General features: G+C 46.7%; 1 long non-coding RNA gene and 1 pseudogene across 11 annotated transcripts in view; both read left to right on the top strand.

Annotated features, from left to right (window-relative positions):
- Positions 1-10,855: 10,855 nt before the first annotated feature.
- LOC119378551 (acetyl-CoA acetyltransferase A, mitochondrial-like) lies at positions 10,856-57,183 on the top strand (annotated as a pseudogene).
- A 10,646-nt stretch (positions 57,184-67,829) lies between these two features.
- LOC119378547 (uncharacterized) overlaps positions 67,830-72,089 on the top strand; it is a 6,980-nt gene continuing 2,720 nt past the window's right edge. For 4 of the 11 annotated variants that reach the window (XR_007414763.1, XR_007414768.1, XR_007414762.1 and 1 more), the window contains exon 1: positions 70,554-70,685. This is a non-coding gene — a long non-coding RNA (uncharacterized LOC119378547). Of the gene's footprint in view, positions 69,216-69,288; positions 69,489-69,565; positions 69,766-70,553; positions 70,686-70,762; positions 70,850-71,039; positions 71,127-71,870; positions 71,958-72,089 lie in introns of those variants that run through there. The other 7 variants (XR_007414766.1, XR_007414771.1, XR_007414765.1 and 4 more) reach the window with 4 other exon arrangements.

The following is a 72,089-nucleotide window of genomic DNA, read 5'->3' on the forward strand; positions in this document are numbered from 1 at the left end:
CCAAGCCTGTATCACTTCACAAGTAAACTTTCGTGGCATCATTGAGCGAATGGTAAGGCCTCTGTAAATCTTGAATTTTTTTAGATTTTCTTGAAGTATACCGTTGCATATCAATGAAACAAATTTTGGAAGCATTTCTCACCGAAAAGGTAAGCATATGGCAAAAGCTATTTCGTCAAAAATGCACCCAGAACTAATTTTATCAAAATGCGACGAAACATTGAAAAACCAAAAAAATCCAAGAATAGCAAAGGTCCTTGGCTTACCTCTTTGGTCGAAAAAGTACCCAGAAAGAATTTTATCCAAATGCGACGAAACATTGGAAAATCGAAAAATCCAAAAATCGCAAAGGCTATAGGCTTACCTTTTGGGTCGAAAACTTACCCAGAAAGAATTTTATCCAAATGCGACGAAACATTGAAAAATCGAAAAATCCAAGAATCGCGAAGGCTTCGTAACCACTCGGCTATCCAGGTACGCCCGCAGAACAAGCATGCAAGAAAACGAGAAAAAGAGAAAGAAAGAGAAACACAGAAAGAAACAGATAGAAAGAGACAGAAAGAGAAAGAAATAGACAGAGGGAGAGAAATAAAGAAATGTATAGAAAGAAAAACAAATAGAAAGAAAGCATAGCATAGCTATTATAGTATAGTATAGCAAGGGGGTGAAAATGTGAGGGTGAGGAGAAGGGTAAAGCATAGCAGAGTCACGTAAAAGGTAAGTGAGGATGAGTGATGCGAGGAGGAGCACCACTAGTGCGTAGCTTCCACAATTTCTTTTTTTATAGTAAAGCTGTCTATGCGGACCCTGTGGCGTTCGCTAAAACAGGTTGCGTGACAAGGGGGAAAGGAGGAGTCTTGTGTGAGGGGAAAGGGAAGGAGGTCACGTGATCGGGAGAGGAGGTGTAACTGAAGGGCGCAGTGAATGAAGAAATAAGACCAAAACAAATGTCCTCGGCGAAGCGAGGTTTGAACTCGAGCCCTCACGGTCCGCAGACAAGTGTCATTATAGCCACTGGGCTATATATCCACACTTGCACAGCAGGAATTTATGCGAAGCGCATGTGTGCAAGAGGGCAGTGACCACGTGGGCAACTCGCCCCTCCACTCTTGAAGCGAATCACGCGCGCTTCTGCGTGGGTCATTCTGGCTCCGACGTTGTCACGTTCTTTGGGCGGCCGTGGTGCGCCCGAGACGCCGAGCCTAGTCGGTGAGACACTCGCGTTCTGAGCATGGAGCCCTAGGTCCGGAACTTTGTTCGAAACCTATCACCGTCAAGAAATTTTATTTTTATAGCGGATAAAGTCGAGCTTGGTCCGTGCGCAGCGATGTTCAGCATAGCCAAGTTGGGAGAGGGGGCAAGCGCATAGCCGAGGTTGAGGGAAAGGGTAAAGCATAGTAATTTAGTGTCGAGGCAAGGAATGAGTGAGGCGAGGGAGAGGAGGGACCTTGTTTTGATCCTGCTTTGCTAAACCACGCTTTTCTTCGCCTAGCTTTGCACACATTTGCTGAGGCTTCCCCTCAGCTCCGTTGGTTTGGTGTTTTGCCATAGCAAAGCACACCTATTTTTTTTCTACATTCATGTCTTCATACCGATTCGTCTTATGTGAGAGAGATGGGAAGGGAAAGAGGGAAAGTGGGAGGGACGAACGGGCACAGGTTTCATGTTGAACCGGCACTCTCTTTTATCTATATTTCTCTTTCTTACCTTTCGTTCTCTCTTTGTTTCTGTTTATTTCTTGCTCTCTGTTTTTTCCTCTCTCTTTTTCGTGTCTGTTTCTTTCTATATCTTTCTATTTCTTTCTTTGTTTCTCTTTCGGTCTTGCTCAGCTTTTTTAAATATCTTTTTGTTTGTTTCCTCCTTTCTCTCTCTTTCTACGTCTCTCTATCTTTTTATGTCTTATTCCCTTTATTTCTCTCAATTTTTCTCTTTATTTCTACTGCATTCTCTCCTCTCTCTCACTTTTTTCTCTCTTTCTTTCTCGATCTCCATTTTCTTTTATTTCTATCTCTTTCTTCTCCATCTCTCTTGTTCACGTGTTTCACGGCTCGACTTCGCCGAGCAGAGTTTTCGTTTTAAACGCTCGCACCTGCTGTACTCGGTAGTGGGGCTTTTCCGTTTCCTGTACCGCATACCCACCTGTGGTTTTCTGCGGACACCAAAGTTTTTACGGCCGGCTTCAACAGTTCCGCTGTTAGGAGGCAGCTCTATATGCCATTGTTCTTTGCGTCACGCCACCTTGGCAGGATATGGCTGTTTAACCGGCGGCTCCAATGAATCGCGCTGTCCTGTCCTGCTGATAGCTCGACTGGGCTTCTTCTCCTCCTTCGCCGTAATCCGTACGGTGATAGCTCACAACGCGCCTTGACAACTCGGCAGCACACGTTGTGTGCACGACAGGAACAAAACAAGTCAGCGAAAAAGAAATATAGCCCGGACCTGACAGCCTCGACCCAACCGTTGCTAGTTGAGTAAACGATTGTCTCGACGTACTGCGTGACAAGCATCTAAAAGAGCGAATCTTGCGTGTTTTGAGCCACGCGCATCTGTTATTTTTGTCGAGCCGCAAACGTCAATATAATAAATAGAATGAATGTATGGAATAAACGTTTATTTCGATACAGTGTTCTCAGCGTGGCAGCAAGGGTGTTGTGATCGCCTCCCTGACGGCGCCGCTTAGACGTGAGACGGTTGCTGGACAGCGCTCCCAGAGTGAAACAAAAGCGACAACAAGCAAGCCGTACTGGAATTTTGCGGCGCAGCCGCCTCTCCTCGTAGAACCCTTGGAACTTGCCCGACGACTGCGCCTATGAAAGGCTGTTTACAGTCAAACGGCTTAAAAAGGGTGGTTATCTCGGTACGTCTCTGTTCGTCGGAGTGCCGCGGATAATGAGCCAAGCGACTGAGAACAGTCTGGGGATGCATTTCCACGTTCTCCGTGGTGCCTAATACCGCTGTTTACAAGTCGTGGTCTGCGTGGCGCCGTTGACTCCTCATTCAACGGATTACGGAATGATTTCTACGTAGAACCCAACATTCGCGCTGCGCTGTGTCACGCGCCTGGTGCAGTGTTTGTGCAGTGTTTTCTCCCTCGCCATGGCAACGAACTGGGCGTGCCTCTCCGCTTCCCTGGGTTGGGAAGAGGCGGTGTTTCACCCTCCCATAATCGAGGGCGGAGGTGAAGAGCACATTTTGATTGGACAATCCTGGGTTCCATTGTTTCCCCAGCAAGGATCCTGGGAAGACGTGGACTTTAAAACACGAGCGTAGAGACGCTCGAGCATGCTACAGAACTTGAAGTAGCACGCTACCTTGAACCTGTAAATATGTAAATAACACTCCTGTCAACCGCACCGGCTCCTCTCCTCGACATCTCCCCGGGACTTTGGCTGCTCCGGTCCTCTGGCAGACCCCCGACACATCAACTGGATGGCAGCGGTGGGATGCTGCTGACAACCGGAACACATCAACTGGTTAGCAGCAACGGGATGACCCATGCTTGACTCGGGCCTCAACGATAGTGAGTGCTTGACTTTCTTTGAGTTTTGCCAGGTTTTAGCTTTTGAAGTTTTCTAAATCTGTGTGTAATCTTCTGTGCGTATAGGCTTCGTTGTACCGCTACCATACGTCACAGCTATTCACCCATTTTAGCTTTCATGTTCTAAACTGCAGTGTTTTACCGTGCGTCTAGGCTTCGCTGTTTCGCTACTTAACGTCCGGCGGGTAGAAATCCTCACTCGTGAAGACCATGGAGTTGGTAAAGAAGCTAGAGAGACCAGACCTCTTACTAATGTGTGAAGAGCTGGGAATTAAGGTTGGGAGAGAAGAGAGAGAGCCACAGCTGATTAGGGCTCTCTCGCGACATCTCCCTGGGACCTGGCTGGCTCCGGTCCTCTGGCAACCCTGATTTACATCACTGGTGGCGCTAAAGAAAGAGGATGCCGGTGACTACGATAAAGTAAAACCGCCTTGTGAGAAATACCGTCTTTCCGCCGACGCCTTCCGCCGCCCGTTTTCGGGAGGCAGCTAAGAGATCGAATGATCGTTTTCAGGAATTCAGCTACAAACTCAATGCTGACTTAGTTCAGGGCTGAAGGGGGAGAACGCTTTTGGAAAACCACGACAGGGTAGTTGAGGTTATATGCCGGAACAGTTCTACAGTTCACTGGGCCCCGAAGTGCGCCTGTGGGTACAGGACCCGAATAGGCGATGGGGACATGGAACGGGCTGCAGAGTTAGCGGAGTTCACTGCACGTCGGAGTCCGAAAGAGCGCGCAGTAAGCCTTTGTCACAATTTCGCAGAGACGACAGGAAGCAACCCTTCAAAATAGGGGCACCGAAACCGTGAAGGGAGAGCCACAGAAGGGGCACTGCCGAGACTGAAACCGCCGCAGTGGCTTGAAAAACGACAAAAAGAAGGAGAGGGCGTTTGAAGCTAAAGGCCAATCATTTGTTACAGTGCAATGAGCCTGGTCCACGTCTCAAACAGGCTGCCGAAGCCAAGCTGTTTTCTCTTTCTCGGCAGCAGCGATGATTATTAAGCCCTACCTTTACGAGCTAACAGTCAACGGAAAGCCGTGTCGGTACTGCGCGACTCTGCCGCAACTATGGACATTGTACATCCTCCTATGTAAAACCTGAACATTTCACTGGCGGATGCGCGTGGATCCGGCAAGTAGTCGAGGAAAACATGTATGCCTGCCGATAGCACGCGTCGATGTTGAGGGACCCTTCGGACTGCTCGTGACGGAGGCCGCCGTGTCCACAGAACCTACCGAAGCATTATCCTACCATTTTTCAAATCGGTCTGATATGCTTTTGAGAAACAGGGCCTCTGTTTCAGACCATACAGTACAGCTCTGACGCGTTCGAAAGCTCGGGAGATCGCAGCTGAGATGAAGCGCAACGAGATCAGGGAGAAGAAAGCTCAAGTGATGCGCAAGTAGATTGTCGCGATCAGTGTGAGGGTACGAAAGTCTTAGAGTCTCGGAACAATGATTGCAGAGCAACAAGAAAGTGCCTTGGTATTGCCGATTCGGAAGGTTTTTTAGATCTTTTAAAAGTGGATAGAGACCAAATAGTTGCGGAACAGGAAAGTGACTCCTCGCTCGGAGCTTAAGTGAACTACTCGAGAAGGGGGTGGCGAAGAAAACGTTAGCTTCCAACGACGTAGAGGGTGTTGTACCGTCAGTACAAAGATAAGAAAGGGTTCAGTATGACCAGCTGGTTCTTCCCTCGAAGTATAGAGACCAAATTCTCAACTTGTCCCACGGCAAAGGCTGGGCCTGCCATTTGGGGAGAAAGAAGACTACAAGCGGCACTAAGGGAATTTACTGGCCCGGGTGCTTCCGGTACGTTAAGAATCATGTTGAAACATGTGAGGCGTGTCAGAGGATGGGAAGCCGCACGAAACTCGAAAAGCCCCTATGAAAACTGGTGCCTGTAATAACCGAACCATTCAGGCGCTTGGTGGTGTATGTAGTAGGACCCCTTCCCCAAACTAGTTCAGTCTACAAGTATATATTAACGATGCTCTGTCCTGCCACAATTTCCGGAGGCCATACCGCTGAAAGAGGTAATTCAGTCGAAGTATTCGAGGCTTTGCTTTCAGTGTTTTCCCGAATAGCTTCCCAGCCGAGTTGCAAAGTGACCAGGGAAGTGTTTTTACAAGTGCTCTTACTACTTTCCTAGAGAGATGTGGCATAACATCATACACAGTTCCGTAAGGCATCCGCAGAGCAATAGTGTTGAAGCATGGCATGCCGTCTTAAAAAGAGTGTTGCGAGCACTGTGCTACGAACAAAAGAAGGATTGGGAGGCCTGTTTGCCAGCCACTATGTTTGCCTTGAGGTCAGTACCTCATGAAACCACAGGGTTCAGCCCTGCGGAACTTGTCTACGGGAGGTCGCTTCGTTCACCCCTTCAGATGGTGCGTGAGGCATGGGAAGGGCGTGAAGAGAACCCAACAGTGGTCCAGTACGTACTGGAACTACTGCAGCGTCTGCAATCCTGTCAAGAACTGGTGGAGGCAAACATGAAAGCCGCGCAGAGCAAAGCAAAGTTGTACTATGACAGAAATGCGAGAAAACGGGTCTTTCGTGAGGGCGACAAGGTACTTCTATTAACAGCTTCACGAAAGAACAAACTAGACGTTCTGTGGGAAGGACCAGCTGAAGTTGTAACAAAGCTGTCAGACACAAACTATGTGGTTAGGCTACCTGGCAGGCGCAAGGAGTTGAGAATATATCACACGAACTTGATGAAGCCTTATAGAAGGCGCGAAGCTATAGTTCAGCTCGTTCTAAACGTGCCCGAGGAAGTGGAAACTGAGTTTGGCTACCCGAGTCCCCCATCTGCAGTTCCTCTTGACAAGGTCTTAGAAAAGATAACGCAGGACTCTGATCTTAACGCAGATCAGCAGAGTCAGCTTAAAGAGCTTCTATGGGAATTTGAGGAATGTTTCGCCGACCGGCCGGGAAAGACTAGCTTGATCGAGCATGATATTGAGCTGACGTCGAATGAGCCAGTCCAATGCAGACCGTACCGAGTTTCCCCTAGACAAAGAGAAATTTTAGAAAGCGAGCTGCAACGCATGTTAGAATTGGGATTGATTGTTCCGTCAGACAGTGAGTATGCGTCGCCGCTCATACTGGTAGAGGCTCAAGGGAAAAACCCAAGACCTTGCATTGACTATCGCCGTCTAAACGCCATTACGCGCGATCAGAATTACCCAATCCCTAATCTGGAGGAACGAGTGGAAACAATTAGCAGTGCGGAATATGTTTCTACACTGGACTTGACTAGGGGCTACTGGCAGGTGCCGTTGACCGAGCGAGCTAGTCGATATGCCGCGTTTACCTCCATGGGTACGTTTCGCCCCTTGTCCTTACATTCGGCTTGAAGAACGCACCGTTCTGTTTCTCCCGACTAATGGATCGCGTCTTGAAAGGCACGCAAGCTTATGCGCTTCCCTATTTAGACGATATCGCTGTCTTTTCTCGCACCTGGGAAGAACACTTGGGTCACCTCAGGGATGTTCTCGGACGATTGCGCGCTGCCGGCTTAACACTTAAAGGCGAGAAATGCCAACTAGGTAAAGCTGAGGTCAGTTACTTGGGCCACGTTGGGTCGCGGATACAGGCGTCCCCCTGAGATAAAAGTAGCGCAATTCAGAGTATCCAAGGCCCTAACGAAGACTGATGTTCGTTTTTAGGGTTAACTGGCTATTACCAGCACTACATCCGCAACTTTTCCGAGATCGCTAGCCCTCTCACCGACAGTCTGCGAAAGAATGAGCCGGTGAGGGTAGCGTGGAATGAGGAAAAAGAAAAGTCGTTCGTCACGCTCAAACAAGCGCTGATCGACAAACCGCTCTTAAGAGCTCCAGTCTACGAACGCCCGTTCATTCTGCAGTGTGACGCAAGTGACCGGGGGATGGGTGCAGTGTCAGTCAGAAGAGCGATAATGATGAAGAGCATCCGGTATTATTCGTGAGCCGAAAGCTAACGGAGCGTGAGCGGGCGTACAGCACATCGGAGAAAGAATGCGCCTGTTTAGTATGGGCTGTGCAAAAACTGCAGTGCTATTTGGCAGGGTCGCGGTTCCTCATAGAAACTGACCATTGCCCATTGACCTGGCTGCGTAACATGTCTGCAAAGAACGGCAGGTTGCTTCGCTGGAGCCTTGCACTGCAGGAACACGCCTTTGATGTAAGGTACAAAAAAGGGCGCGATAATGGCAACGCTGATGGGCTCAGCCGTGGCTTTCCAGTGTAATGCCAAATCAGTTTTACGCCCCTTGCACCCTGTGTCCTTCTTTTATATATCTTGCATTACTCTTTTCATAAATCCCTCCTTTTCGTTTTCGTGTCGTCCGTAGCAGCTGAGTGCTTTAAAGGCTGTGACTTTCTCTGAGAAATTATACCAAACGTTAGGCAGTTGATTTTCTTCGCACATAGTAGGTCTGTTTCTTGGCTTTATCATCTGATTCATGATTTTCACGAAAAAAGGTACGATGGTAAATTTTGAGGGAATTTTTATCTGAGAATATAACCTGGCATTCTCGAGGTCAGTTGAGTGCTCTCCGTTTGTTGTTCCTCGGGTTTTGCTTGGTTCATTTCCGGCGCTTGCAAGCCTTTGTCCAGGTCCAAAGATGGGGTTCCGCCTACGTCAACGAATTCAAAGGAGGAAGCCTACGGTCTCTGCGGAGTGCTTTGGTGCTGCATCCCTTCGAGACCTCTTGTGGCGGTGGACGGCTGTTGTGATCGACCTCCCTGACATGGCGCCGCTTAGACGTGAGACGGTTGCTGGACAGCGCTCCCAGAGGTGAACCCAAAAGCGACAACAAAGCAAGCCGTACTTGGAATTTTGCGGCGCAGCCGCCTCCCTCGTAGAACCCTTGGAACTTGCCCGACCGACTGGCGACCTATGAAAGGCTGTTTACAGTCAAAACGGCTTAAAAAGGGTGGTTATCTCGGTACGTCTCTGTTCGTCGGAGTGCCGCGGACAATGAGCCAAGCGACTGAGAACAGTCTGGGGATGCATTTCCCACGTTCTCCGTGGTGCTATACCGCTGTTTCTACAAGTCGTGGTCTGCGTGGCGCCGTTGACTCCTCATTGCAACGGATTACGGAATTGATTTCTACGTAGAACCCAACATCTTCGCGCTGCGCTGTGTCATGCGCCTGGTGCAGTGTTTGTGCAGTGTTTTCTCCCTCGCCATGGTACGAACTGGGCGTGCCTCTCCCGCTTTCCCTGGGTTGGGAAGAAGGCGGTGTTTCACCCTCCCATATCGAGGGCGGAGGTGAAGAGCACATTTTGATTGGACAATCCTGGGTTCCATTGTTTCCCCAGCAAGGGATCCTGGGAAGACGTGGACTTTAAAACACGAGCGCAGAGACGCTCGAGGCATGCTACCAGAAACATTGAAGTAGCACGCTACCTTGAACCTGTATAAAATGTAAATAAACACTCCTGTCAACCGCACCGGCTCCTCTCCTCGACATCTCCCCGGGACTTTGGCTGGCTCCGGTCCTCTGGGCAGAACCCCCGACTACCTCAGTACTTCATTTCTGCCAGTTAGTAACTATATGTGGGCCATAGTAGGGGCTGTCAAAATCTATGACGTCATGGTGACTGGGGCGGAAACTTCATGGTAGCGTCGCCACCTGCACTTTCATTCTGCGCGTTTTCTAGCTTGCCAAGCGTTTTCTCGGGGCAAGAGTGGCGCCCTTGCCATGGTGTCATGAAACTGTAATTATAATTATTGCGAGAAAAGAAACAAGTTTCTTAAACAACGATGGTTTAGCTTTGATGAGGACGTACGGGTATCACTCGTAGCTTCCGGCTATACTCTCATGGGGGAGTTTTTTTTTTTTTTCTCAAAAACTATTCTTGTGTAAGAGGCAGGGGCGTAGCCAAAACAATTTTCTGGGAGGGCGGTAGGGATTTGAACCGCCCTGGCTACTCCAGCGGTATGTGTCTGAGAAACGTTATCAGGAACTGCGAGTCAGATTTCAAGCACCCGCAAGTTCCACAGTTATTCCACCAACTCGCACGAGCACAAGCTTCGGGATTTCTGCGAGGCATTCGTTATAAAGGGTGTCATCCAGGGGCGCGTGGCCAGAAACTTTTTCGGGGTGGGTTCAGCCCCGCCATGTGCGTGCGTGTATGTGTGCGCGTATGTATGCTTATAATACACATACAAAATGTAAAAAAAAAAATTCGGGGGTGGAGGGGGGTTGACCCCTGGCTACGCCACTGCGCACTGTGGTGTAGCCACAGTGCGCTTCCTTTTAAATAGCTCCCATTAAATAGCTCTGGTAACCCGGGCATTGCCCGGGCCTTGGTTTACTTCGGTGCGCACTATTTCTAAAAAAAAAAACAGGGGTTGAATAGCTAACTGAAAGCGTGGCTTTCATTCGGCGTATTCGCATCGGCCGACAACCCAATGCGACTACGTGCACAAGCTCCTGATACCGAATTATAAAGAACACTATTAACCCAATGACTTTGCCAAGATTAGACGCATTCTCAGTTACTCGTGCTCTGTAGCTGAATCGAAGGAAGTCAAACCAAGTGAATCAAAGATGTTAAACGTCGTGCTTTATTCCATTCCGACGTTTCATGCGTACGGGTTTTTTATTATTTTTATTGTTTGATTGTGTGATGGGCTCACTGACTCTTCAGGTGCATGGCTTGAGTACATCCGGTGCGCAAATGGCGTCGTCCGATGAAATATGCAGTAACGCAGCTGCTGGCCGCAGCAGGCATATGTCAAGTCACCTTCTTTCCTTCATGCCCTTAGGGGCGTGACAAGGTAATTCAAAAATGTTATTTCGTTGCATATTCACTGCATTTTACGCGCCGCGACGCAGGACTTAAACCTTTCTGTCAGGACATGCACGTATATGAAAGTCCATCGAATCAAACACATAAAAGGCAATATTTTTAATTTTGGTGTAATGTGTTCGCCAACACAAAGGGGAGCATTGCAAGAGTCGTGTCCACACTTTCAGCACAAAAATTCCCATATACCAACAACGAATAAAGAGACAATGTAAAAATTTTTAGCAAGAAGTTCCCTTGCCACATAAACAGGTTTTACGAACTCAAGTGTTCACGAATGAGGTCAGCTTTTTCTTTTTTGCGGCTAACTATCCCATCATGAAGTGAATTGTCTCCATGGCGTAATGTTAATTACACAATTTACCGATTAAGTCTCTTACGCAGCTCTCACTGCAGCTTTCACGATGTTACACCACAGAACACTTATGGTACTTACGGTTACACTCTGTCAATAATTGCACTGTCTACTAGCGCCACCACATACGTCTGTACTATTTAGCGTGCTAGGCCTAGCGAACGAAGGGCACGATCGTTTCATCGTCTGTGGCGAGCTCTCGTATGTTATAGTGGCGTGATTTTGTATTTATTTCTGAATGCATTATGGCACTGCTCGTGACGGGGAGGTGTAGCAGAAAGGTGAGCACTTTAAGGTTTGCTTGCGTCGATTCACAAATGAGATTTCTGCAGTTTTTTTGTTTAATTATTGAAACTTGCTCATCAGATGCCGGCATACGTTAATAGGTTTCTCCTCTGCCAAAGCTGTAGTAGATTTCGCCTTTTTTTTCTCGTCGTACGCTCGGGGATCATTCATCAACGTCAAATCGTTCATCAGCATATGCATAGCGTAGCGCAAACGTCGTGTACGGCAAACATCGCCGGAGCGGTCGCTACCGTGGCGAAGAGCATGTGCTTCGTCGGCCGCTCTGGGAGCTCACGAGGAAACCGGTTTACGTCCTCGGCGGTTTGGTGTTTTGTATATCTTCCTCTGCCAGACAAAACAGAACAAAAGAAACAGAAATTCACAGTTTAGCTCTTCCTCGTTCTTTGGTTATTTTGCTCTCGGCGCTCCTTCCCGAACGCGACATCACTTGAACGGACGTCCCATCTCGCAGCACAGCGAAGAGAAAACCGTTACCGCTTTTACAAGGTATGTCGGTACCGTATCTTAGAGATAAGAAAAGCAAAAAACGCGTCGTCTCGCGATTTCAGTGTCAAGTTCACCAGCGGTGGCACCGTACCAGGAGCGGGGGTCACTGACATAATTAGAACGGCCTACTCCGAGTTTCTCCTTTCGAAATGTTCACAAGTTTGCGACGTGTTTTGATATTATTCCGTGGTATTTCCGATTCTGTCCTTGTCTCCCGATGTTGCGAGAACGAAAATATTAGCAGTATTCGAGGCTGACGGTGCTCGTAAGAGGGGTCGTCGACACAAATTTGGCGACCTGATTAGCTATGTGGCTCCCATACATGCGAAGTTGGGAATGTCCTGTTTTGTTTTCGATAGGTTAATATAGGCGAGTGAAAGGCAATGTCGACGGCGCCAATGCGACTTGAGGAACACTGTTGACGAATTACTAAATATTTCAGCGTCGTTCCCATTGCCCAATTTTCGGACGAGACCTGCTACTAATTTGCTCGAAATGCTTAGCGCGAGCAGTGCTTTTCTTACCTTACACGTAATAATTAGGTCTTTGAAGCATTCCGCGCTATTTTGGGGTTATATTTCTTAGGGATGACCAGAGTACATTAATTAATATGCTATCTACTGGCACCATAAGTCAAACAAATCTTATTTTATCTATGCGAAATACAGGCAGAAGGGTCTGTGAAAACTGCCAGTGGCCTTGTATGTGCGGTAGAACCTGATGGTTACCGATGGCTATGGATGCAACGAAATTATTGACTCAAATTTATTTAAAATTATATGGGCAGTAACACACGTAGGTGCTTCTAAGGTTTTATTTGCGTCAATTGATTCGAGCAGTTATTTCTAGATCTATTAAATTATGAAACGGAGAAATAAGACGGAATAGTCAGCATGGCCTGTCTTATCATCACTATAACAGTTACAATGGCCTGTCTTATCATCACTATAACAGTTACAAAGAAAAGGAAGGATATCTGTGTGTTTGGTTACATGCTAACGGGATTATTGGGAGCTACTTAGCTTACAGTTCAGGCAATGAAAATTAGCATATTTGTGCGATAGTATGCTCACGTAGGGTCGGTGAGTGTGACGGCACCAACCTTATAATAAATCTTGGGGGAAGCTAAAAGTTAAGTATTCTAGGTTAAGTTACTACTTAGCTGTGATAGAAAGTGTTGCTTTTCTACGTATGGCATGGCTCACTCAATAAACGACTGCTCTTTATTGGGGCAATGATTCTTGCTGCAGGTAATTTTTCGCTCTTGAAAAAGGATAAATTTTAGAAATAGTGGACTCCTTCTGTTAACAATACACTCAACTAACATGCACTCTCACTTTGCCCGTGTTAAGGAGCAAAGTTCAGTTGTAGCTGCATTGCTGCACTAAGCTCTGAGCTTTACAGTGGGCTGCAGCATGCAGAACTCTTACAGTAGTATACCAATAGAATGTTAGTGTGCAATGGTAAGATGAGAGAAACACAACTTGTTGAATGACGGTTAACAAAAAAGGAAGGCAGAAGGGATTGAGGTAAGGTGAGAGCAGGAGTTAAGCTGTATTCCTGATAGCATGCGACTCCCTGTTTAGTTGATGCATCAGTTGTTGCTCTGAAAAATACCCTTTTTCAGTTGTGTCGATTCATTGCTTCTGTCTCTCCTCTCTTCTTTTGTTTCCTTGTTCACTTAACCATGGCACTGAGCTGTACACCCTTAACCTTTATCTAACAATAACCACTTCCCCCACCCTTTGGAGCCTCAGTTGATCGTGCGACGCCCCTGCATTTTCAGGCAGCATGTTTATCTTTCTCAAGCTTTCCTGTTAAAAAACTTCATTTTTGAATGCCATTTTATGTTACAGTACCTAGTTCATCCTACCTTTCATTTCTATGCCCTTTCGTCGCATTGACCACTGAGCTCTCATGTACATTTGTTGCACATACTCAAGACACTTCATGTATGACTGCAACGATAGTTCCATTACAGCTTCCATACTTTCTTTCGCCTTCCCTTTTCAATAAATGTGCGTTCTTTGAGCTTGCCTGCTCAGTCCCACTTCCTTTTATTTTGCTATAAGGTCTAGAAAATGTGCCTTTTAAAGCTTGGCCACTCATTGAACATGGAGGTGACAAGGAGGCATCTACCGCTTGTGCGACCTTCTGTCAAGAAAGCATGCTTAATAATTATTGTAGGTTAGCTATAGTCTGAGTCATAATGAATATGAGAGAGTTGAGAAATCAAGCGCTTGAATGATTTATTTCAGGCATAATTGAAAGTGTGCCATTAGTGTTTAAGAAATAGAACATTTCTGATCCTCATAAAAATAAGGTTCTGCATTGAGTTTAGGGCAATAAAAAATGCCTTTGCTGCTGTGACATAAAAACTGCACATTCAGTTTGCTTGAGCCCCAGGACATGACACTGGCTAAAGAATTCAAGCTAGCTTGCAGATGGCCCCCTCAGAGCAATGCCAAGTAGATGTTCGGGCTTGTCTTGAAATTGCTGAAAATAAGCTGCCTAGGTTTACAGGTTTTGTGCAGAACCTATAAACAAAACTACTCATGAACCTCCACCTTGCAAAATTAAACTAATTTGTGTCCTTGTGCTTCAAGTTGTTGATTATATGGGCCTGGCTCTGCAAGCTGTCGCCTCCTAGTTACAATTGGTGGTAGAGGGGCTGCATCGGAGAAGCATTGGTCCCGGGATTTTCAAACCAAAATGGATATTCCACAACTACAGAGAGGGCTTTCCGTGAGGTCGGTTTGTGTTTCAGTTGTACCTTTAAGCGATAGATGCACGACAAGTTTCCCCTTTCCTGAATATTTCTTTTCGAAGTACCATACAGCAGCAAGAGCCTACAAAGGAAACATTTGAGATCTTCAGAAAAAAAAAAACCTTTCAGAGAAAATATTATACCTAACAGTAAGACATTACGAGAAGCACGCTTTTCCTTTGTAGATTCATATTTTCCTTTAATGAGACGTCCTCCACCCTAGTTAGCACCGAAGTTATTATTGCCTGACGAGGAAATGGCTGCGACAGAGGTGACATTGAACAAAATATGCAGAGCACAAAACAGGCTGAACCAGGGGCTGTAGGCCTCGCAAGCGAGTTGTTCACATACCAGGCATACTAGGCTTTTAGGATTCGTGGATAGAGACTGTGGAAATATTGTGAAAGTTGTTTCGGACACAGCTGCAGGAAATAAATGCAGCATTAGTGACTTAGGAAGCCGATCTAGTAGTCCGACAGAATTTTAAAGGCCCGTGCTCTGCTTCTGTGATAGCAAAGACTGTTGAAAGTTTGCTGCAAGAAAACAAAAAGAAACCTGAAGCTGCCAAATTATTAGCACTTAAATCGGCAGTGTATTGAAAATTGCACTTTTTAACGACTTTTGCGCCATCTGCTTAAATAAATGTGTTTATCGTAATGTCCCGCATCGCCTACAAGGCAGCAAGGAATATGCTCACGCAAATTAGACTTGCATATTATTCATCTTGTTTACATAAGTGGCTGAAGCCGACAGAATTCCTGTCGCTGGCGAGCTCGGCGGTGAATCATGTGGCATTTGTGCCCACTCCTCACCCGTTTCTTTCCCTAATAGTGACTCTCTTCTGCATATTTTTTGTATACTGCTGTCACTTTCAGACGTATGAGCTGTCCCTGATAAATCAATGGTTTATTCATTTTCTACTTCATTCACTGAAGCAGGGTGCGCTGTACCGTATTGCATACACGCAGTGGAGAAAAAGAACTAGGAGGCTCACCAGTAAATATACGGCTGGCAGTGCGGGCGATGTGGCAACAAGGAGCATTAAGCGGAAGGTCAGAGAGGCGGAGAGGACTTACTGGATGACAGCGATGGAAAAGAAGCCGGCTCTGAGTAACTACCGAAAAGGAAAAAACGAAATAAGGAGGGAAAGGTTTTATGATAATTCAAGGGGAAGCGCTTTACTGTTTGAAGCCAGGTCGGGCTGCCTTAGAACGCGTAGTTATAAAGCGAGATTCAGTAAGAAGAACAATGTACATGCTGCGGGGGAACTAAGGAAACGATGGAACATGTACTGATTGAATGTGGCGATATTCACCCAGGTATACGTGTGGGCACGAGTCTACGTGAAGCCTTGGGTTTTAGGGACAACAATGGAAAGCTGAACACGCCCGCGATAGAAATAAGTAAGAGACTGTTAGAGTATTGGTGGCAGAAAAGTAGAGATAAAGTACAAAATAAATAATTGGGGGAAAAAAAAGGTCATTCTGCCTTAAGAGGCAGAGAGATGGACCGTGAATTTATATTTTTCGGTATAATAACATAGATTTAATCAATGTAGATAAGGCATTAGGACAACATGAAACAAGGAAGTTTTTTTTTTTCTCCTTCGAGTCTGGTGGCAGACATGTCACCGCCCCGTTATAAAGGGCTGGCTCATAGCATCCATCCATCCATCCATCGTTTCGTGCATATGGCGGTTTCCAGCGGCGTCAGAATTGCCGTCTGGCAACGTGAAGTGGCGAGGGTCAATCCAAAGCCACGAAGAAAGGCGGAGCAGAAGCCGTTGTTAGATCGATTCCCGCGCGGACAATCGCCACATCGCTCTGCGGGGAGTGGACGAGCGGCGATTGCTTTTTAACCTTATATTATGAGCTTGATGAATCATTCGGCAATGCAGCTTGATAAGTCGTGCTCGAAGAGAGGCGCAGTGTGTAGTTACGCCTGCTGCCAGCTCGTAGCGTCGCCATTGCCGACAAATTTCGCGAAAGGACAAGGCATACCACGTGGTGAGTTGGCCGGCGCTTTCTTTGCCTAGGACTCTTGGGCCCAATCATTGTCGATTTGGGCTGAGTCTACTTGTTTCGTGATCGTAGGACCTCGTATATTCGTGCTTTGACCTAGCGTGTACACTTAAGCCGGCCGAAAGTTGCTTCTGGGTGGAATATTTCGGAAAGATTTATTTTCCCTTGTGTTGCCACGTGGTAACATTTCGCACCACTCATTTCTCGATTATTGGTTGTGCGCTCGATTTCATATAATGCGTTTTACCGTCCATTGCGAATGGTTTTTCAAATATCTACGTAATCGACATGGTATTCGGACACCTTGAGTAAACCAAAGCGTTTTATTATTTTTCTTGTGCATGAATGTGTGCATAAAGTCTTGCAGCCGTGGGGTTTCCCCTTTTGCGTTGAATTCCGCGTGAAGGAAGCACGTATTCTTAAAATGTTGTCTGAGCCAGAGTGTTGTCTTTTATGACACTAAGCCTTATGTGGTTTGTGTCTGTTAACTCCTGGTAGATCAAAGTTCGGTTATCCAAAGGCCCCAGTGATGGATACAGTTGCTGGAGCCTACCAAAGCCGAACGACATGATTTAAATGCATTTAAAGCATTTTTTACTCTGGAAGATACAAAAATATTCGCAATGCTGTAGTGGGAAATATCACGATACTGTAGCACCCTCTGTGCGTAAAAAGTAGGACAAATGGGCACAGATTGCTTTTTGGTAATTTAAAGTTGCGGCATTTATGATGTCTTGGACCTGAAAGACCTTTAAAAAGTCGACGAATTCGTATTATAAATATTTTTACATTTTTATTTTTTTCAGGTTGCTACTGCTCTGTTACATAGGATGTACTGCAACGGTACTACTAATACGTTAAATGTAAGTATCCCAGTCCTCCTCTAAGGGCTGATGTTGCAGTGCAAGAATGCTTAGGAGCCTGAGTGAATTTTAAATCATGAAAAAACACAGTTTTAACTGCATATTATGTGATGAACAACATGCATGTAGCATGTATTGCAGCAATTTGATGTTGAAGGGGACTGTGTGCACGTCTTTGTGCTTAGCATATGTTTCACCTTAGGCCACTGGTTTAGGGCCACAGGCTGTGTTCATGCATGTGCGAGTCTTTCAGAAAATTGTAAAGCATTTATGCACGTGTAACATATTTAAGAAAGTTGTATAACATTTAGATCTACTCACAGTGAAGGTCAAGTTCTTTTGGAGGGGGGGGGGGGGGGGAATGTTCACTAAATGTGGTTGTACGAGTCTGCATAAGATAGAAGCATTAGTTTACCTCTGTCCCATCTACTCTGCCGAAGCTGGCAATGAACTGCCGCAGGATAGAATTCTTAGGTGAAATTTTCCATTATGTAGCCATTTTGGTAATATGTGGCACTGCTGCTTTTTTGTGTCATGAACTTCTTAACCCATTGCTCATCAGCATAGTTAATCTTGTTTTACGAGATAGTAAGCTAATCATATTCTTCTGATATTCCATCTGCAAGTACCCAGCATAAAGGACTGAAAGAAATTTTCCTTTGACCGCAGGAAGTCGTTATAGCGTCTTTTGCTAGGACGCCAATCGGTTCATTCAGAAGTGCCTTTGTCTCGGTGCCGGCGACGAGGCTTGGTTCCGTAGCAATCAAAGGGGCGATCGAGAGAGCAGGTGAGACGCACATCTTCTTGTTTGAACACAGCCATTGTTAAGTGTCTGGACAGCTGCTCTAGAGTAGCACTGATCCTGAGGTTACCAGGTGTCATTGGTGGTGGTGTACAAGAGTTCCGCTGGCTATTGTCCAAACATCTTTCTGCATGTTCTAGTCATAGCAGTAGTGCACACGAAATCCCACCGTTCACCTAACACGTAGAGATGTTCCTAATTGTGCTGGCCTTCTTGCACACTTCTAAAGAACCATTGCTGTTCAGGAAGCCGAAAATGTATTGCAGTAACATGTAAATTTAAAGAGAGTTAAAGAAGTTATGCACTAAATTACGGTAAGATTCAAGAAGTAGAAAGATTTTTCTTCTGGACTCCACTGCTCTGAAAGCTGGCATTGTGTCATTCCATCATGGCTTCGGACACTTCACTGGAACCTGCAAGTTGTATGCACAGTGTAGCCTTATCTGCTGTCTACACAGCTCTATTTCGGGATATATGGCAGGAAAATTGTATACACTGACCAGCATTTAGGAAAGAGCACTAGAAGGTTTAATAATAGGTAAGGTTAGCCTATTGAGAGGCATTGTTTGTTACCAGGGCTTAGTAGGCGATGTGAGGGAGCTGAAAAAAAAGAAAAAATAATGAAGAGGAAGGTGTACTGCACATAATTTTGAGAGTGGTGGCTGTTGTCCCACTTATAGCAGGGCTGTGCATACTGCAGGACAATATTGAAAGAAAGAAAAGGCTTTGCATGCTGATATGATAGTGTTGTCAAGGAACAATAAAGATGGGGGGAAAAAAAGCTGTGTTTGTGAATAATGTTTCTGCAATACCAAGAAGGCGATCCTTATCGTAAGAGGAGGTTTAATGATAAGCTAGTCAAAGGGCAAAGATAAAATACTGGTACCACTTTGAGCTTCATGTTGTCACAGATTTTGGCAGCGTCTGCTTTGGCCTAGATAAGTTTATCGATACGAATTGGGCGAATTGTATTTTCAAGGCTCAGAAAGGTGAGCTTAGCAGCTCTGAGCCTACAGAGGAGCCAGAGTGATTGAAATAAAAAAAAATCTTGATATTTGAGATCTCAATAATCATTGGTGCAGGATAGTTGGTGTGAAGTTAAATATGTTTTCACATTTGTTCTATCTCATCAGCTTACTGAGGTAGTTGAGAAATAATAGTCCATCAGTTGAAACAATTTTCCAGGTGTATGGCGTATATGTTTCACAGGGAGAAGAATCAGTCATTTTCTTCACTACTCCTTATATACAGTGTTGGAGCAGCTTAGTGCCTGCCTCAGCTTTCGTAGTGTTATTTCAACTGGGGCTTCATACTGGAGATTTCAATATTGTGGCTGCATGCTGATTGGGGTTGAATGTGAAGCATTCATACATTGAAACTTAGTGCACTTTGGTGAAAAATACCTTCATTAGACTTAATAATGCTCCATTGTAAGTTGACCTGTTATAGCCTTCCTGTATTTTTGCCTAGACAAAAGTATTATAATTACAATTCGAAGTTTGAGTATGTGAGCCAAGGATGTCAAAGATTACTCTTGCACTGTCCACAACCCCAGGTGAGATTTGTAGGCTAAATTTTAAGAGAACTTTAATCATCATCAGCCTGTCTACGCCCACTGCAGGGCAAAGGCCTCTCCCATGTTCTGAACTTTAATACACCTTGCAAAAAAATGTTTGCATGTTTTTGCACTCAACAAAAGTGGGCACGGTAGGTGAACAGGTTTCTCATTTAGAACTTCCATACTGTAAGTTAGTAATTTCGGTTTATGCACCTTAATGGATGAAGCTGCACAAGTTCTTCGGAACCCACACTCCTCGAAAACACCATGCACAATGCATTCTTTTTTTTTAAGTCTGAATAGGATGATGTGTTGGCAGGTTATTGCCAGAGAGCCATGCGTGACATCCAAATGAACATTTCTCTTGAGTGTCCCGTGAAATTCGTGAGTTTGGATTCGGTGTGTCGCAAAATTTTGACAACAGGCTAGAAGAAGTGAAGCACGGGGAAACCATCCTGAAGCGTAGTTTGGTTGCCAGAAGTGATGCATACTCTGGAGGCTGTGAACACAACTCTGTGCGCTATGCCTTTGCTAGATAGTATCTGATCTGGCATACCTCATCATGCGAGAGTGCGTCATTTTTTGTGTAAACACATACTGACTGCATTTCTTGTGCATAATTTGCTGCTGTAATGCCTCTGAGGTGTTGCAAATATGTGTGACCCCCCAAAAATGCGCTGTCAAGGCAAGGATATTAGCCTTTGTACTCCTGTGCAAGCTTGCCCCCGCTTTCTGTTGGAAAGGTCTGCTTGGAGAGAGCGCTTGCACGGATCGTGGCAGCCAACGCAAGCTCGCGATGCAGGGGGTGGTTGGTTGTTTACATGAAAACTGAAGGCACGTTTTGCATGCAGTGGGCAACACGCACTTTAAAATTGACTTTAAATATGTTCTAGGCTATATATTCTTTAATATTTCGTAGATGATGCGTGTGTGTCCACACAAATCTAGTCCACAATTTATCTCTCCAAAATATTGTCAGTACTCCTTTAAGGGCGGCGCAGTATGCAATTGACAGCATGAAAAGTAACTGCCTCCAAAATGCTCTTCCAATTCAATGACATTGCCGAATGAAACCCTGAGAACCTGCATTGTGTGGGATATCGAAATTTTTTGTATAGAATCCTTGAGGGAGCATGTAAACGAACAACCAATTCAAAGTACCTGTCTGGCTGCAGCAAAAACTATTTCTTCCTCACTATGCTATGACACTGTGGTGCTGCACATGCGTGCTATCATATTCCTTTCCATAAATGCTTCGTTCTGCTTGGGTAGAGCATTGTATGCAGGACGCAGATGACGAGTTTGCCTCTTCAAGTTACAAAAAAAAAGGCCGGTTGTGGTTTTCTTTGCATCAGTGTATCACGACGTTTAGCTTCGAAAAGGTGTTCTTTCTTTCTTTGTAAACCTTTTCTGGCTCTCCGCAGGAATCAAGAGTGAAGATGTTCAGGAAGTCTTCATGGGCAATGTGATCTCAGCTGGCGCCGGACAGGCACCGGCAAGGCAAGCAGCTTTGGGAGCAGGCAAGTGTTCCTTCGGAGGGCATTTGGTTTTGACCCCATCCAGGGTGTTGAGTACCCCAGGCTTGACTTTTTTCCAACCTGGTGGTTATTAATCCCTGGTAGATTAAAGTGTAGTTTGGTTTCCACAGGAGCAGTAAGGATGATGATCTACTGTTACCTACTAGACCAAACAACACGCTGCACTGTGCGGAAGCACCGTTGCGCTGATGCCGTTTCGTTGTAGGCACTTGTTGGACCTTGCATTGTTTTTGTTACATTGGACCAACTATCCTTTTATTGGTGGTTGGGTGACCCACTGTCATGGTGGCCAATGTATGGCTTTCTCGCATTCTTGCGTAAAATGAAGTTATTTTTTTACGTGTTAGCATTTGATAGATTATGTTTCATTGAAGTACGGTACTCACGGACTGAAACAGGACAATTTAGGGCTAAGTAACGCATACTTTTGTTTCCACCATCTTCATTTCAGGTCATATCGGTGTAATTTGGATTAGAATGAATAGATCAAGCCTACATTATCTTTAGAGACCAGAATGACCGCAACATGACGTGGTTATCTCAAGCAAATGCACACCAGTCGTTACACTTAAAATTTGATGTCACGTTTGAATCCGTGAATACTGTAAGTACCACGCCATTGAAAGGCAGCAATTCTTGTATACCATACTTTAGGCTAAACTCTGCTATATTTGAGGGTGTGGCGCACACAGTGTAACTTTTATATCATCATTTATAACTACATCTAAAAGCAGAGTACTCGGTGCAGACATGGGTGTCATTGTCGGCGAAAATGGGTGCAGAAATGTCACAGTTCAGTTCCCAGCCGCAGAAGTCGCAATTTGGTGGGGGTGAAATGTAAAGGCACTTGCGTACTGCGTTTGGCTGCAATTTGAAGAACACTGGGTGGGTGAAATTAATCCAGGGTCCCTTACACTGTACCTCAATATCGTGTGTCTTTGGCATATAAAGTCCCAGAACTTAATTTTAGTCTATCCTCCACAGCAGCTTGGCAGGTAAGGTCGTGCCACTAAGCTCGAGCACGGGGGTTCAAATCACTGCTGCGGGGGCCACATTTATGTAAGGGTGGAATGGAAGACAGCTGTGCGCTTAGGGAAAAATTTACTGTACATAGTACAGTAGAACCTCGTTGATACGTTTCCGAAAAAACGCGGAAAATAACGTATGATCCGGGAAAACGTACGATCCGAATCCAGTAAAATTGAGGCTGAGAAGCCCATATTGAGGTGCAAGGCCAAAAAACATTTACCGTATTTACCCGCATAATTTGCGCCCTCGCATAATTTGCGCACCCCTAATATTTAGCCAGCTTGCTAAAAAAAAATATTTACTCGCATATTTTGCGCTCCCCGCCCGCTCGAGCCAGCTCGCCGGCGCGCGCACTGGGAAACTTTGGACGGCCGCGCGGCCGCGCCCCGCGGCCCTCACCGAGCAGGCGAGCGCAGTCATACACAAGACAGGCTGCGAGTGCGAAGTCCCTTCTTCCGATTACTTCGTTCTATTCTCCGGAAACCACCGAGACCATACCAACCGTACCCGAACACCTAAACCTGTTCACCGGTTGTCGGAACTATTCGAGCGTTCTCCCACCGTGAGAATGCATGCGCGCGACACGGCACGGACTACTTTCTGCATCGGAGGCGTGCGAGGGCCAGTCGCGCCAACATTTTCCCGCGCTGACCCTCCTCCTCTGCGTCCGCACTGCGACGCAGCCTTCGTTGATTTCGGAAGTTTAGGCAGTTTAGGTTTCGCGATCAGCTAGGTACGTTTTCACTGTTCTCTTGCGCTGGGCTACAATAACTATTCGGCAAAATTCAAGCTAAGGAAACGGGAACCGTGCCGCAGAAGAGTTCGCTTTTTAATACAAGACCGGGAAGGAGACCGTTCCGAGGACCGAAGCATGGAAAGTTTCCTGCCGTTGAAAAATACCTTTCAAATATGTGCGAGAGCTTAGGCCCACCGGTATCGCCGTGCCGTGGCACCTCGTCACTCCCAGCATTGTCGCGAAGAGCTTCAAGAAGACGCCTCAACGCACTCGACGGAACCAAGGACGACGCGCTTTGGAAAAGCGGTGACAGCGGCCGCGGCGATGATTCTCAGTCGGACTTCTCAACCAGTGATTCTGACTAGACCGTGCATGACCGAATCTGGCTGGTTAAAGTACGTGCTAATTATGTTAAAAACCGTTCGTTTGCGCAATAATTTATTTTCTTCTTTAATGTATTATATCGCGCGTGTTAGGACTATATTGTGCGTTATTTCAGATGTGCTCGCGAAATCTCCGCGTAATTTGCGCACCCCCTTTTCGGAGCTCCAAATTCGCGAAAAAAAGTGCGCAAATTATGCGAGTAAATACGGTATTTCTCAAAAACATGGAGGGACTCTTCGATTTTCGAACTCCTGGCATCTCGCTGGCCGCCAGATGTCAGCCAGCTAGTTCCGGTCCTGACCGAAAATAACGTCGTGGTCACGTGTATTGAAATCCCGAGACAACCCGAATATTGCAAAATCGAACTCTGAGACAAGCAGCGTAAACGTAAGAAACGCTACCGCCGTGTCAGCAGACGAAACTTTGCGCCGCATGAGCGTCGGTTGTTTCTGCATTGCCGCTTGGAAATATGGGGCTAGGTTGCCGAAGAGCGGAAGTATTCTCGAGCATACGCATTTGGGATACGATCACGTACGTTCGCAAGATCACGCGTGACTCGCCCCGTCCGTGAAGAAAACTGCCGCCCCTCTAAAGGCTTACAAGCTCAACTCTTCGCAGTGCACGTAACAATCGCGGTACAACACGATATGAGAAATCTCGCGAGAGTGATAAGCGTCCCCGAAAGCGACAGCTGTTCGCGGCTATCGCATACTACGTCGCACACTCGCGCTGATCAGTTTGTGTTCTGTCTTAACTTGAGACATGCGCTGCCATGTTCGCCGCCACTCGTAATCGCACTACCTCGCACGGCGGAACGGAATTTAAAAGATAACGCCCGGCGTAATGGCAACCGAAGGTGAAGTCTCCAAGCGCCCGCACTGCGATCTGTCGAGTCCTCACAAAGATGGCGGCGAGCGCACATCGTCTCGTTTTGGCGTCTGATAACCAGAAACCTCCCAGATATCTTTCAGACCAAATCTCTTCTGTCAGCTTCTGACGACCCGCTGGTAGGCAGAATTGCCCAGCCAGAGAAATACGAACGCCGACTGGAATTGCGCCGGGCGGAGCAACCAAAAAACGATTGAGCTCCGGAGAAAAGTGTGCGGAAAATTATCGGCCATATTGACTAGGCACAATGGCGGCGTTGCTATGGTTACGGGTCGCGGCGTGATGTGCAGCGGTGGCGATGCGGCGGCGGCATGTGCGTTTCCGCGGCAAGCCGTTCGAAGATTTTGACGGCCAGCGTCACCGCCTGCCTTCGGGTCGGTGTGTGTTGACAGAGAGCGGCGATCGAGCAATTCGGAAGAGACGCGGAGGGACAATTGAGCAAAGCAGAGAAAGCGTGGAGGGGGGAAAGGCACTGCGGAGAAGCTGCCGTCACCGCGCGGCGGCTTACGCTTCACAAGTACACGAGAGGGCCTTTTTTGCACACCTGAATGAGTGTTTATGAGTACAAAACGTATCATACGACCCCAGTTTTCCGCGGTGCTGAACGTTGCTGCCGAATAATCGTATTTTCCAGGAACGTATTAACCGGAACGTATTACACACAGCTGTATTGGGTTATTTTTAATTTTCGTGATTTCGATCGTAGGAGCCGGGAAATCGTACTAAGCGGGAACGTATCAACGAGGTTCTACTGTATAATCACACCTACAAATTTGTGTCAACTTTTTTTTTTTGAACAAATGTGCGGTCATTGTGTGAGTAAATACGGTATATAGGTGCGCATTGAAGAAGCCCAAGTGGTCAAAATTAACCCAGAGACACCCACTACGACATGCCCCGTAATCATGTGGCGGTTTTTGCACATAAAATTTCAGAATTAATAACAGTCAGATTGCATATCCATCCCATCATAATGTGGCAGTTCTTCGTGCTTGGCAGCAAATATTGATGGCAGTTGAGAATAAAGCGGTTGAGCATTTTGGAGCCATACAAGTGACTGTCTGTGCAGTTAGTGCAGCAAGTATGTTTTGGCTTTGCCTCCTCGATGCAGTAGAGGTATTGTCCTAGCGTTAATTGTGTGCTGAATTGTGTTCGTCACAGGTCTCTCTCAGTCCACGCCATGCACCACAGTTAACAAAGTCTGTGCATCCGGTATGAAGGCAATAATGCTGGCAGCCCAGAGCCTCATGTGTGGATCCCAGGTAATGTCCTTTTCCATCTGTCGGTGTGTACGCAGCTGTAGAAGCGCTGCAGAAATAAGTGCACGCGTTTATGTATCCTTGCTCTAACAGTTTTCTACAGTTGAACCTTAAATCTTGAAAGTTTTAGTCAAATAGTTTGGCTAGGCAGTACTGTTGCACTGTCAGAATTTGACCATGTTGAGGTGCTTTGCATGCATTTGCTTGGACCTTTTGTGCCAAGATTTAAAAAATTGCCTAAGGCATGTTTTGGTGCACAAATTTTAGTGTAGGGGATGGATAAGAGCTTGTTAAACCTGTTTGAATTTCTATAATTTTGAAATGGGAACTTCTGAAGCCTCTAAAGCATGATTTCTGTGAGCACAGTTAAGTTTACTTTCCCTCCTGCCACCGTTTAGAGATGGGTCAGTTCAATTGTAACGTAGGAGCCTCGTTCACGTGCAAGTTTCAGAGAAAAAACATGTCCATGCATGTGGTTCAGTGCCACACTGGTTTTGTTTGAAATCAGAGACTGTTATTCTTCATTGCTCTCAGTTAAGCCTGACCTGGCATTGAAAACTTTTGTTGAAGCCACGATGTTGAGTACACTAGGCTTGCTTTTCACCTGGCCTGGTGATAATAAATCGCTGGCAGATAAACAGGAGTTCGGTAATCCACAGGTCCAGGGACATCATTCTCTGTGTCCTACTAAATCCGAACGACATGCACTCGCAATCAACATTGCAGCGAAGTTGTCAGGTTCTGCTTTTGTTGTTTACCGTCGGTGTCTTTGGCTTTTCAGGAGATAATGGTTGCTGGTGGCATGGAGAGCATGTCTAATGTTCCTTACTACTTGCACAGAGGGAAACACCGTATGGAGGGGTGCACCTTCAGGTGAGTGGTTGCACATATTAAAGCTGGGTAGTTCTCTACAATACGTAATCATAAGCTGCAAAAGTTAAACATATTCAGCACTAGCAGACAAGGATGCAAGAGATGACAATGTGCTAGTAGTGGTGTCGTCTCTTAACGTTGTTGTCTGCTAGCACTGAATGTTTTCGAATTCAGTTTACCATCATGTCAAAAAAATGTCCATGGTAAAATAAGTCGAGTTCGATCGAGTGCAAGCTTACGCTTCCGTAGTAACATACTTGTCAGTTGTAGCAAGAGCTCTTTCCGAGTGACATAATAAAAACTGACGGTGGTGGTATCTAGTACCTCTTCTGGACTGTGGTACCTCTTGAGGAGATTGACACTTGCAAATTTGTAATGAGCAGCACAGACGAGAGAGTCATGTGGGACAATCGTAATAAGCAACATGGTCGGAAAGTCGTGTGGGGCTTGTTTAAGGGGATATGTGGGCCTTTGAAAAACATTTTCAAAATTTGAGTTAGAATGATGAAAATTTCAAGGTTTATGTAGTTTTGTATGCTGATCTTAAATACACAGCTTGTTTTAATGTATGTTATACCATTCTTCCTTAACAGAGACATTTTGGTAAAAATCTTTTGTCATCTTTCCAAAAAAATGTACTGCATAGTTTTTGCTAAACTCCATGTCATTATAACCTACTGTAACCAAGGAGTGCCAACAACAAGTTTCGTCATTCTAGCTTGTCTAGAACAAAAGTTGTAGGCATTTGAAGTTCATGTTTGCAGTACCAGCTCAATTACTTTGATCAAAAGTGACATTTGTTTTAATAAATAACATTATCTTGCATTACTTGGTAGTAGTACGGCACTTACCAAACACTTAGGTTCTAAACAAAGAAGAATGATTAAAATTGGACTTGTGGACGCTGAGAAAACGTGATCAGAAGATTGCACACTGGCTGAAAAAATGAAACTGAGAAAATCAGAAAAGACTGAAAGCATTGTTTTTAAGGGGGGAAGAGGCACTTTGACATGAAGCATCTTTTATTTAAGTTAGGATGATGAAAACTTCGGTGATCATGTATTTACATGTGTAAATATCAAATATGAACTCAGTTTTTATGTAGCCCTTATGACAATTTTTTAAATTAATCATTCATTAAAATTTCGTTTAATCACCTTTTTGATATATTGGCTACTCGGATCCTGCTGAATTAAATGTCATTGCATTCTACAGTTATCAGAGTTCAAAAAGCAAATTTTATGGTTCTAGCTTTCCTACAACAAAAGTTATGAAGCTTCAAAGTTCGCCATTCGATTACCGAGAAAATATATTTTTGTTATTTTCTCTCGTAAAAACTTACGCTTTTCTATAGTAACATATGACACTTTGTTGCACTCACTAAACATCCAGCTTTTCAGTAATACAAAAATGATCAAAATCAAGTGCACCAAAGCTGAGAAACGCTCGCTAAAAAAATGAAAGGTGGCCAAAAAATTGAAACTGAGAAAAAAGCAAAAAACAAAGCTCTGTATCTTCAAGGAGCGCTGCACAAGTAAAAATGCTTTACTTTGGAAATAAATGCCTTAGAAGACACCAGGAGAGTAGTTTATCACATTTTCCAATCGAAACGGCCCCAGTGCATGTCCTTTCAAGCAGTTTGTTGATTGTGGAGAAGTCGACGATGCCGTAGTTAGCCGCCGACGGGTCAGAGCCCTCGCACGCTGTTGCGAGCGTCCGCAGCTTGCGCTCGCTAGCGGAAGTTGCCGATAAGCCGGAGATCTTATCTTCAGTCTTTTTCTGCTGTTGGCGCACGATCGGTGCTAGTCAAGAACGTCGTGTCGATCCTTCTACCACGCTGCCTATCACTGACGTCGTCGAGGCGGCCGCCGACACAGGTGAAGTCGGCATTTCGACCGATGAATCGCGTTCCCCCGCCACGCCGTCCTCCGCTGGATGCGCTTCTGATGCACTCGAGCCGTGATCTCGCTTTTTTTTTTTTTTTTTCGAATTTATGAGCGCTGCGCAACCTTCGATGTGGCTTCGCCACGATCAAAGTTCCAAAACGCGGCCGAGAGCGTAGGCCTAATTCACTCCCGGCGGCTGCGGCGCACTTCGTCTAGCTCGCTTGGCGCCGTGCCAGTAAGCCGCCGCAACGTGCAGTCTAATGTTGAGGATGATAAAAACGCCTGCTCCAGTTTCTTGCCAGCTTGCGCGGGTTGGAACTTTACGGACGAAAATCGACGAGAACACAGTTATACTACGGCGGCATCACTTGCCGCTTTGCGTGCACTGTAGCAGACAGCGCGGGAGGCCCGACGAATCGGAAGGCGTTATTTAGTCACGTGGGCTCACTGTGCCAATAGGCTCACGCGGAGGGACCTTTTTTTGGCGCGGATTTTCTACATGAATTCTGAGTGGACGGAAACAAGGGCGGCGGGATATTCAAGAAAAAGCGCGGCTCTTTCGAATGCGACCAAGATGGCTGCCGTAGGGAACGTAGAACGGCAACAGCGCAGCGCTGAATAAGCCCGTTTTTTACGCGTTCATCGCTAAAAATTTAGCTCGCTGATGGCACATAAAATGCTGTCACGGCTAAAATACTGATCTAAGACGAATGAAAATTGGCGAGGTTATGCATCAGTAGCGGCAGAATCCAAATAAAACATTTTCAAAAATTCGATTTTTTTTTCTGATTTTCGGTCTCAAAGACCCGCTTCCCCCCTTAACTCGTTTAAGCATGACCAGTTAAAATTCTATGCAGTGGCACTCAGAAAAGTGATGTCTAGTAGGCAGAGTTCTCCCCACAATGCGCTCCGCTTCACCGCCCACCGCTTTGGTTTACTGCCCACTGCTCAGATAGATGCTTTAAAATGTGCGCCTGAGGAACTAATAAATAGTATCTGTGCATGCGCAATGTCATTCAAACGTGCCTCCCACTACCTGGTTATGTAAAAAGAAGTCTAAAGAGGTGTCTTTGGGGTTTTAAGGGGGGACGTGGGTCCTAAAATTTTTTCTTTATTTTTGAGTCAATATGAACTAAACTTCACTGTCTTGGCCAGTTTTTTATGCTGATTTCAAATCTGTAATTAGTTTTTTAATAGCTGCACTAGTTCAAAAGATCTCGAGGTTCAAAAAAATAATTAGTGCCTGCTTCTTACGGGGCTTTTAGGCAATTTCGACCTACTAAAACCAATATGTAAGTGCATGGGCCCAATGCCCAGATCATGCTGTAGGGGGTGATGCTATTTTTATTCCCTTGAGAGCACTGTGAAGGTCAGAAAACAGATGAACATTCACTGGTGGTTATTTCTTTCTGATTCGCTCTCATTAGTATCTTTAATTAAAATTTGTAAAATGGTGCTAGAGTAATGCAAATAGCATCACCCCCCAGATCGTTTCAATACGAGTAAAATGATACCAAATTTGTGATTTTTACTCAGCAACAACATGGAAAAAAAACCCGTAAGGCTGAGTGCGTTGAGCAAAAATATCAAACTGAGAAAACCCACTTGAAGTTTCAGACAACTGTAACTTTTGTGGAAGTGCAGCCACAGCACTAGTGGTTATATCATTTGATAGGTTTCTTCTTCACGAGAACAGCCATACCAAATATGTGACCATGACCTGCCAATGTACTGGCAAAATCTTCTTATAAAGCCACATAGTGCACCCAGTACCAAAGTGATAAACTCCACCTTTAGCAATTCATAGGCCTGTACCAATTCCTTGCAAGCTAAAGAAATACAAAATTTGTCTATGAATGTTGCTTTGCAACAGGCAAATAAAATAGACAGAGAGATTAAGTCTACAAAGCACGTGGGTTATTTATTAAACCAAAAATCAGTTATTATTGTCCAGCAATACCACTTGGCTCAACAGCAGGCAAGGGCTGTACTCGGGGTCCCCTGCTGGTTTGTGTAATTTTGAAAGTCTGTGCTTGGTGTCACTACTGTATAAGTGATCCTTTTGCAACTTCCAATGTCAGTTTTTAACCTTCTCAAGGCTGTGGAGCACAAATCAGTTTCCCAAAGTGTAACACGGCGTCTCTGCAATTCCGGTGTTGCCCTGTCTGGTCGTGGTTGAAGCGACTACCGTTGCACCCTTGTCGACAGTATTGGTGGCCCTAATTTAATGCATTTAACTTCAAATGACATTAATTATCTTAGCACCACTATCACCAGCTACCTTCTACAAGAAGCGCTTCTCGCGCGAGTCGCACCTATGATAATGAAGCACAGGCTTTGAAGCACCCTCTGCCTTGAAAAAGGTCACTGCTTGAGCCGAACTCGGAACGAAGCACAAGCCCAAAGAACGTTTTTATCCCAAAGAACGTTTTTATCACCGATAAGTCCACGTGGATAAATTCTGTGCCATTTTCCTTGCCGCCGTTCACAAACATCCAACGGCTTGAACTTCCGTTGCGCGCTGCGATGCCAAGCACTCCTCCCGTCGCCGTATCCGCACGAACACGAGCGTAAGCAGAGGAAGATGACACTTGTAACAACACACGACACCCGCAACACGGCAGCCGTGAGCGCAGAACAAAAATACAAAAACAAAATGGCCACCTCGGGTTGCGCCAGCCAATGGGAGGCGCGAGAGAAGGGGCTCGCCTCGCGTGCGCGCGCTCTGGCCAATGAGCGTTCTACAACCACCCTTCGGAAAAGCGCCGATAGCGACCGTTCTGTTGCAGTGACGCCATTTTGAAACGCCGCAAAATGTACACAAAGAAACAGCTTCAAAACAAGCCAAAGATGGCGGCGATCAGCCAGCTGCTGCGCCCGCGGCGCGCGCGGGAAGTTTGAACAAATTTTGCCTGTTGAGATGCATTTTGCGGCCCCCGTGGCGTCTTAAAAATAAGTTTTAACCCATTTCCCAGGCTAAATCGGCGATAATATTTGAGGGCAGCTGCTTAGGGGTGCAAACATGCCTAAAATGCGTTTTCTCAAAACTGATTTCTGTCCATTTTTTACTATTCTAAGACCCGCGTCCCCCATTAAAGATCACGAACTCCAGTGCTAGAGCACAAGTGCCCTTGCTCCCGTTTTCTATGTGTGTCATAGATCCCAGAAATGAAATGGGGATGTGTTGAAAACGGCAAGTTTGAAACTTGAAATTCCTAAACGTAATATTGCCCCCGCCTCAGCTCTTGCTCGAAATGTCCATCCTTAGAAAATTTCTAAGGAGAACCCTGCTTGTAAGTGAAGAATCTATTTTTTAAGGGGAGACGCGGGTCTTGGAACGGTCAAAAATGGTCAAAAAATCGATTTTTCGCAAAGCTTATTTTCGAGGCATTTGTACTTCTAAGCGCCTACTCTCAAATTGCTAACGCTAAATTCGGTCGGGAACCGCAATAAAATCGGCTTTCAAAGCACCCCGGCAGCACTAAAATGTCCCCAAAAGGACGAAATTTGTTCGAACTTCCCGCGCGCGCCATGAGCGTTGCAGCGGGCCGAGCGCCGCCATCTTGGGCTAGATTTGAAGCTGATTTTTTTTTTTTTTTTTTTTGCACATTTTGCGCCATCTCAAAATGGCGTCGCTCAAGCAGAACGGCCACCGTCGCGGGTTTTCTGAAGGTCGTTTCCAGGCCACTGATTGACTCTCACGCGGCGCACTTTTCAAGCGCGCCTTTTCGAGTCTCCCATTGGCTGGCGCGACCAAGACGTCTTTTTTTTTTTTTTTTTTCTTTTGTTGGGTTCTCCGCCGTGGCTGTCCGTTTGTGTGCGCCTGCTTTTGCGATCGTGCGTGTTTCTCGATGGACCGTGTTTCCGCTTTGTGCCGGTTGTTTTTCCACGCGATTGAGATGCCTGGAGACTCGTCTGAAACCATCGACGCAACGAGCTTTTGGAAGCCGTAAAAACGGGCTTGGAACAAGAAGGCGCCGGCTACAATGCACCGTCGGCAGCGGAGTTGGAGTCGCGGCCGGACCCTTTGGATCTGCCGGGAACTTCTACTGACGACACCGTGGGACCAAGTTCGACTAGCGAAATGCCGCGTACTACTCAACGGTGGAGCAGGCGCAGCGAGTTGAGAGATCGGCGCAAACGAACACCGTTCTGTCTGGAAAGTCGGCTACCCAGCGCAAGTTCGACCTTCTTGGAGTCAGCGCGGAGTGCCAGACCGGTGACGCCGGGACCGATTTTTTGCTCATCGATATGAAAGTTTTGAATAACTTTTTTGCACAAGCGAAGTGCGACAAATGCGACGCAAAAAGTCTCAGCGTGAGGAAGGCAACGGACAAGGAGTACGGCCTTGCGGTACAGCTTATTTTTTCTTGCAGCAGTTGTGATTTCGAGAAGAGGCAATTTTCTTCTCCGAGAGTGAGTGGAACTGCCACCATCACTCCCTTCGAAGTCAACATGAGGGCCATGAAGGGGATACAGATGATAGGCAAAGGTGTTACTGCCCTTTCAGACTTTTGTGCGTGTATGAACCTTTCGCACCGAGGCTTGCACCACAAGACGTTTCAGGGACACCTAAAAAGTTTAGTGAAAGCCTGCGAAAACACAGCGACTGAAAGTGAAGCTGCTAGTGTGGCAGTAATAAAAGAGCTGTATACAGTATAACCTCATTACAACAGACCTTCATAGTGAAGAGGATTTTGGTCTGTTGTAAAGAGAGTATGTAAAATCCAAGTACTGTTACAACATACTTTCATGTAAACAGTGAATGGGTCTGTTATAACCGGAGAGAATTAAGTCACAAACATGGTCTAACGGGGAACCAAAAAAAAATACGATTTTTGGAAAATCGCATTTTCAGTTTCTGTAGCCCATTTCTATCTGATTCCAAAATATCTTCAATGAAAACTACGTAGAAGTGCTATAAAAAATTTGTTTTGCGTCTGCCGACTTGGCGAAAATTGCAGAAATATAAAAAAAAAAGTTTTTCAAAATTATAGCTCGGCAACAGCGCCACTGGGCGCCACAATTTTGGGCTCGTCGTAAAGAGCATTTCTCCGCGTTCAAGTTCTCCATTTCAGCTGGCTCCTCCATTCAGTAACAAGCGTACAAAAAACACGTTTTGGCTGCTTCTGCAGTATTACCGCAGAAGCAGCCAAAACGTGTTAAAGGGGTCATGAACCACTTTTCCAAGTAATGATCTAATGGCCTCAGTATCGGAGTGTACTGCCTCCCGAATCGATTGCCGCAAAAATTTCTCAATACCGTCAAGAATCAGCGGAGTTACGGGGGTTTGGCGCACGCTTCCAGCGCTTTCTCTCTTTTCTCGTGCCGGCGAGCGCACTGGAAGCTAGACAGGGAGGGATCGCATGGGGGAAAGAAGTTAGGCCAGCGCGCGTCATGAAACGCGATCGCTCTCCCGCTGTGATTCGCTTGCGCGAGTGCGGCTACCGTGTACTAAGGAGTGCGGCGCCGGCAAGTGGCGGCACCCCGCGGCAAGAAGCGCATCTGATCCGAACGCCGCTCTCGATTTACGTCGGCTATCGGCCAATAAGCATGCTGTCTCTTGCGACGTACAGCGGACAGACGCCCCGCCCACCGACGAGAGTGAGAACCGGCCTCTGTTTGAAAAGAGGGTGCCTGGGGAAACGGCAACTTCGCGCTCCGTTTGTGGCCATTACGCGGCGCGCTCGACTGTAATATTTGGCAGAGCAGTTCATAGCCGTGTCAGCTTTCCGCAGGATGTGTTTTTTCAATCAGCCCAAGGGGTGCTTCATGACCCCTTTAATGCTCGCTTCGGGATCGTCGTCTGCTGCTTGTGCGTCGCGAGGTCGTGGCTGTCGAAAATTGCGCTATTTAGTGACGCGTTCGCACTCGTTCTGTGTTTATGGGTCGACGATAATTTGGAACGCTTTAGTTGGGCAGCTGCAAGCGGAAGCTCAATCATCGGATTACGATAGCGCGCCGCACTCGTCGCGAACATCGCAAACGTGCGACTAATAGCATTGACTTGTTGGACCCGCTGTAGGTGGTTCTTATCAGCACTTCGAAGCTTATGACGAAGACAACGCGGGACAACTCCTTGTACTCGCAATCGAGCATGATGTACTTTGAAACATCGGGCACCGCGGCCACGCACATCGCAACCGAGCTTTCTACTAGATGTCGTGGTTAGGCCCAACTCCGTTCACGGTGCCGATGTACGAGCCAAATCCGAACTTTGCGGGCAAGAACATCGCGCTAGCGGACATGCGAATGCGAAGAAGCTGTAATGTCCTTCGTCTCAAGCAACGAATCGCATTGCCCGCTGGGTCCTCAGAACCGCGGATGGGCATTTTGCGCATCGGCAGCGGACCCCCCGGCCAAGCTCGCCGCGCAGCGACCGCGAGGAGAAGCGGTGGCAGTGGCTCGCAATTTCGCGTGTAAGCGTCCCAAACACAACACCAAGCACGCTGCGCGCCGTTTTTTTTTGTTTGTCGCTACAGCTAGGCATAGCTGATCATTGACAGACCGGGGATCGGCGGCCTTCGTTCTTAAATCGGTACGTCGATATCCGCGGTGCGCTGCTCCCGTCCCGAAAGTATGCTAAGCGATGTTTGAAGTCGGAAGTTAATGACCGTGGTAGAAAAGTCCGCTCAAAAGGAGTCCTGACCACCTTGCTGGCCTGAAATTTCAGTCAATTATATCCGAATGTCCGTTGTACCAGAATCCGTTGTAAACGAAGCTCAATCAATGGGACTAATACGGAGGTCGGCATAACGCCGCAAATTGGTATGTAATATCCGAATGTCTGTTGTAAACAGATCTGTTGTAACGAGGTTATACTGTACAGACTTCTTGAACCCCATAGGGAACAGCGATGTTGTGATTGACGGCTCATGGATGACGCAAGGTCGGAGCTCACACATAGGTGTGGGCTGCATCATTGAGCTCTACACTGGCCTTGTAATTGACCATGTTGTTTACTCAAACTTTTGTCTCGGCTGTGCCCTAGGACCACAGCCGCAAGACGAAAGGTACACCGACTGGCTGGCAACCCACGAGTGCCAACGAAACATTGAATGCAACTCTGGCCGCATGGAAGTAGAGGCTGCGCTGACCATGTTTCAGAGGTCCTGGGCCAAGCATGGTCTGCGCTACACGACTGTGCTCTCTGATGGAGACATCCGCACTTTTCATGCCTTGTCCGAAGCCGAGGTGTACGGCTTTATCCAAATAGACAAAAAGGACTGCATCAACCATGTCCACAAGCGAATGGATGCAGCTTTACGGAACCTTGTGGCCAAAAAGAAGGCTCAGGGTGAGTCTCTTGGGGGTAGAGGAAAGCTCACACAAGAGAAGATCAAGAAGATCGCGAATTACTACGGATATGCCCTGAGGAGCAATATCAATGACGTGCCAGCTATGAAGAGGGCAGTCGAAGCTACACTGCTGCACATGACATCGACAAATGATGCATCAAAGCACTCAAAGTGCCCCGAGGGTGCTAGCTCTTGGTGCAAGTTCAATAGAGCCTTGGCCAGTGCATGTCAAACTTCAAATGCGATTTTCTCAGCTTCACATTTTTTGCCAACTTGACCAGCCTTACGGATCTTTTCATTATGTTTTTGTAAGGTAATCTTGATAAATTTCATACCGTTGAATTCGTAAGATATAGGACTGTGGAGCTATGCTATTTTTTTGTGGCTAAGATGAACATATGAAATTTTGTGAACAATAATGTGAGCTAATTGCATTTCAAGATTACACAATGTCAATACAATTGAAAGTTCTTATATGATGATATATCTCGGTGACAATATAAATAGCATAGCTCCACATGGCCGTTCTTTGGCTACAGCTGCATCTTAAACAGAACCTAAAAATACTGAGGGAAAGTGTCTTAATGACCCGTAAGAAATTACCTAATTAGATTTCACTTATGCTCTCACAATTTGATAACTAATTGAACTACATAAAAACTAATTATATTTTTGAAAACAGGAGGAAGAATACATATACACACCCAGTTTCATTACAATATCTCCAATAATAAACTTTTCGTTTCGAGACCAGTGTCTCCCCTTAAACTGTATTCCTTGTAGTGTCTCGTTACTCTCGACGAGTTATGAAGGACGCATTTCTTGCTCAACAAGCATAACTCCGAATATTTATGAAAATTGATGCGAAGGTCTTTAAGGCCACCTCCATGTGTGACTAGATAACAATAAAAAATAAGCATTGAAGCCATACCACAAAGCAGTATTTTCCTATGTTCTCATTATTTCTATGCCAGTTCTGCACTATTCAACATAGAGCTGCAATGAAAGCAGCGATGGATGCTCGCACAAACAATTGTGCATGCGGCTTGCTTTTCCTCTGTGCCGATATTGTGCACATTGGTCTGGTAAAAGTTATCTACATTACATTATGCGTAGTTTTTGTTCCATTACCGAGGATTGTAAAGTTAGGTGGCCTTTGTGCTCAAAAGTCAGAGGTGCAAAAATACGGTAACTGACCATGGCACACACTGACAGCATAGTGTGCTTTTTAAGTCTGTGTGTTTGTCACGGCAGCGCACTGCAGTCAGTAGCTGTGTGCTACCAACTACACTAAAACCTCGATATAACGAATTATCGGTTTTAACAAAGTAAATGAAGAAGTCTTGTTATAGATACAGTGTTACAATATACTTTTATAATAACAAATTTTTGGATATAACGAACTTACTTTTGTGACATTGTTATAATGATGTTTGAGTGCTGTCCCATTCTTGGGTTATTCTGGGAAGTTCATTGCTTGTGTAATTGTGATCTTTACAAGCTTGTAAGTTACCTCGGCCAGGTTTGGCATGGTTAATGATTTCGTTCTGATTTCAGGATGGCATAGTGTTTGATGGCCTGACGGACGCATACGACAAGATTCACATGGTTCGTACCAATTTCCTTAGCTTCTGAAGAGTGCGAAAGTATGCAGTAGACATTTAGGACAGCTTGGTGTGATGCACAAATTGGGCAGTGATCTCTGTGAGCGTTGCCTACGCTAGATAGTATCTGACCGTGCTGTTTTTGTTCTTTGAACATGTGATCCTCTTTTGACTTGTGGTAGAAGTGCACTTTTTTGTTCTCTCTCTCTCTTTGTCAGGGAGCATGTGCTGAGCAAACTGCGAAAAGTATGAGGTGGCGCGGCAAGATCAAGACAACTTCGCCATTGATAGCTACAAGAGGAGCGCAGAGGCTGCAAAGGTAATACAAGGCATATTTCACACCGTGCATTCGTGTTTCAATATTGGAAGCCACGATGTTGAGTACACTGGGCTGGCTTTTCACCTGGCCCGGTGGTAATTAATCGCTGGCAGATAAACAGGAGTTCGGTAATCCACAGGGCCAGTGACATCATTCTCTGTGTCCTACTAAACCCGAACGACAAGACCTTGTTGCACTTAAATGTTGCAGTTGTACCTTGGTATTCACTCTATATGCTTTCATGCATTTTGAATGGATTATAGTTTCAGTTTCTGAGACAGTCTTCCTAGGCCACTTCCACCCACATTCTGTAACAGCATGATTTCGGACGAAAATTAACAAAACAGAAAATAACAAAGGGAAGAGAAAAATGTTATTTTTAGTAGTATGCATAATATATTCTGAGATCACATAATATTATGTCAATTGTTCAACATCTGAACAGCCACCGTTGCCGCTTAACAAGGCTAAAGCATGGTGTTGCTAAGCTTGAGATCGTGCTTTCAGTTCCAGCCACTGCAATCCCATTTAGGTCGAGGCAAAATGGGAAAAGCACCTCTGTAAGTTAGGGGCATCCTAAAATGCTGGCGGCAGTGACAATTGATCCAGTGTCCCACTATGGCATGCCTCATGATGACATCATTCTGGCACATAAAGCCCCAAGAATTTTCAGCATCTTTATACAACACCCATTCATTGTTTTTCTGCACTGGAACAGACGTCGGGAAAGGGAGCTTTGTAACATTTGGAATGTTATTTGCAGGAAGGAATCTTTGCCAAGGAAATAGTGCCAGTGACAATCCAGGGCAAGCGGGGCAAGCCAGATGTTGTTGTAGCCGAAGACGAAGATACAAGCGAGCCAATTTTGAAAAGTTCGGCACTGTGCCAACGGTCTTCCTCAAGGATGGTGGTGGGTACCTGGAGCACCTTTTGTGCTAGTTGCAGTGTCTTAATGCTGCACGGGCGTAGCATTATTTGTAGCCTTGCTATCTACGGATGAATTCATGCTTGTACAGTATTCAGCGCTGTTGTCATGTGGTGGTCGAAGATAGTACTGGTACTAATACTTGACAATTTTTTACCTCAAGCTAATTGAGGCAAAACTTCAAAAGATGTCACTGAACAATCATCAGGGCGAAGTTTTTTTTTTTTTTTTTTTTTTTTGTTTGAACATAATCACAGAACTGCCTCCTTGTGAAACAAGTGATAGTGGCAGCCAAAACGTGTCTATCAATTAGTATTTTGTGTATAAAGCTTAATTGCTTGTTGGTGGCAATTGTTTAGCTGTGGATACAGGGCAGAGCATCTCTTCACCATTTCCCTACACAAGTGCCTACAGTTTGTTATATCTTTCATCAAAGTTATGTTTTCTGGCTCTAGCAGACCACTGTATTACTAAAATTTTTTAGCTTGGTAGGTCTTAATGATTAAGATAACCTTTTCTGCTAGGGCCAGTGCACTTTATCTTTGGAGGCTTTCTGCACATAGGGCTAGCACAGATTAAATGCCTAATTTTCTTATTGTGTTGTGGAGATAACGCCATTAGTAATAGTAGTTATCTTTTATTTATTTTGCAGAGTGTCTCAACAGATGTGTCAGTGTGTGGTGGACTACTAATCCTTGGTCATTCTTGGAGCATGCGAGGGTCATATCCTGCGCCATGTCACGAAGTCTGTTCGCCATTATTGTCAAATTAGGAATTATATCGGGAGTTACTGTCGTTAGCGTAATAAAATGGGCTGATTCATGTCCACCTGACAATCTAGGAAAGTGCTAAGCTCTGGATCGGGCAGGATTCAGCCAACATTGAGTATCTACACTCAAACCTTGGTATAATGAATTATCGGTTATAATGAAGTAAATGAATAGTCTTGACATATGTTACAAATATGCGTTTATAATGAATTTTTGGATATAACAAACTTATTTTTGGGTCAGATGACTGTTATAATCAGGTTTGAGTGTGTCTTTTAGTTTGCTTATTGGCTATATAACTTAACTATTTATTTTTATTTTACTTGTGTTACTGCTAAAGGAAAAAAGTTATGAGTCTTAAGGGGAATGCAGGGATCAAATAGTGGAAATACTAGCTTTAAAAGATCAATTCTTGGAACTCGCTAGTTTTGGCATCTGCAGTGCCTTATTTATGCAGAATCAAAACAATTGCACTGATAACGCACGCCCGAAAAAAAATTTTGTGAGCACGGCCATTGAAGAAACTTGTCATGCTAAAACTCTAGATTTCATGGCGCCACATCTTCTTTCCTGCCGCCATAGTGTTGTTGTTTCAAAGCTCAGAGTTCAGTCTTTCCGTTCTTGCCCTTCTCGCTTACAATGACCACATGGCAAAAGTGAAAGTAACAAAAAATTGGGGGCGTCTGACGAATTTCGTCATACACGTGGTGGTGTAGCGCGTGAGACTAATGGGAGGTGCCTTCCTATTGGCTGTTGCTACAGCGACTGCCGCTGTCTCAGCCAGTGGACTGCTCGTGAGCTAGGCCTTTTTAATGACTATCTCTCCACCGCATTTGTTGTTGTTGATCACGCGGGAAACATCAGTTGTGAATTGGCGCTCGGTTGAAAAAAAATGGAAGGCAAAGTACAAGCCTTTTCATCTTATTTCGGGGCAGGAAAGGGGACGGCTATGCAAGGATCTGGTGCGCTGCTGATAAGATTGCGCCAGACCGAATGAGTAGTTAGCACATCACGTCATTCCTTGACGAGACTGTAGTAAACCAACAGTGAAGTAAACCATTGTGCTTCGTCACTGAGCTGCCTGCTACTTACCAGATGACGTGCGGTTCCGCTTTATACTTCAGAGACCGTAGACAATGTGCAGACTCGCATCGCTTCGCTTTGACCTAAGCTTCATGTGCACTCATTCTTGCTCCCGATTCGAGACTATGTGATGCTATGTACATCTAACATTATCATTAGTGGGAAAAGCATACTCGTTCCGCTTAGGAAAGTTGAAAAGCGAGATGTGTGTGCGGTTTCGTTCGTTGAAATGTCATTGGCTCAGAACTGCCGAGAAGGTGCCAGTTCTGCGGCCTTTAGCCGCTTTTCGTGAATGAAAATTCCTGCTTGGTTGTAAGTACAGTCGCCGACCGTTTATTCGGACTCAGCGGGAACCGCTGAAAAGTCCGAATAATCGGGAGTCCGAAAAAAAGGATTCCCGGCCGGAAAAACTTGTTAGTGCGCGTCTGTACACATGCACGCTTACGCGCGAGCAAGTCGGCCTGTATTTCAGCCAATGTTTGGCCACCCCTGATGGTCGGCAATAGCACTGCAACGGCCTACGCTAAATCCGCATTTGATGGCTGTGGTGTGGGAGGTGCGTCGTCAGGCAGTCACTGTCCACATGCGCTGGTTCGAGTAGCTGACGGATGATCTCATCGCCCAACTCGGTGAAAACTCCCAAGCAACTCCCACCTGGTGAATAATCGCCGCTTTTTTCGCCATCGTCAGGGCCTTGTAGTTGCCGCGTTACTTTAGTTCCGACGGCGCACATGGAACGGGCAGCGTCGGAGCAATTTCAGCAGATCTGGCCTCACACGAGCAGGACACAAAGCTTGGGATGCAGATCAGGCCTAGCCACAGAAACATCTGAGAACGCAAACCCTCACACGCCAAAAGGAAACGACGTTGGTCTAGTTGACGTTGCAGCGCTTCTGTAATTTGTTGTTGTACTCTCTTTGTCCAAATTCGGATCCGCGTCGTACTCGTACGCGCTGTCATTCACCTCAAACGCCGCACAGAGCCGATTCCAAGCTTGGCTTGGCCTGCTGTGGCCGTGGTAGCCGTTCAATGGATACGTGACTGGCTAAAGCCAAAAGGCAACCGTTACGTGTAGCCAACAAACATAGCCTTCGAGATCGGTAACTTCTGCGTGGATTTTTGACACTGGCACGATCTCCAGTTATAGCCAGTGCAACATTTCAGTGCTGGCAACCTAGTAAAAATATGTAAACATTGCTGATAGCTTGTTATGGCGTTCAACGTCGTACTCTATCAGCCAGCCGGAGTCCGAAAAATCGAACGGCGGGCTGTGGGGCGTCCGAATTTTCGGTCGTGAGTTTACATTACTTCAATGGGACGAGTGGCGGTGCCGCGAAGGTGTCCGAATAAACGAGCATGTCCGAATTTTCGGCGTCTGAATAAACGTTTGGCGACTGTATTGAAAGACGTGATTGCAAAGATTGGCTAAACTAATACACCACCATTTAGGCTGCCCAGTGTTCACATGCAGCCTGGTGCACTTGTGCTCCAGGTTGCCTGCTGGCAAAGACACCAATTATTATTGTCCTTGACACCCTTTACCATGGGGTTAGCTACACCCATAACCAATTTTCTCAAGATAGCTTTTTGTGTCTGCCACTTGGAAAGCATAACACAACTATGGCTAGACCAATTTTTATGCTGTTTGTGTTGCTGTAATCCAGACTTGAAGTGCTTTAGACTTTCAATTTTTTGTTATTTCATAATCACTGCATGGCTCAAGTAGCTGAGACTCGTGCATTTGCATATAATGTTCAGCAAAAAAAAGAATTTTTAGATCTAACACTGTCTTGATGTACGAACAATGTGAACACCATGCGTAGTAGTTAGCCTCCTAGCATGTTGTATTGTCAGGCTTTCCACCAGCAACGAACTTGTAAATTTTTATGAAACAAAATAATGAAGATATTTCATAAAGATTTAAACTTATCTTTTTAATATGAACAGCAGTGTGTGGGACAAACTTCAGCACTGTGTACTAAGAACAAGAAGGTTATTAACGATCCCCACATACCTTAAGAGGATACAGTACCTTTTTTTGGTGCCTGTGTTTCAACCTATGTATGTACTGTTAAGTAGTACTGTCTTATTTGTAGGCACCATCACTGCCGCGAATGCAAGCACGCTGAATGATGGAGCTGCCGCCTGCGTCTTGATGACTCGTCAGGCAGCTGACCGGCTTGGAGTGAAGCCCATTGCACGAATTGTTGGTAAGTCGCTTGTTACGACGCATCCATACCTGCCAAGTTGTACGATTTTATCGTAAAGTGCCAGATTTTCAGCACGTTTTTACGAGTATCGTAATGGCAGCTATATTTTTACGATTTTCATGTTTTGGGTCGAAAAGTTCGCAAACTGAATGCCCTGCTTCAGACAGTCAACTGCACCAGTTGAATCTGGCCTTTTTTTTTTGCGGGGCTATGCAGGCAACACTGTATTGGCTTATATCCAGAGTCAAAGCCAAAGCCGAAGTGCATTGACTTTGCGGATAGCGGGAATGTGCTTGACTTTCTTTGTTACCGTGCGCGCTGCGGGAGGTGCGTTGCACATGTTTTTGCGGAGCTGTAGCGTATAGTTTGAGTCCTAGCAGCTCACGAGATGTCTGAGAAGAAATACTTTCAAGTGTTTATCCCAGCTATTCGACTGACTTTCCATTTATTAAGAGGTCGCGTAAAGGTGAGCGGTACGCGTTTTGTAGTTAGTGCTGCTGTGATGTGAACATTTTGCACGCTGGTCGCCGGGATATTCTGCTACATGTGAATACGAAGAAACACAAAGACTCAGCGAAACTTGTGGACTCTAACGGAAACTTGGAGGGTACTTCAGCAGAGCGGATGTCGATACTACAACTCGAGCGGAGTGCCTTTTACTGCACAACGTGCCGTTCACGGCTGCTGATCACGCTGGAGACCTCTTTCGAAAAATGTTTCCGGACTCGAAGGAATCTAAGAACTACGCCTGCGCCCGTAGGAAGACTACAGCAATTGTGAAGGAAATGGCCAACAAAGCTATCGACGAAGTGATAAGTCACTTGCAGCACGCTCCGTCCTCGGTCGCCACAGACGGCGGCAATGATGCAAAACTGTATCCATCGTGGTGACGTTCTGTGATAGTACTGTTCGCACTGCCTTGCTCGCGATGCCTGCCCTTGAAGGTAACTCCACGGGACGAAACATCGATGCACTTGTTGTGGACACGCTAACGAGCAAAAGATACCGCTGCAGAACTGCATCGGCATGGCGTGTGATAACGCGCCAGTCATGATTGGATTGAAAAACGGAGTGGCTGCTGTGCTGAAAACGCCATGAGAACATTGCCATCATGGGCTGCTGTTGCCATTTGATCAATCTGGCGGCACAGAAAGGCTCAGCATGCCTTCCACTGAATGTGGATGGGGTGCTAGTTGACATTTTCTAGTACCTCGAGGAAAGCTCAAAAAGGAAGGACAAGCTGAAAGCTTTTCAGTCTCTCCACGATGTAGAGGCCAAGAAAATTTTAAAGCATGTCAGCACCAGGTGGCTCTCTCTCGGAAGAAGCCTGAAACGGCTTGTGGACCAGTGGCAGCCACTGCTTAGTTTCTTCTATAGTGAAGTAAGGCCCTCCGGGCAGGTTCCAAGTTTCCCAGCAAACCATGTAACCTTCGCACTGACCTTCAGAAGCTGCAAAGGAAGCGAGAGCAGTCATCAGAGCAAAAGACCAAGACTGGACACAAATGTCCCTGTGTCGGATACAGCTCCCAAGCGAATCCGGAACCGTCCAGGAAAGGTCTTAAACAGAGAAGAAAGGCTATTCATGTTTCTTTCATCAGATGTAAATAGAGCATACTGTGACTTCTTGCTGTCTGTAATTCCAGAATTTGAAAAGGTGAACGTGTTCCTGCAGTCTGGAGCCCCTCAAGTGCACCTGCTGCGTGAAGTGCTTAGTAACTTGCTAAGAGAGATCAGGTTGCGTTTTGTCAACCTTCAGTGATCAAAAAAGCTGATGTGTTGGCTGACGTTGACTACAAATCTTCCGTCAGCCAAAGAGATAATGAAGATATTGTAATTGGTAGTCGGACCACACAGATCTTGCAAAGTCTAAAGAAAGAACAAGGGAAGAGTTTTTTACACATATAAGAAGGTTCTTCGTTGCAGCAACAGAGTACATGATCCTGAAATTTCCACTGAAGTGTGAGCTGTTGAAGAGTGCAGAAGTAGCAAGGCTTGCTTCCATTGAACACGCCAGGTTTTCTGATGTCAAGTACTTGATCAACCGCTTCCCAGTGCTGTTACTACTTCAAGAGGGGCAAGATGTGAATTCTGCTCTGGACGACATTCAGGCAGAGTTCACGCGGTCTTCAGTTGGAAGAACTACCCGCTGAAGTACTTAAGGAGCAGCAGATTGACGAGCAATGGCAGGCGGTGTCCAGTTTACGAGAATTGGATGGCAGCTTGAAGTTTGCTAGACTTTCAAAATTTGTTGGGGGTCCTAACACTCCCACATAGTAACGCGGAGTGTGAAAGAGTCTTCAGCAAAGTGAAAAAGGCGCACACCCAGTTCCGTGCCTCCATGTCAAAAAACTTGGAGCAGTTGTTTGTCGCAAGATGTGCCCAGTCACACTCTGGAAAGTGCCACGAACAGGTCTTTGATAGACTTTCTGAGGAAGGCCAAGGCTGCCATGGCCTCTATGCTAGCCAACCCCTCCACTTCCGAGACTTTAGAGCTTTTGTGCCTCTTTTGTGATATGTTCCTTTTTATTTCATTCATCTAAACCATTTTTTGGAAAATAAAGCGGTATTGTATTTTTGTACCCAGTTTTAGTATTTTTTGTCATCTCCTGTAGTACTTTGAGAACTGTGGGGTTGGCACGTCTGCGCATCCATACAGTTCCGGAACTTCACTGAACTCATTTCTGTTGTCACAGTACGTAGCAACACTAGGATGTATGGGAGCACTGCTGCAGCAGTGCAACACTCGTGACACTCATGTGCATATAGAGAGTCCCAAGTGGGCAGATTCAATCTGTAGCCCTCCACTATAGTGCCATGCTAATGTTTAGGTTGCCGGTTTGATCCCAGCTTCTTTTGATACGGGCAAGATTCAAAGAGTCACGTACCGTATTTACTCGCGTAATGATCGCACTCGCGTAATGATCGCACCCCTAAATTTTGTCGTCTAAATTCGATTGTTCTTTTTCCCCGCGTAATGATCGCACCCCGAACTTGCCGCATCGATATGTCGTGTGCCAAGTCTAGCCGATGATCATCGCGTTTATCATCTGTCGAATGTTGCGTTAAAAACTCTTCCAAACTCGCCAAGTGAACTGCACGCACCAAACATATTCGTAATTTTTGCCCACCGTTGGCGGAAACATGCCATTTAGGATTGCAGTAAAGGCAAATGCCGCAGTTTTCACTGAATGCCCGCCATGTGTTTTATGTCTGTGGCAGCTGAATGCGCCCATCTTTGTTTCTGTGATCTGAAAGCAGGCATCACTACGCTAATGCCGTAAATTTACTGGTTTTAAATGAAAGCATTCCTTATTTAGACAGAAGAGACTGTTTTGACGCGCGTGACGTACTCACAACCACCGTGACTGACGAAAAGAAGAAAAAAAAAAAAAATGCGGTCGCTTCGCTCTGTGGGTCGCCATGTTGTTTTGCTATCCCGCACTGTTACAGCGGCGGCCGCCTGTTGGTCGACCTGTTGTCATCCCGCAGCAACAAGCTGCCGACGCATTCCCATAATTCCTGAAAAAGCCGTGTCGCCGCCATCCCAGTCGCTCGTCACGGCGTCACTCGACACCACGTTTTTTGGCTGTGCTTTGTGATCGTCTGTTGAAGCACCGTTTCACCATGGGGCGGTATGCGAGCTTTACTGCCGCGTTCAAGCTGAAGGCGCTTGATTACGTGCTAGAGCACGGAAACCGCGCTGCCGGCAGACATTTCGGCGTCGACGAAATCCGGATCCGATATTGTAAAAAGCGCGAGAAGCTCATGGCTACGAACAGCACGCGCCGGGCTTCGACCCAAAACGGGCAAGTTCCCTGACATCGGAAAGGCAGTCCTCGATACGTGAGGGACATGCGCAAAGATGGTTGTGCCGTGTCGTTAGAAATGGTACGGACGCAGGCGCGCACAGTTTCCCGGAGGGCTGGGAATAGCCACAAAGGACTTCCGCGCCAGTTCCGGCTGGTCGACGCGCTTCATGCGTGGAATGGACTGTCGCTGAGGCGGTGGACGTCGTTGTGCCAGCGACTTCCATCCGCGTGCGAAGACAAAGTGATCGATTTCACAGGTTCGTCACGAGGATACGCCAGAACGGTTTCCTGCTGTCACAGATAGGCAACGCCGACCAAACGCCGTTGACGTTTGACATGCCTCAAACCACTACTGTGAACGAGAAAGGTGCTCGAAGTGTGCTCGTGAAACGCGTGGTGCGGAGAAGCAGCGGTGCACCGTGATGCTCGCAGTGACGGCAGACGTACGGCGGCAGCTTCCGCCCGTGATTCTCAAGCGGAAAACAATTCCGAAGGGAAACTTTCCCCGTGGCATCCACATCCGCACTCAAGCAAAAGGGTGGATGACGGCAGACCTCATGGTCGATTGGATCAAGACGGTTTGGGGGCGAAGAGCAGGAGCGCTTCTGCTTCCTTCACTTCTTGTGCTGGACAGCTTTCGGGGCCATCTCGTTGACAGTGTCCATACCGAGCTGAAGGAGCGGCGCACGGAAATCGCAGTGATCCCTGGGGGGTCAAACTCGCTGCTACAGCCTCTGGACGTGTCACTGAACAAACCCTTCAAGGACAACGTCCGGAGGCTGTACGCAGAGTGGATGGCGGCGGGTGACCACGATTTCACGCCAAGTGGCAAAATCAGGGAGACCCTCCGTGGAAGTCCTCTGCTCATGGATTCTCGAAGCGTGGAGTACCATTTCCGACGAGGTGGTCGTCGAGAGCTTAAGAAGACTGGCATTTCCAACGCGCTCGACGGGACAGAAGATGACCGTCTGTGGGACAGTGAAGACACTGCCGATTCCGACAGGGAATCGTGCAGCGACGACACTGACGCCAGTGACGCTTCGGACTCAGAATGAACGTAGGGGGGTCGAGAGTTCAAAAATAAAAGGGCAGTGTTCCATGCATGTAGCTCCTGCGTAATGCGTGCATTTTATTACAAAGGTAAGCCTTACTCTACTTTTATTTTGGGTTATGTTCATGATAGCTATCGTAAGAATTCAGATTAGCGACTTCTTTGCGTTTTCGGTGCTCAGAATATTGTTTCACGGAAAATTTACCCCGCGTAATGATCGCACCCCGAAGTTGGCGTCACTTTTTTTGAAAAAAAGTGCGATCATTATGCGAGTACAGTAAAGCTCGTTAATTCGGATTTCACGGGGACCAGAAAAAATGTCCGAATTAACCGAATGCTGAATTAACGAATACACAGGAAAACAACATCAAAATCAAGTTGCAGAAGCATACCTTTATTTGCTGAAGTATTTTGTAATGGTCGTCTGCATTTTCGCGCAGATTCCGATTGACATTACAATTTTTCTTAACTTCCAAACGGCCAACAGCGCGCAAACTGTTGCAAGTGCTCAGGCAAACGCCCTCTAATATCAAAAGCGCCTCCGAGACTTCCCGTGAGGTGCGATGAGGTCACGACATCATTAATAAATCCTTGATCGGGCAGGAGACCAGTCGTGGCGACACAATCATCAATCGCGATGTAGTCCTGAAGGGTCATATTTGTGGGAAGGACAGCATCGAAGGTCGGACAGTCATCGTTGGTGGACTCGGCTGATAACTCGTCGATGCCATCGTCAGCTACTGCCATACATTTACCGTATTTACTCAATTCTACCGCGCCCTCGATTGTAAACGCGCACCCGTTTTCCCGCGACCAAAAAAAAAGTAATACATCTATTGTAACGCGCACACCAGTTTTCGTGAGAGAAAAGAACAAAAAAAGTCCGCAGGAGTCAAACTTCGCACATTCAGAAGAACAAGTATTTGGTTTTAAAGAACTGAAGTTTCAAAAAAGTAAAACACAAAGTCAAAAAGCGGGCCTTGCCGCTAAAACTGTCGCCACTTACGGCGGCGATACGAGTTCGCGTATGGATCAGTCCACAGTCGCTGTCGGACAACTCCTTGTCGCTGTCAACACTCATCGATTTCGGGAACCGGCCCTGCTTTGGTCCACTGAAACCTTTTCGTGAAGCTTTGCTGTAAAAAATCTTCTGCTTCTGTTGCGCCAGTCTCGCACGCACGTTTCGGGAACTCCAAACAATATCCGAACGACCGCGATGCGGCCCGATTTCCGTCCGTCTCTTTGCACATGTAATAACTATTCTTTTAAATGCGGCATCGTGGTACAACTCGTCGAGTATTTGGAGTCTGCACTTCCATGCCGTTGATGCGAACGCAGAACGTGGATGACAATCTCCTCGGCACACGTCGAACTGGCAGAAATGGCCAAGGCGCGTAGGAGGCGGCCATATTGAAATGTCGATGGCAATACGATAACAGTTTTCTTTTTTTTTTTCGGTACTCGATTCTAACGCGCATGCGATTTTTGGACTCATTTTTCCGGAAAAAAGGTCGCGTTAGATTCGAGTAAATACGGTAAACACGGTCACAACGGGGAAAAAAAAGAGAACTCCGCAAGAAGAGACGGTGCCGACACAACCAAGGGCCAAGGGAAATGGCGTCGGAGGCGCATTTGGAGATGCATTGGAGCAATTGAAGCGAAGAAAGAAGACGCCGACGTTCGGTGATGCTGCGATCGCCCCACTAGTTGATGAGGATGGCGATGCCACTCGGGTTTCGGTTTCGCTCCAGTGGTGCCAGCGATGCTTACCACACTTTTGTGTAGCGGCAGGCCGTCAGCATTTGTCCGAATTAAGCGGTGCGGAGCCAAATTCTGACGAATTAACGAAGGTTTGGTCCCATAGATTAACATGCACTTTGGCCGGGACCAATAGAGCCGTCCGAATTATCCAAATTTCCGAATTAACGGGTGTCGAATTAACGAGCTTTTACTGTATATACGGTACTTGTAGGCTTATGCTTCAGCAGTGAAGGAAAGAGACGGCTGACCCAGAAGTGGCGCCATCAGAGGAAAGAAGTCGTGACATCACGTGCCACAGCCAAGTGCTGTCTTGATTTTTCTTCTCTTGCAGTCGCGTGCTGTTCTGGTTGTGCTCGCGGCCCAAAGGAGGGCGCTACATACTCCGTTCGAAGTGGTCAATCTCAACCTCTAGTCTTCTACTATAAGGCCCTTCAAGCCTATGTGGCAATTTTCAAATATTAATTGTGCTTAGTTTTTGAGAACGTAGCTTTACTACTGCATTTACTCACCATAATGATATACACCCCTGAATTCTGTCGGCTAAATTTGATTTTATTGCGATAGCAATTATATGGACAGTCTCGGCTGATTTTTGCCGTCGGTGGCCGCTGTCATTCACCGTATATGTGTATATATATATATATAGAAAAGCCACAAAGAAAATAATTCAGAAATTCTTCCCGACGCGCGGAATCGAACGGGCGAACCTCTCGCTTTGCAGCCCGCCGCGTAGACGTTAGGCCACGACAGCACAGTCTTTCAGCCTGCTAACGGCGAGCTATTATATACACCATGTAATTCAGGATGCTTTCTTAGTGGCCACGTAGATGGCGCGACGTGCGCGCGCTTTAAAGATCGTCGCCCCGCCCCTGCGAACGCCGTTGCTGTTGGCTCTACAGGGCGTCGTCGCTTTCGTGCGCTTATCTCAAGGAAAGAAGGGGCGGCCGGTGGGGTGCTTCGCTTCGCTCGCTGCAGCGGCCCGCGTTTGCGAAAGGAGGCGCGCTGTTCAAACAGAATTAAGTAACAACTGTCACAATTAGTTTGCGCTCGTCTTGTTTATATACACCTCTTACATCAGTATCCTTTCTGAGTTACCACGTAGATGGCGCGATGTCCGCGCGTGGCGCGCTTTAAAGATCGTGACCCCGTTCCTGCGAACGTGGTCGCCTTTGTGCGCTTATCTTGAGGAAAGAAGGGGGCGGCTGGCGGGGGAGCGGGGGGGTTGTATGTCTTGTGCTGTCCCGGCGATGTCTGCGCTGAAGTGACAGAGCGTACGAAGGTCGCTTCGACGCTGCAGCGGCCGCGTTTGCGAAAGAGGTTCATCGTCAACAGGCAGTGCAGCTTCACTGGTAGAACAAGCACCACTTCTATTAAAGCCGCAGTGCCTGAAGGAGTTGGCGATAGTTTCTGGCGTGGACTGCGTCCCCATGCACTAGCAATGTAGTGCATTGCATCAAGCACAGAAAGCTTCTTATCCAACTGCTTGCGTTCCATGCCCGCCAGCCGACGCTGCACCAGAAACTTCCGATATTTCTGTTCATGCACTTGATGGCGCCAGCGTCAAGTGGCTGCAGCTGGCTAGTGCAATTGGGGGGCAGAAATACAACTTTCACATTCTCAAATGTGACATATCTGATGGATGGCGTGGCGCATTGTCAAGCAGAAGAAGAATCTTTCTGTTCTTAGCCCCCATTTTGGAGTCCAGCTGCTGCAGATATGTAGAAAACATAGCAGCTGTCATCCAGGCTTTCCGGTTGAACATGTACTGGCACGGCAAGCCTTTTCAAATTCTTGAAGCATCGCTGCTTCTCAAACTTGCCGATCACGAGGGCAGGAAGCTTTTCAGAGCAGTCTTCATTAGCGCAAAGCAATACGTAAGACGCTCTTTGCTTCGCTTACCCCCGTGACAGCTCTCTCCTTTGAATGCCAATGTCTGTTCTGGCTGCATATTATAAAATAATCCAGTTTCGTCCGCGTTGAACACGTCGGACGGCTTGTATTCCCGTATCAATTCCGGCAGCAATGCAGTCCACTTTTCTACAGTGTCGGAGCTGACTGACGCGCTCTCTCCACAGCAGCGGCTGTACACAACTCCACTGCGTTTTTTAAAGCGATCCAACCAGCCATTGGAGGCTTTAAAGTCGTCAATGCCGCAGCGCAATGCAACTGTCCAGCCTTCTCCTTCAAAATTGCGCCATCCACGGCGATTCCTGAACTGCGGGCCTGACGCACCACTCAACGAGGGCCTTCTCCATGGCAGCATATTTGCCATCTTTCGCGGCCTTCCTGTTCAGGCGAACTTTGCCGCATTTAGTAGGATGCTGTCCCTTCTTCGTGAGGATCGTTTTCAGCGACGACTCGGGAATGTTCAGGGTCGCGGGCAATGCTGGCCTTGTTGCTCCAGTCCGCTTCTCTGCCTCCTCGATTATGCGAAGCTTTTCTCCGAGCGTCAGCGGTTTTCGGTTCCGCGACATTGCGAGACGCAGCACTCGCAACCAAGAATTCGAAAGCTTCCTCGCACACCAATGTCCGAACACAGAAAATTTTGCACGTGGACACAGCAGCTGCGGCGCAGCACAACCAACCGATGAGGCAAACACGTGAAGGAATGCTGAACTGGCAGCATGGCAGTAGGCCTATTCGATTTGCAAGCTTCGACCAATCGCGAGCGGCTAAAACGCCCCAGCCCTCTGGTAGCTAGACAGCGGCGAGTTCCGGTTCCCGCGGCTGTCGCAAACATTGGCTCAACAATCGCCATTCAACACGTCCGGTATAACGACACGAAATCTAGTGAAAGTTATCGCATACTAGAAAGCGAGCTCGAAATTATCTGCCATGTTATCTGCTCACAACGGTCACTACAAAACACCCAAAAGAAGAGAGAGAGAAAAAAAAAAAAGGCGACAACGGAAGTGCGCAGTGCAATGCGACAAAACGAATGCGCTCCGGCTGGCTCCGGCCAACGTTGGCTCTGGCTAGCTATGGCCGACCGCGTGTCGAAAAATTGAAGAGGCCCTGTGGTGGCAGCGCGGATACGAACTCGGTTTCCTCGGTTTCCCGACTTTTTTCGCCCTGGCCGCAGTGTGTTTCCGTGCCAGCCCGCGTCATCGTAGGTCTTTTTTTTTTTTCTCGGGCAGCCCAGCGAAGCGTCGTACGAGGCGAGGCCGGTGTAAAATTGCGTCGTACAATTGAGGTTTTTAATACATTATTTCTATGGGGTTTTGCCGGGACCAAGCCAATTCGTCGTAAAACGCGGGTCGTCGCAGGACCGGGGGACGTATAATCGAAGTTCCACTGTAATGACTGGTACAGTTAGTTCGCGCTCGTCCTGTGTGTACCTGTTCGTTCGTTTCGTGCGTCCTGCTTTATGTTGCGCAGTGCGCTTCCAGTGTCGAGCTGTGACGCATGATAGTTCGCGCTCGTCCTGTGTGCGTTCTTTTCGTGCTGTCCTTTGGGCTCGAGCGACGCGCTGGCAATTTCGAGCTGCTTTCCGTTCTTCGCGTTACATTCCAATTTATTGCTATCGCATTCATTGCTTCGCCGTTGCGGCGAAACTGGGACTTTTTTGTTCTTTCTCGCATACTATTAGCACCTGAAATGGGCACACAGCACCCATGGTATCATTGAATAAGTGACACCAACCATCGCATTAATAAAGTGAAAACTCTTTTACTTTAAAAACCCAATGTTTCGGGTCAAACTCTGACCCTTCTTCAGGGGTGACTGTGGGGCGCCAGAGAGCAACAGAGTTTATAAAGCCACGCTTGGTTTGATTGATGTGCCGTAGTCCATTGAAATAGACACTCGGCAGCGCATCTGCAGGCCTGTTCACGTAGCCGGTGTTGCCTGAATGTGCCAGCACTCCACAAAAAGTCGCTTGTGGTAATTGACCTCGAAGTTGACGACGCGGGAGTTGTCAAGGCGATGCTGTGGCAGTGAGGACTTAGTGCCAAGTGAGGGGTCAGTTATAGAATTAGAGAAAATGTAAGGGCATTGTGCATTCATGTAGCTCTTACATAATATTCAGATTTAGTTTTTTTGCAGAAAACTTACCCTGCATATGATGCACTTTTAAATTTGCATAAAATATTTTGGGAATAAAAAGTGTAATCATTATGCGAGGAAACACTATATTCATCAAGTGATGTTATGCACAAACTGTTGGCAAGCAGTGTGTTCTTGTTAATGTTCAGTGGTGCACAAAAAGCGATTCCATGATGTTGCATAAAATGTAACGACTTCAAGGTTTCCTATGCGACTGTGTTCTGATAAGTGGCTAGGAAAATGCTCATGCAGTGGAAATTTCTGTGCGCGTTAAGGAATGCCTAGAGATAAAAATCAATGTTTAATAACAAGTCAGTCGTTTCGTTACTTGCAACGTGGTCACCTAGTCTGCCACAGACAGGTTTGTGTCTGTGGTTTGTCATGGCCGTTGCTAGAAAAGACATAGGCCAGAATGAAACACCGTTCCAGACTGTCTTCTCTCTGGGAGGTTCTAAGGTGCTGGCACAATATTCGACATGCTCCAGTCGCATGTTCTTGGCATGTGTACTCTTGTGAACATTCCTCTTTTCTTCCCTCTCTTATAGGATTCGGTGACGCAGCTGTGGAGCCAGTGCACTTTTCCATTGCACCTGCGTATGCCATGCCAAAGGTACGAAACTTGTATCTCTAGCAAAAATGTTGCTGAATCTAGTTTGCAACCTAATCCACCTCTTTCATGGTGCCACAGCCCATGCGCCCTTGGCCCCTAGTGAGAATGTCTCGAAACGCTGTCATAGGGTCTCTGCGCATTTTCCATCTTGGAGGCTTTTGTTCTGGCAATGGCAGTTGTCCCGGATCACCCCGCAAAGCTCCACCCCCCTACCAGAATGGCTGAGGGCTGCACAGAAAAATGAAAAAGGTGGATGCTGGTTGGCAGCCTGTGGCAGGCTTTCCTCCACATTTAAGGGGCACCGCACTTAAAACTTTTTCTTTATTTATGATTGATTTTGATGAAACTTTGTGACTTATGTATATTTGTGTGCCGATTTCAAATACGTAATTACTTTTCTAGTATAATGTGCAGTTTTTAAAATACAATATATTTCATGTGCCTTTTGGAACTTCGCTATATCCGAAAATTCGTTATGGTGTATATTTGAACCACTTCATCTATTACCAAGGCTATTCTTCATGTACTTCGTCATAACCAATAATTCGTTATATCCGTGTACGTTGTACAGTAGAACCCTGCTGCTACGTTCCTCACTGCTGCATTTTTCCCGGCTGTTACGTCGTTTTCCGCCGGTCCCGGCATAGCTCCCATAGGATACAATGTATTGGGAACCCCGCTGTTACGTCGTAACTGTCGGACCGTTCCGTATGATACGTCGCGAAGTGCGCTCGGAGCCGACCGAGTGACTACCGAAGAGAGCGGTCATTGGTGCATTTTCACGTAGCTTGGCCTGGTTTGACCGTAACATTAGCTGCATGAGAGGTGCAAGCAACAGGATCTTTCGATTGATGCAAACAAATGCATCGCTTTCGAGATTCGTATTGCAAAGATGGCGTCTATGACGTAATTGCTCGCGAAAGCAAGGCCTTCGAGATTGGCATTTAGTATTGACAAAAGCATAGCCTTTGAGATTTGTATTTCACAAAGATGGCGTCTATGACGCAATTGCCTGCGAAAGCAAGGCCTTCGAGATTGGCATTCACTTCTGCCATCGCGTTGGCGTAGACTCATCATCATTATTTGTCCGAGCATAGGAGGAGTTTCGAGCTGGTTGGAGCTCGCATGGTCGTGCGCGCAGTTCACGGTCGGACTCGCCGCGCTGGTCGTGATTGCGTGTGCTTAGTTCTTTCATGCCTACAGCTGTTGGTGTTAAAAAGATTACATACGTTGATTACATTTCTGTGGATGAGGCCGTCCCAGCTCCGCGTTTCTATCCGTCAACTAGATTGCGACTGAGCGCGCCAATTTTCGTGCTGCTCGTAAGCATTGAAATAAAATTCTGTACCACTAAATATTTTGTCGTTTTTCCTGTTTTTCGGCTCTTGCGTTTCAGTCTCTTACGTTTGTTTCCTACGGTCCCTTCAAAAAACGTATCAGCGGGGTTCTACTGTATCGAGGTTGAGTGCAATTAGTTTTGTTCTTGGATTCTGCACCCCTGTTTATCTCGAAATAAATGGACTCCTGTTAAATTGAACACATTTTTCTGGTTCGTTCAGGTTCCGTTTGACAAGTCTCCTGTATCAGAGTCGATATATCCAGGATCGACTGCAATAGAAAATTGGCTGGAATAATTACTAGGCTGAGGATTGCAAAACCTAGGCACAGTTTTTGTTACAAGTCCATCGTTTTTACTTGTTGTAGGGGCGGGTTAATAACAGGTAACGCAGATGAGTGCTGACATGTGAAAGGGTCACGCAAAAAGCCCATGTCTCCCCTTCGGAAACTGGAATACCGAGGACACACTTCAAGGCCAGCAGAGCCTTGGCACTGCAGTTATGAAGAGGGCTTGCTCAATGATGGCTAGACAGGATGTGTAGTCAGTCCAGCGACTGCGTTTTATAAGTTTCTGGAATGTGCTCGCATGCTTTTCTTGCTTTTTTCTTTGTGCGACATGGGGGTCGACTAACAATCATTTAGATTTGGCATACTTGGAAGTAACAGACAGCTACTTGGTGTTATTTTTCGTGCTGCATTCTTGACTCATAAATTGAATTCATACGTAATGTGTGGTGGCATACACGCTTCCAATGCTGTGTTTCTGAAGCATTGTACAACTTTGTTTCACCCTCATTCTAGGTTCTAAAGGCAGCTGGCTTGAAAATCGAAGATGTCTCCATGTTTGAAATCAATGAAGCATTCAGTTCAGTCGTGCTGTGCAACATGAAGCACCTCAAGTTGGACCATTCCAAGGTGAACATTCATGGTGGAGCAGTGAGCCTGGGACACCCAATTGGGTGAGTATGCTTTATCTGCTTCCTTCTGTAACGGCTTGCAGGACGTGTTGCTGCATTACTAAACACACCCGTGTTCAGTGTTGATGTGTTGGTGGTTTCTGTAGTTAATATAATACAGCAAAATTCAATGATACGAATCTAGAGGAGGGGCAAAAATATTCATATCACCTGAAATTTTGTACCTCCAAAAAACTAGCAAAATCTGTCATCAAATAACGAGATATGCATGAAACGTTTATTTCTATCCAAAGAGCTCTCTCATCTCTTCTGGGACACACGAGAACGGGGTGGTAAAGGGATGGGCGCAGCTGGCTGCTGCGAGCGCGCACGTCAAGGCTTGGCTTGAGGCCAACTGAAAGCCAAGTGCCAAAGTCCGCTCCACCACAGTCATATTCAAAGAACGACGGGAACAGAGACATGCTTTGTGCCTTTTTACAACTTTATTGCCTTCAATCTTGCCGGTGCAGCCCGTGCAGCAGCCATCATGTCAGTAGCGGCCACATTTCTGTTTATAGCGGATAAGTGTACATGGTAGTTTTTATTCAGTGCTACAAGTGTGCGATGTGCTGACATGGCGAAAACTGTTGGGGACGAAAAGTGATGCTACCACAGGTTAGCTCGCTGGTATAGAGAATTGTGCTGGGTTGTCAAAAGCATGTCTCGGATAAAGACCGGGTTGGGTTTTGCACTGTGGCTGCATCGTGAAGGAAGTAGAGGTGACGAGAATTTCAGCTTCCTCACGGCCTCTATGCAGAGAGAAGGTTTGCGGATTCATTCTTGGTATGGTCCCATAAGTAAAGCACACTGCAAAAAGATTTTTTTAATTTGTCGGTGTTTATGTAGTGAACCAACAAAGGGTTCATTCTGACATCTTTTCCAATCCTGTGAAATCTGCGTAGGGTGTTGCTGTACAAGCTGAAGGATTGTTCTCTCGACTTTTTCAGGATGTCTGGTGCTCGGATAACTGGCCGCATGGCAATGCATCTGCAGCCTGGACAGTATGGTCTGGCTGGCATCTGCAACGGTGGCGGTGGTGCTTCTGCCATTCTCATTCAGAAGCTGTAAGTCTGCCTCTGCGTGAGGGCAGATGTATCCACTGTAATTGGAAGAGAACCTATGTGCCATTGTGGGACCTCCTGCCGGCAGAGATCTGGACCATACCTTTTTATAACGACGATGTTTAGTATATGTATCATTGTAATTGTGTTCTGTACAACTAAAGCTTCGGAATTATAGGCACGCTAATATATTGTTGTTCTGTAAAGATTTTATTGGAAGAAATAAATGCATAGCACTTTCTTTGCAGATTTGGTCTTGTGTGACATTTTTTCATTGTGAGCAGAAGTAATGGACCGAAAGGCCTGTTATGTTGATGATGTGTACAGGTAATGAAGTCAAGGAAAGTATGTGGGAAGTTATTCTTAGTTAATTAAGATACGTTAATTAAACCTAGAGCAAATCTGCTCTCATAAAAACAACTTGCCACCGGTAAAGACTGAACACTCAACCTAGTCGCAGAGTAAGTGTTATGTATCGGAAACAGGACCATGAGGACATGTCAGTTTGCCACTTTTCACTGCGCTGAGTGTCGAGATGTTCCAATGTCTGCAGCTGCTTGAGAGCACCATGGAAAGGTGCATGTATTAATTAGGTGCAGCCATGTTTCAGACAAAAGTACGTACACCCGTGAGCAAAAGTATACAGACCACGGAAGTGTGAGCAGAGATCATTGTCTATGTCGTCTAGTTGCTAGCTGTTTGCTGTTGACAGCATTACTCCGACGGAATTTGTCAGAGAAATACTCTCGACAGCAGATGGCTTGCAACTACCGTAAAATCCTGAGCAAGCGCCCCCCTCCCCATGGTGAAAGATAATCCAACGAGATTTGGCGGGGGGGGGGGGTGCTTGCTCGGTCATAGATCAAAATTTAAGATGGCGGCGGAAAAGCCACTCAGAATAAAGAAGGCACACCTGTGCTTATAATGGAATGCTTTATTGAACATGCATGCATTCACTGTTTTTTAACAGCAAATGCATGCAGTAAATAACAGGTAAATACCGTATTTATTCGAATTTAAGCACACCCCCAAAATTTGCAAGGCCATAAAAAAAACTTTATCATTGTGACCCCCCCAGTTTTCCACATCGTTTTCTCGAAAAAAAACATCGGCTTATATTCGAATAAATACGGTAATGGTGAATGAAACAATGCAACGGATTTTAAGGTAGATGGCGCAAACTGCAATGGTCCATATACTTCGGCTGATGGGTGTACATTCCAGTTTTTCTGCACTTTAATTCACTGTTTCAGGACAGACTCTGGTCTTCTGGACTAATATTGCCAAAAAATGGACATTCAGGAGCATTTTTTTTTTTTCAGTCTATATGTCGAAGAGAATCTATTGCTTTAGTAATGCATTTTGATGAGTACTTAATTTTGTCATTGCACTCAGAAAGTCAGCTTCATGACCAGTTTTGCTCGCCAATGCACCTTGAATGAGAGGCAGTTTTCTCTGTGCTGTGTTGTTGCCCACATCATCTTTCAATGTAGTGGTCACATTTGAATGGTCATTGCTGCAAGTGAAAGCTCATGAGTATCTACACACAGCAAAACTAATAAATTGTACCTTCCTGAAAGAAATTTATTTGGCGATACAAAAAGACAATTCTGGGGTTGCGAACCACCACATCGCACGTGGCAATAACCTTTATACGAAAAAAGTTACAAGTATGGTCTCTTATTGTTCTAGAATATGTCCATATAAATTTTTCTAGGATATTCAACGATAAAATTGCAGGAAACTTAGGCAAATTGATTTGTCATAATATATTATCTAAAAAACTACTTCAGATAAAAAAAAAATGGCACATCTGCTTTTAGCAGGCTAAAAACGTACTTTGGCTCAAAATTTCATTTGTATATGATAGAAAGTAAAACAGCAGTGTCTCCCCATAATAAGGGAATCTTAGTCCTGTATAATTTACCTGGATGAAGTATGACGATTTAGGGATATACAGTTCAATACAACCTAAACAAATAAAACTCTAGAACTGCAGTGGGCTTACCCACTGCCTCTGGAAAGCCTTGCCAGAGAGAGTCCATTCGAGGCTTAGGTTTCCTTCTTTTATTTCTTGTTTTTTTTGCTAATGGAAAATGCAAGGCATATGGGCAGTTAGTAATGATAATGTTATGATTTCGCAAAATTTTCTGGGACATTGCGGTTTCCACCAGCATCGAAGCGTTTGCTCCCAAACGCTGCGTCGAAATACTGCACCCGAAAGGGATGTACGTGTGTCTACTCATACCACGGAAACAATGCCAACACCATACCAACAACCATGTAATACTGCGCATATCTTCGACAGTTCCCGTGCAGGCAGATTCTGCCTATGTACCTACATGTTCCATTTTCTACTTTTAGAAGTGGGAGACTATTCATTTAGTTTAATATTTAGAAGCTGTATTTTACGAACATGTTTATTTGACTTATTAGGTAATCGGAAATCCTAAGTTGCTGCGCTTGCCATGAAGGAGGGTTCCTAGCAGTCATTGGAAGAACATTAAAAACTCCGAAATCTTTCAGCTGCTTGAAAATTCATGTTTGTCTGGTTTGACTGCGTAGCAAACCATGCCTGTAGCTAAGTCACTGTCATGAAGTTGAGTATTGAAGAGGTGTTGTGCAAACATACTGGCTTCCCCTTCTCTGCACAGGCATACCAGAGAAAGTGAACGCAGCCTTCCTGTTCTCACGCTGTATACTAAGCACCCCTGTCCCCTGTGTGATGTTGCAAAGGACCAGCTCAGGGAGCTACTGCCCAGAGTCCATTTAGTCGAAGTTGACATAGAAAAACCGGGAAACGAGGCTTGGCGCCAGTGCTACCGTCACGACATCCCAGTCTTCCACCTCAATGGACAGTTCCTCATGAAGCACAAGGCAAACCCACATCTCTTGGAGGAACGCCTCGCTGCTCTGGCTTCAGCTAGCTAAGCTTTGAATAAACCCTTCACATTTGTAAATAAACATTGACATTTTAAAGCGATTAGCATTTATTGGGAAACTACCCAGTTTGTGCTAATGCTGTGGTGCGCAAAAGAACGAAAATATGAAGGCCTTCCTTCGTGTTTTCGTTCTTTCGCGCACCACAGCATTAGGATGAGCTACCAACTCGCCCAGCAGTCCGTACTTCCCAGTTTGTGGTGGATTTGTACACCCTGCAGCAAAAGTTTAGTGGACGCAAAATTTTCGAGCAACCTATATTACCGCTTTGTATAGGAGCATAGCCTCCAACTAAGTGTTCCAATCTGTCACAGTCCTTACAACCTGTATAGTTGCCCGCTAGATTAGGGGCATCGTGCACTAACAATACAAATTTGTATTTGCAGTGGAGTGGACGTCCCGTAAGCTTTTGCCACCGGGTGTATATATCTGTAACGTAGTACACTCTAACATAGGTCACGGAGTATGTGGTGCCCTTGAGTGACAAAATATCTTGCTTATCCAGTGCTGGTTGGAGTCCCAAGGGATGTCACATAATGTACTAATGTGCATTCGGGCATTCGCCAACTGCAGTGGCTCTGCTAGACTTCAATTGTCCGGAGGGAAGTGCAGTAGAAGGGCCTAGCTGGAATATAGCTTTATACGTGACAAACTTCAGTGGCGGCATTGCAGTGTTGCTTCAATGCTAATTGCACTAATGGGGCCCTCCTACACTATTTAATCCACGATTGTTTTACTTTTTTTAATTGCGGGTTGCATAGACTGAAGGATGGGCAGATTACTGCAGTAATAACAGCAGTGATAGGGGTATGTAGTCCGAAGTCAATCAGCCTAGGAAGTTCAAAATACAAGAAAAAAATAATTTGGGCAGCTACGCACTAGTGCTGGTGGCCTTTCCCTCACATCACTACTCACCTTCGCTTCTCTTGCTATACTATACTATACATGACCATGCTATGCTTTACCATCTCCCCTCATCCTTTCCCTCCTCACTTCCCTTTCCCACACCCTTGCTATATATACTATACATGGCTATTTATTTATTTATGTACAAATGCTGTCAATCCCTTGAGGGATTATAACAGGAAGGGCAAAAACAATGATAAGGAAGTGAGTAAACAAATTACAGACACACGTATATATATATATATATATATATATATATATATATATATATATATATATATATATATGAATCAGTAGTGTTGGTGCAAATATAACTACGAAAGTATGTACATTGTATGACATTCAAAATATGGTCACTATAGTCACAAATAACTTTTTTCGAATGTGAAACAAATCGCTTCAAGATAGAGTACGCAGATGTGTTTAGACAGTATTTCACGCATGCGTGTAGTTATACAAGGTTTGAGAGTAACAAGCGTACATCGATAATAAGTTACACATCTAAATGATAAGATAACCACGAACACCAAAAGGACGCGGTGAAGAAAAAAAAATCAGTGAAAAGCAAGATTATCTTCAATTTAGTACAGGAGAGTTAAGTCTGCAACGCTAGCAGGCTATTTTCCATCGAACAAGTGAACACATCCAAGGAGCAGCTGCTAGTGATGGCCTCGCTGATATCGTTCCACTCTCTTATCGCTAAAGGAAAGAATGAATTTTTAAAACAGTCGGTACGAAAAGGATATTCTTTGAGTGTTTGTGTGTGTTTATGTCGTGTGCTTTGTGGTCTAGGCTAGGCTATACTAGGCTTTTCGTCTCATAAAGGGCCCCTAAGGCACCTCCGATATTTTTTCAAACGTTTCAAGAAAACGCGCATCGAGTTCAGAATGTCGTCACGATCAACGATGCCGCACGTGACAGCGCTACAAGCCACGGGCGTGCCACAAATTCTAAGAAAGATTTCGTTGTCCTCTACGGGCCTTTCCGGCTTCCTCGGTGACGTGTGCGGCGTCAACATGTTGCATCTGTGATGTTATCGACATTCGATGCTGCGATTGGTCGAACAAGAACCTACCACTTCCGGTTTAGTCTGCAAACAGCTGCCCGCACTCGAGCGGAGGTGCTCTGGCATGGCGTGTCACCTTAGAGGTCCATCATGTTCGCGATCCTTTGAAGGCATGCGCGCAACACAGGGTCCATACCGGCACGATTCGTAGGAGCATGGTCCGGCGCCAGGGGCGTAGCCAAGGGGGGGGGGGGGGGGGGGGGTTGAACCCCCTCCGCGAAATTTTTCAGTTTTGCTTGCGTATATAGGCACGCACACATACAAACGCACGCACGAACGTACAGGAAGTATGGTTGAACCCCCCCCCCCCCCCGAAAAAAATTTCTCGCTACGCCCCTGTCCGGCGCGGCAACAACAGCGATTGGCCGAGAAGCACGGAGTTGACGGAGTTATAACGGAGTCGCGGCTACCGGAAGTGGACGCTGTTTCAAAAAGCGCGTCGGAGATGACATGTCAGGTGAGATTGCGAGAGGCACTCGGTGAGGGGGGCACAATGGCTTTGGGAGAGGAGACCAGCCGACAAACGGAAGGTAGCGAAGGAAAAAGCGAAAGGAGCGATCGCCGCGTTTCGATCATCAAACGCATGTAATTTCGCCATTACGGCGCCGTTTCGAAACATTCTCACGGCTACGTGTTCGTTGTAGACTCGTGCACAACTGCCACACCACACCACAACTAAATTTCGACCTCTGGTTGCTTTACGGGCCCTTTAACGAGGCGAGGAGGCTAGGCGCGGCTGGGTAAGCTTTCCCGAACAAATCCGGCCGAGCCTTCAGTCCGTGGGTACCCATACGGGTACATTTGAAAAACGTGCGTTCTGCTCTTATAGTTGAAGACCGCGAGGCGAAAATGGATGTTTCTGCTAGGGGAAGCGTCGATTAACAAAATGTCGAAGATATGTCGTCGTAGGCCCATCTATATGCGGTCGCAGTAAAAACAAGTATGGAGGCGTTACACAAGAAAAGCGCGCGCAGGCGACTAAGTGAGGGTCAACATTTTCTTAATTCACGAAATACTACATTTAAATTGTTAAGTTGTGAATATGGACTGCAGAAGGCACATGAAACGTTCAGGCTTATTGCAATGCCTTGCGTCAGAAATAGCGCAACTTACAACTGTACCCAATTGGGTACTTCAGGTCGTTACGTTGCAAGTACATTCAATTTGGTCCCGTGTTGAAGGCAAGATCCCCGTGACTAGGAAATACAAGAGCTACCATTTTAGAGCGATATTGACCCGTCTGACGAAGACCGACATTCTCGACGAGCTGCACAGCGGCAGTGAATGATCAGAAAGCAGCAGTGATGATGATGATTATCATGATGAACATGATGATACGCCAGTTAGCCACGAAGTTCAAGGTCGTGGCCCCATATATCGGAAATCGACAGAGTAGGCCCTATTTGGAAAGCGGCAAAACACGTACGAGGAGGCGAAAAAAGAGGGGAGTTGAAAAAGAAAAGTGTTTCACTGCCACAATTGCACCAAAACATACAACACGAACATGGGCGGTGTGGATCTTGCGGAGAGGTACGTGTCCAATTACAGGACAAAGATCCGTACAAAAAAATCGATCAGAGGTGCACTTCTGCACTTTCTGGTCCTGGCGGTGACAAATTCCTGGATCGAATACAGGAATGGCTGCAAGCTCGTGGATGTTGCAACAAAGGTCATGAGCCGCAGTTCATTGGCGAAAAGTGCAAGCAGCGAAGATATAAAAGCAGTCTAAATGCAGATGCCTGCTTAATGGACGGCAAATCCTTGTCACTAAGGCATTCTGAAGCAAGATCGCCACCGCCAGCTGTTCGATGGACGCCATGTGCAAAAACGCTAGTGTATACTTGGATTGAGATGGTCGAAATTAATTCGGACGCATCCACTTACGGCGTGCCTCATAATAGAGAATTTTGGCACGCAAAGCTTAGCGTTATATAGCGTTTGTCGCCACTGCGCAAGCGTCGTACGCTATCCTCCTGGGTACCCACGTCAGGTTAACGAAAATATATCGTGCCGTATCCAAAGAACGCTAAACCTACCAACCCTATTCAAAAACTGCCTAATGAGTTCGCACTTTTCACACGTAGAACATCACCATCTAATTAACTCTGAACGTGCTGACGCGCGCTCGCGAGTTGCAAGTCATGCTTGTGGCCTGAACAGCGGCCATATATAGCTCGCTACTAGTGCGAATACGAGATGTTTCGTTGGCGTGTCTTATGCCGTTAAAGCTAAAACGACGTCGACCGCGCTAACGCCATGGTTCACAAAGTACGCGAAATAATCTTCACTCAGAGTTCCAAAGCTGCACGCGCGTTTCTGTTTTTAGACAGCAACCAGTGTGCTGATCGCGGTGATAACGGCCTCGTGGCGGCGTGCGAGCGATACGCGAAAAATAATAAAAAAAAGATGTCCGGCCGTATCGATGCGTGCGGCAAGCAGCTCGGCTTCCCGGTCTAGGAGCCAACATCCGGGGCTCAGGACCGCCATATTGTACTTTCCGCGGACCTCGCCGCGCGTTGCGTTTGTTGAAGAAAAACTGTGCGTCGTGTACCAGACGCCGCGTGCAGTTGCTGACGCAATGTCAAGAGGCTGTGTTTGACGAGGTCGTCCGCTACAACATTAACCTGAAGGTCGCGGGAACGGTTCCCGGCAGCGGTGGCCACATTTCGATGCAAGCAAGATGACCCGTGTAGTTAGATTTAGGTGCACGTTAAAGAATCCCAGGTGGTCGAAATTTCCGGAGCCCTCCACTACCCAACTATTATTATTACGTTACACGCTAAATGAACATTCAAAACAACAAGATGCTCTCATTCGCCAGGCCGCAAGCGGGAGTCGTGATAAGACGATTCCATATTTGAATGTTTTGAACGGGGCATTAGAAACACGTTTAAGAGAGTTGATTAAGATTCATGTGAATTACTGAATGAATGTCGGATAATTCACATATCTAGTGCCTGTGAAATATTCGTGAGATGTGTTCTCGTCCCAAACTATAGTTTGGGGCGAGAACGACGTGTTTCCGCTGACTCCTTCACAATGAGAATAAACATCCTTGGATTGTGAATCATATGAGCGCCAGCGGGCAATTACACATTAAACGTAGACAAGAAGACGCACTCGGTTTATCTATGCTTCCTTGAAAAAAAAAAAAAAAAAATGCGAAGCTTGCACTAAGTCGCGCAATGCTTGAAACAGCGAGGCTGAATGATTCTGAAGTCTAATCTGGTTGCTTCTATAGGTTGTTGTTAGGCTTCAGCTGGGTGATGCTAGGTTGTTTCTAGGTTGCACCTCAGCGCAGAGACGTTCGAGTTAAACCACGGACAGTCACAGACACGGCACGGATGTCCCAACTCCAGAGACAGAAACTCGCTCTGAAACCTAACGTTCGCACCTCCCATAGATCTACGGGCACCTCGTCGTTCGCGTAGGGCTTGCATCGCTTCGGGGTCTTCTCGCAGCCGCTGTTGCCATTCCCGTTTCCTAGTATTCTCTCGTTGCACGTACCGCTGAAGCACTCCGTGCAGATGCTTCAGCGCAGCTGAAACGTGCGGCCAACGTGTTTATCACTGGGTTAATCCAGTGGTGCGTCGCGGTGAGTGGTGGGATTTGCCCACTTTCTGTGGCTCATACCCTTTTCATGATGATGATAGTTTTTTGTACGCACCAAAGTTTTTGCCGCCGGTTTAAACAGCTTTGCTTTAAAAAGTGAAGGAGCGAGTCGACGACAGACAAGTAACAGGCAATACGACGGCCTACTGACAACCCTTTCATTTCGCTCGTTTCGGGCGCTTCGTCGTAATTTCGATCAATTAGCAAGTACTTGACCGCTTACCCGAATATCGCAGGATCGAATGCCGGCCGCGGTGGCCGCATTTCGATGGAGTCCCTATTTTTTTCGATGTCATTCTGAGCTTTAGCGGATGAAAACCCCGATATGTTTTTGAAGCACGACGTACTGGGTATACTATGGTTTAATAATGCTGGCCGCCCAAGGTTCTTTAGCGAGCACCTAAACCAAAATACACGGGTGTTCTTGCATTTGGCCCCCATCGAAACGCAGCCGCATTTGCCGGGAGTCGAACCCGAGTCTATACAAGCTTAGAAAAGTCCCTACTTTTTTTTTTACTAACTGTGCTCCAGTAATTATCCACGTGAAAACACAATAAAACTTGTTTGTTAGTCAGCGCCTCGTATGTGTCCTCCTGCCTTCGTCTCGGTCTTGGTTACTAGCGCTGCACTTCTCTTTTAGTACACTTGAATTCACGCTCACGAAATTTTTCCGGGTGCAGCCACTTTCGGCGTGCCTCATAAGCAGATTGTGGACACGTAAAAGAGCTTATAATTTAACTCGGAACGTGTGGCAACGCTCGTGGTCGGAGCGCCATCGCGAATCCGAAGCCTGCACTGCAACAATACATTCCACAATATATCCTTTTTCTCGGATACCAGAAGCAGGCTTTTTGCACGCAAGTACCGAAAATAATGGTAACGTCCAGATTGAATTTTTAAAAGAACGCGTTAATGTAGCGCTTTCGCGGATTTATTGCGTATTACATCGATAAAACGCAGGCGACAGCGCTAACTACGCAGTTGCTGTCAGAGAACAAGGGAGCAGCTTCTAGAACATTCCATGTTCGGCTGGACCACGATGACGCGACTTTTTTTTCTTGAGGTTTTCTTTTCTGCATTGCCCATCGCGTTGATCGCGGTGATAAGAACGGCGTCGTGGCGCATTGCGACAGTGACGTAAACACAAGATTGACCAATGCGCAGGCACGTCGACCGTCGACCGTCATCGGCCAAGCATCATGTGATCTTGATTTCCGTCGTCGGAGAGCGTCTTTCCGTGGTTTTGGAACCCCCATTTTGCTTTCTTCCTTCGACCGCGGTGGTTGCTTTGTCTGTCTGCTGAGCTCTGCGTCGCAATGCTGTCGTATACTCACGCACTGACAGGCTGCGCTCGACGACGTCGCGCTCGTGTTACCGTGCGTCTGGACTCAGAAAGAACTGCCTTCAACCTCCAAACATTGAAAATGTGAGGAACGTTTCGAAAAACTTCGTGCCTGACAAGCCTTCTGACACCGCCGCAGACAGTGCGTTTCGGTTGCTACCAGAGACTGCTCGCTGCTCTACACGTGCAAGAGTGACTGTGAACTTGCCACGGACATTTACTTCGACTCTCAAGTTCCTCCCGCACGACAATTCTCGCCCTGCAAGCAAGCTTCTGGAATACATGTGACGCTCGGCGAATACTCCAAACCTCGGCAAATGCATGGCGTTACCATAGTAGGCCTAAGGCTAATGGCTTCCTCCGGGGAAGCCGAAGAAGTGAACTTACAAGTCGCAAGTCATGCCTGCCGTGGACTCATTTTTCGTTGTGCGCGTTCACCAACCGTCGGCGTCGCCTGGACAAAGAACTTCGATTCATGGTGGACATTTCTCCGAGGACCAGTGGAACCACCCCTCTTCACGGAGTGCTTGGTCATCGGTCAACAAGTAAGATAGGGAGTCCCCGAGCTCGCGAGGGTGGTACGCAGCTTAGATAGTGTCAGTTGAGTTTCTCGAATTGGTACGCGCCAAGCGTCTTGGTTACGCTCGCAAAAAGTTACGTGAAGTTAGTTGCGTCATAAAATTAAGCCCGAATCTTTTTCTCGGCGAGCTGCGGCCACGTATCGGGTGTTCGCCGTGACGGAATTTGAGCGGACGGAGCGCGTCGCTCAGTGGCGTAGCCAGGGGCTGACACACCGGGGACCCGTGCCCCACACCCCCCTCTTCAAATTTTTTTTTCTTTTGCCATGGCACAAAGCAGAAAAGGTCACTCGACCACATTTGTCTGTCCGGTCCGCACTTCAGATCAAGGAGGTGCCCCCCCCCCCCCCCGAAAAAGTCTACTTACGCCTCTGGCGTCGCTGGTGTGGCGATGCATATAGCTTCAGGCATAGCTCACAGTTAGGCAGGGTAGCTGACACTAGGCAGGATAGCTTGATAGCCGTCCTCTCTCGATTTCGTCAGGGACATTTGCCTGTTCCGAATGACGTTGCGACCTCGACCACTATTTCGTGATTAGGTACTTCGCGCGCGATAAGGGTTGAAGTGTGGTTTTCTGTTAAGCGAAATGTGGCTTCGAGGAAGCAAACGACATGCGGCATTGCCTCGTTAGCTCGATAGCTTTGTTAGTGCTGCTGAACTTCTTCGGGCTGCAGGTCAGCGCTTCCTGCTGCAGCCAATGTGAGTGGCCGTCAACCTTGTTGCACTTCATGTGCGTGTGCGGGCAGTATGTTTGCCCATTACTGTGGTGCGCACCTCGCACACTTGGTTGAACGCGCCGCTCGCTTTGGTCGAGTTCTTGGAACACGGCCCGCGCACGCGTGCGAACCTCGTCACGGTGAGTATACCAGTTATTCCTACGTTCGTATTTCTAAAGAGAATTTGTTGAACGTTTCAGATCCCCTGTACCTGTGGGCTGCAATACATCGACGTGTGACCACGGCAGTCATCCGAGCACCAGCACGTGAATCCATCGTTGCGGCGAGTATCATCCCAACATTGCAAATGAGATGACAGGGGTATTCCAGACTGGCGAGGTTGCAGTTTTGGTGTCTAATCAGAGCCCCCACTTTTGGTGGCCGGCTGTTGCAGCCATATCGGGTCTTCTCCTTGACGAAATCGAAGAGGACGGGGTACGGGGGTGGGGGGCGCGCCGCATACAGCTTCAGCCTTAGCGAACACGATAGGCAGGATATGACAGGTGTCCTCTTCCGATTTCGCCGGGGATATTGAACCCGTTCCGAATGTCTTTTGTGAAGCGACCACTATTTCGTGTCGAGTAGCCCGCGCGCGATTGTGCGCTCGAGCGGAATGTGGTTTCGCGGAAGCAAACTGCATTCGGAACTGCCTCGCCAGCTTTTGATTAACCGTACTGTAGAACGTGCTGTTCACCTTACAGCGCGGTTTCATTCCAGTTATTGCTGCTTTTCCTGGCCGCTGTGTTTCTCATGATCCCGCTTATTCACGGTGCTATGCTTACCATGCAGCTTTGAGGTTTACTTTCAGCCTTTTCTGCAAGTCCCGCCGACCTTCCAGGAGGAGTCCACGGAGCACCGCACATTATTTTGGACATGGTGTGTAAGCGCGTATTTTACATGTCCATTTTTTTTTAAGAAGCGGCTTTTGCACCTATTCGTATACACCAGGGCCGGCGGATGTCCCGTTCCTGAACGAGCTATGCATCGAAGGTTGTCCAGCCCGAGTCTACGGTGGAGATGGCGTTGAACACCACCCGTCCTGTCGCAGTGTCGGCAGCACTTCCACATTCAACCGCCGATACTCCTGTCAGCAGGAGGGACTTCAGTAAGCGCCGTATGGTAAATATCACGTACGCAAAACTTACTGCAGCTGTGTTTACATGTGCTTAACGATTCCGTCGTGTCTTTTCAGCTTTTCCGCGTCTGTCTTCCACTGCTATCCGTGAGAAGGGGATGAAGCTGGCTCTTGCAGATTGGTTCCAATGTATACGTTCTTGAGGTCTCCTGAGCAACACAAGTCACATGACCAAACTTACTGCCACCTTCGCACTGCTTCGCTGATGGCGTCATCGAGGGAGGCTGCACATTGCTGCTACTCGTGGAATTCTGTTGGTAGGTGTCACATTCGCACAACTCTTGCTTCAGCTGTGTTTACATGTGCTTAACGATTCCGCCGCCTATCATTGCAGCCTCACCGCGCCTGTTTTCCTTTGATACCCGTGACAAGGAGATTGAGCTGGCACCTGCAGATTGGTTCCAATGTATACATTCTTGAGGTCTCCTGAGCAACACAAGTCACATGACCAAACTTACTGCCACCTTCGCACTGCTTCGCTGATGGCGTCATCGAGGGAGGCTGCACATTGCTGCTACTCGTGGAATTCTGTTGGTAGGTGTCACATTCGCACAACTCTTGCTTCAGCTGTGTTTACATGTGCTTAACAATTCCGCCGGCTATCATTGCAGCCTCACCGCGCCTGTTTTCCTTTGATACTCGTGACAAGGAGATTGAGCTGGCACCTGCAGATTGGTTCCAATGTATACGTTCTTGAGGTCTCCTGAGCAACACAAGTCACATGACCGAACCTGCTGCCATCTTCGCACTGCTTCGCTGATGGCGACTCTCGCTGACGCCATCAGCGAAGCAGTGCGAAGATGGCAGCAGGTTCGGTCATGTGACTTGTGTTGCTCAGGAGACCTCAAGAGTGGCTGACCTCAAGAGTGGCTGCACATTCCTGCTACTCGTGGTATTCTGTTGGTAGGTGTCACATTCGCAAAACTCTTGCTTCAGCTGTGTTTACATGTGCTTAACAATTCCGCCGCCTTTTTTGCAGCCTCACCGCGCCTGTCTTCCTTTGATACCCGTGACAAGGAGATCCAGCTGGCAGCTGCAGATTGGTTCCAATGTATACGTTCTTGGTCTTCTCGGCAACAGACGTCACATGACCGAACTTACTGCCACCTTCGCACTGCTTCGCTGATGGCGTCATCGAGGAAGACGGCACATTGTTTCTACTCGTGGAATTCTGTTGGTAGGTGTCACATTCGCACAACTCTTGCTTCAGCTGTGTTTACATGTGCTTAAGAATTACGCCGCCTTTCGTTGCAGCTTCACCGCGCCCGTCTTCCTTTGCTACCCGTGACAAGGAGGTGGAGGGGGCTCCTGCAGATTGGGTCCAATGTATACGTTCCTGAGTTCTCCTGGGCCACACACATCACATGACCAAGCTTACTGCCACCTTCGCACTGCTTCGCTGATGGCGTCATCGAGGGAGACTGCACATTGTTTCTACTCGTGGAATTCTGTTGGTAGGTGTCACATTCGCACAACTCTTGCTTCAGCTGTGTTTACATGTGCTTAAGAATTACGCCGCCTTTCGTTGCAGCTTCACCGCGCCCGTCTTCCTTTGCTACCCGTGACAAGGAGGTGGAGGGGGCTCCTGCAGATTGGGTCCAATGTATATGTTCCTGAGGTCTCCTGGGCCACACACATCACATGACCAAGCTTACTGCCACCTTCGCACTGCTTTGCTGATGGCGTCATCGAGGAAGACGGCACATTGTTTCTACTCGTGGAATTCTGTTGGTAGGTGTCACATTCGCACAACTCTTGCTTCAGCTGTGTTTACATGTGCTTAAGAATTACGCCGCCTTTCGTTGCAGCTTCACCGCGCCCGTCTTCCTTTGCTACCCGTGACAAGGAGGTGGAGGGGGCTCCTGCAGATTGGGTCCAATGTATATGTTCCTGAGGTCTCCTGGGCCACACACATCACATGACCAAGCTTACTGCCACCTTCGCACTGCTTTGCTGATGGCGTCATCGAGGGAGACTGCACATTGTTTCTACTCGTGGAATTCTGTTGGTAGGTGTCACATTCGCACAACTCTTGCTTCAGCTGTGTTTACATGTGCTTAAGAATTACGCCGCCTGTCGTCGCAGCCTCACCGCGCCCGTCTTCCTTTGCTACCCGTGACAAGGAGGTGGAGGGGGCTCCTGCAGATTGGGTCCAATGTATACGTTCCTGAGTTCTCCTGGGCCACACACATCACATGACCAAGCTTACTGCCACCTTCGCACTGCTTTGCTGATGGCGTCATCGAGGGAGACTGCACATTGTTTCTACTCGTGGAATTCTGTTGGTAGGTGTCACATTCGCACAACTCTTGCTTCAGCTGTGTTTACATGTGCTTAAGAATTACGCCGCCTTTCGTTGCAGCTTCACCGCGCCCGTCTTCCTTTGCTACCCGTGACAAGGAGGTGGAGGGGGCTCCTGCAGATTGGGTCCAATGTATACGTTCCTGAGGTCTCCTGGGCAGCGCACATCACATGACCAAGCTTACTGCCACCTTCGCACTGCTTTGCTGATGGCGTCATCGAGGGAGACTGCACATTGTTTCTACTCGTGGAATTCTGTTGGTAGGTGTCACATTCGCACAACTCTTGCTTCAGCTGTGTTTACATGTGCTTAAGAATTACGCCGCCTTTCGTTGCAGCTTCACCGCGCCCGTCTTCCTTTGCTACCCGTGACAAGGAGGTGGAGGGGGCTCCTGCAGATTGGGTCCAATGTATATGTTCCTGAGGTCTCCTGGGCCACACACATCACATGACCAAGCTTACTGCCACCTTCGCACTGCTTTGCTGATGGCGTCATCGAGGAAGACGGCACATTGTTTCTACTCGTGGAATTCTGTTGGTAGGTGTCACATTCGCAC

Source organism: Rhipicephalus sanguineus, unplaced genomic scaffold (genome assembly GCF_013339695.2).
Source record: "Rhipicephalus sanguineus isolate Rsan-2018 unplaced genomic scaffold, BIME_Rsan_1.4 Seq868, whole genome shotgun sequence".
NCBI lineage: Eukaryota > Metazoa > Arthropoda > Arachnida > Ixodida > Ixodidae > Rhipicephalus > Rhipicephalus sanguineus.